The sequence below is a fragment of the Melanaphis sacchari genome, unplaced genomic scaffold, assembly GCF_002803265.2.
Source record: "Melanaphis sacchari strain LSU unplaced genomic scaffold, SCAv2.0 Contig85_pilon_pilon, whole genome shotgun sequence".
Lineage (NCBI taxonomy): Eukaryota > Metazoa > Arthropoda > Insecta > Hemiptera > Aphididae > Melanaphis > Melanaphis sacchari.
Window position 1 is genome coordinate 294,180 of NW_020271605.1, and position 60,948 is coordinate 355,127.

A 60,948-nucleotide genomic window follows, 5' to 3' on the forward strand; every position below is an offset into this window, starting at 1 on the left:
TTAATATAGTTATAATAACTTAATATATCTACTAAATATATGCAAATGTAAATACACTGTAAAAAAATTAATACAAACTTAGTACTTATAAAATTTTCCCATATTGGATTTCCTATTCAACTCTCTTAATTAAAATTTTTAAATTATAATATACATTATTTCATACACATTTCATTTTCATTAATTAAAAAAAAAATCATTACAATTTTTATTCATCAATGAATAACCATGGAATATATTTTATAAAGAGCAGATGTTGTTGAGTAGGTTAAGTACAGAGCAAAGCCCTTCGCTATTATATAATAATATATTTTTTTAAATTTTATTTATAAATAAATTTATCATTTTTCAATCTAAATAGTTTTTTTTTTATAAAACACTAGCTATTTTTAGTGCAAAAGTTTATATATATATGTTCACTTTTTTACTGCGCAAATATCTTGTGTCATAACACCAATTTAATGCAACTTATACTGTATATTACCTAGATATATAATAAGTTCAATTGATCAATCTTATATGACTATACTATCGGTTATGTATTAGGTATGTTTTAAGTCATAGGTTTCGTTTAAATCGATTTTCTTAAGATAATTTTTTAATGTGTTGTACATTTTACATTTATATGAATTGATAATGTAATATATTGTATACGTACGTCATTAATCATATTACATCAACAAAAAAACATTGACTATGAAAAAATAATAAATTCAAAAATATACAATTATTATAATGATAACTAATGGTATATTTTTGTGTTATTAACTAAATATTATCAATTAATTAATTCGTCTAAAACTGCGATCGAATTTTATTTAATAAACCTACATTTTTAAGTTTTATCTAAATTGATTTTATTTTGCTTAATGTTTGCATACTCGTAGGTTTTTATAATATTGTAGTTTATTTAAGATCTTTAAGAGGGACCCACATTTAATTTTCTTTCGCCAAAAATTTCGAAAGATTTACGTGTAATCAAAATAATAGCCATTGGTGCTAATTTTAATATAGCTTAATAATAATAATTTGATTAGTTATTATAAATTTATTACATCCCAATACTGAAATTATATTAACTATCCAAATATTTATATATATTATCATCATCGTGATATGATTTAATAACTAATAATTTATAATTTAAATCGTTTTTCATATTTGTCGTTAATATTTAAAAAAAAACATTGAAACTCTTTTATATTTCGTACATTTTTATTTAATGTAAAATTTGAATTTTATAATCTCGTTTTTATTTGAATTATCAATTATAATTTAGTTATTACATAATTTACTTGTATGCCGTAACACATATTATTAAATTTGTCCACGACATCGTTTCGTCGCGATATGTTTTGCCAAGTTTATAATAAGTACTAAAGTCCATTAAAAAAAATTATTAATTTACAAACATAACGAAAAAAAATAATATTTAAGCTGTCAGTTCTGAGCCGATTATTCACACTTTTTTCTATGAAACTTCAGATCCACCACGTGTTAAAAATGTTTTCATATTAAATATTTTATTTATAATCACGTCTCCCTGGAACTACTAATTAAAATTAAATTTCAGTTTGTGATAGTTTTAAACAAAATATATAATCTCATATGTATTTATCAATAATTATAATGTATTATGCGCAAGAGCACGTCTGCATCGAAATAACATGCTCAAAAATTATACAATTTAATGGTTACAACATTATCACACGCCGTGTGATTTCGTAGAATCGTTCAGCTGCACCGTTTCCGAAGGAATTAGTTGCCAGTTTTTCTATGTATACAGCCTTTACGCGGGGTTATTAGTATACTTAAATTAACCAATTCTAATTATAATCAACAGATATACAAATTGCATCGGTAAAGAAAATAAGAGGCAATCGAATAATGAACTATTTCGTTTTCATTTTACATACTGCTACTATAATCTGGTGCTGCGTAAAAAATAAAAGCCATTTAGCAGGCCTGCAGTGGTTTGGGGACATAATAATATTATATAAACACATGTGCGCACACACACACACACACACACACACGCTGACATAAGCGCCTATACAAACATTTAATGCAGTTAAAACACTAATAAGTTGGAAGGTATTTAGATTTTTGCTTTGTGTACATCGACAATTCCTTTTTTTTTTTTTTCAACCATACGGTCAGTTCCATTTGCGAACAGCACTTAAATAGCGCGTACACCTACGCGTTAGTTACACGTGCGTTATAGCACATACCTACGATTAGTTTATTTATTCGCCACTAAAGCACATAATGTATATGTCTAGTTAAAAAACAGTAACGCCAATATTATGAAACCGCGCGTGGTTTAGGTATATACCAGCTGTAATGAATATTTTACATGGTCCACCATTAAAGTATATATAAATAATATGGCGTTAATTACGTTTGTACGGTAGTCATATTTACGCCGTACAATATTGAAACGTAAAACTATTAATAAGTAAATATGTAATTTTGCGTGTGTCAAAATGTGTTGCAAATGTTATGTCATGTTCGATAAAATTCAAAACAAGAGGAAATAGTTATTAATGCAATCGTTTTTCTTGAATAACAACGGTAATAGATTATCATATAAAATAAGCATGGATACGAAGAGAAGTGATCAGCTATCACGTGTACACGTACACGTGAGTGCAGAATCCCAATAGGTAAATAACATTAAAAACTTAAGTTATTACTTATTAGTTATTACCTATTAGGATTCTGATAGGCAATAACTATGTAATATATTAATATATTATAATATTATGAACCACGCGATAGCGGTAGCCTACACTCGCGGTTCTACCCTTTATCGTCAATTACCCGTGGCCTTAAAATGTTATTGTTTTAGAATATAATTATAATAATATTTATAGTAAGCCTACTAAAGTACAGCATACATTAGTATTTTATTTCATTTATAGTTGAACTGGTTTCTTTATTGTGCATATTCTCAGAACACACGTGGGAATAATAATGTAAAAAAAAAAAAATACTGGTTTAGATAAAATTAAATATCATTGTATATCTACGATAATAATATATTTCTTTGATAAAAAAAACCTGCAGATATTCGTTAAAAAAAAAATGTTTCACAATAAATTCAACACGTATATTAGGTAAATAATTTATATTGTATAATATAATGTATGTATTAGATAATTATGAACTTTTTTAAATGGGTAATAAGATTACAAATCTAGTTAATTTATAAACAGAGTATGTGTTAAGTAATTTATCGACACAATATTACTAATATTCCATTATTCAATTATATTTTTTAACAAGTAACTGATTTTGCAAAGTACTTGCGTTATTTGTTTGTTTTTACCTAAATTATTGTGCTATCGTTAAGTGTTATTTATTTCGCTTAATCATTATTTGTTATTGAATAGTTGCTACATAAAATAATACTAAGGCTTTTAGTAACCATAATTTTATTTTAAAATTATAATATTCATAAAACATAAATTTATTCAAATTATATACTATTAAAATACGTTAATACTAATATTATTATTTAAAATTAACAGTTATTACAAGTAAGTAGGTATATTGCATATAATAAATGTTGATCTTTTTGCGTGGCTATAGTGTTCAAACAAAAAGTATACATATATGGTATGCAGTCAAAACCTACGAAGAACTAGAAATTAAATTATTACAAATCTAGTTTCAGTCAGAATAATAAATTAATTAAAAATAATTTAACAACAAAATATAGTCAAAGAAATTAATAACATTGTATTATGTAACGTTTAAAATATTTAAGCATAATATATTGAGTGTTCCTTTTTAATAAATGATTCATTTAGTCAAAAGACTTGTTACTTATACAAACTTAAATTTTCGGGATGATTTCTTTTATTTCAACCTAACCTTTAAATTATGATATTATCACTATTAAATACGAACTAGTAGTATTTAATAGCAATTACCAAATTAACATAGTTTAATAACCATTGTCCACTTTTCCTATTAAGTTTTATCTATGAAATAGTAATTACATTTTTCAACAGTTATTTTTATTCTTACAATAAATGTAAACATTTAACAGAAACTCAATCAAAATATTACGAATATTTTTATGAGAAAACATTCATAATTTAAGTATGTAGTACGTGGAAATAAGTTGTCAGGTAGCCGGTAGGTACTTAATTATTACGTATAAAAAATACAATTTACATTAGATAATTTACTTCTTAAAATTTCTTTTGAATTTAACTCGAACAATAATAATAATTCGATATTATTCTTTAAACGAAAAAAAACTTATGATAACACGGTATGACCTCTAAATTTTTCAATTACATTTTATTCACTCATTGTAACTATGCGTATTTATCATGCAAATTTATATAATAAATAATAATATATAAATACATAACCATAAATTATTATTTACAGTAGCTGATTTCTAATTACGACAAGGGATGGATGAAATATATTTATCTTAATCTATATTGTAGTAGTACAGTCACTTTTCGCTATGTTCAATGTCTATATTACATTATGTACAATATTAATTATAAAGAATGTAGGTAATAAAATTCTTCACATCTAGTCATACAACTCCTTATGGTAATTTTAGGTTGTTTAACCGTTCTTTGACATTTTTATGGATATTTATTTTAATTAAAATGATCAAAACATTTTGAAATTGAAATTTAAATTTATTGTAGGCATTATAGTTATTGTTTAAATCTTAGTAATTGATTTGAAGCTATAATTATATTATGTAATAATTTATGCGTTCAGCTAATATAATAATTATTGTGATAAGCTGTCACAGCTTGTATTATTTAAAGTGAACCAATTTTCTGAGAATATTACATCTATAAAGAAAATGTTGTATTATTGTTATTGACTATTCAATGACTATTGTATCAATATTAAAGAATATAATTATTATCCTTGCAATACAAATCATAATGCTTGTCTTTTGTGGAATAATTCCCAGTAATTAGTTGACATGGAGTATTTTAAATATTTTAAGATCCTGGGATTATCTCTCTATCTTTACTATGCTTTTCAATTTTATTATTATTTTCAAAATATCTAAAAACTCTACTTGAGTATGTAGGTATTAATTTGGTATTATATTCAAAGTTGATTCAAGCCGTTCACAATGAAGGCATCATTAATAATACAATATCATTTCGTATACACTATACGAGCATATGTTTAAATATTATTTTTTTAGTATATAAACACCATTAAAATACATAAAAAATTAGGCAATAGTAATTTATATATACTTAAAAAAAAAATTTAAAAAATAAATTTATAATTCATAAAACTCTATAAAGATAGTAGGTATATATCGTTTTTGTTACTATTATTTGTTGACTTATAAAATCAATAGCAAAGTATTTACTCAATCAATTTACGACTCAATTGAGTCGTTTTATTCGTTGTGTTAAATTTGAATTTAATGATATATCATTGTATATAAAAAATGAAACCACTCAAAAAGTTTAAAATCGAAATATTAAGCATTTTTACGACTACATATCGTATATTCATACACAAAATAAACATGTCATTTTAAAGCCAATATATTCATCATTCCGCTTTGAATCTAAAAAATATAATATTAATCCTACATAGTTAATGATTAAGCTTATTCGAAGATAGACAAACATATATATTATTAACGTTTTCATTCATTATTTGAACATTTTTATTAAACATGTGTTGAATATAAATAATACAACAATTAATTATTAGCTACTATAAACATTATAATATTACTTATTAAATATTTTTATAAGTATAATATATAATGTATTTTATATTTTTATTTAGTTTCTTATTTTTTTTAATTTGTATTCTATATTTACTTTAAGTCTTTCTCATGATACTTAATTTATTATTAAGTATAATAATTTATTGCATTATGTTTGTTATTTTCCACATGCAATAAGACTTGCGTTCGTGTATTTTTATTTATTCTAATTATTTAGATATAAACCAATTATTGGTTTTTAATATTCATAAATATTCAATTAGTGAATAATTAAACATTTCATTTTAATACTGAATATAATGACTAATAATGAACAACATATTGAAAATAAGTAGGTATCAACTTAATTTTATCACATTACTCCATCATTTCTGTTATTTATTTATTGAATAAATCATTTTTCGCAGAATTTATACTATACAGATTAAAATATTTTCTTTCTCTCATGGATCGTGCCTCGTGTAAGATATTTCCTAAAATTGAGATTAAACCTAAAAAGAATTTACAGTTATAACGCTATAAAAATATAGTAGTATTATTTTCGATGAACGAATCTTGTCATAACTAAACATAAAATATTTTTGAACGATATTAATGAATACAATATATATAATTAAATACGTATTGTATATAAAATACGCGTGTATTCAAAGTTCACGTGGATCAAATACATGTTTTTTTTACTTTTGTATAGGTACAATAATTTTAGTCGGCACGTGACGATTCCAGAAATGATAATTTTAGGGTAAAGTTAATAAATATACATGATTAACCTTCAAATTATTACTCTCTGATGAGAAAGTGTAAATTCATAATAAAATTTATTTATTTCAGATTCCTTATTTTTACTTAAAACACATACTTAATGTTCTCAAATTTATTTAATGAAAATCAATTATTCCGTCATTTCAGAATAATTGCGCTATGAAATAATTATTTATTTATTATGTATACCTACATTTTTTTAAATTTTTTATAAAAAATTAAAAATATCTTAAAATAATAAGTAAATTATGTTTAAAGGTAACGCATACCGAATCTCTCAATCAAGTGACAGTAGATTGCATACTGAATCATACCTGTACATTTTAACATATTATTAAATAGGTACCCGAGAAATAAAATTATTTATTAAAATGATCTTTTTATTTTAAGTTCCTTCTTCCTCAATCATATTCAGAACTCAGAAGTCTCAGAACTGAGATGAAATAGTAGCAAAAATAAATAAAAAATAATAAATGGTAGATAATATGATCCGTCAAAATTCTATTTTGGCAAAATTTAACACTTATATAATTAAATACAATTTTTATGGACATTAGATAGCTGAGTCATTGAACTTATGACTAATATTTAAAATAACCTTCATCAATCATTACACATTTCGAGTTCCATTTTCGTAATGCTTCTTTATGTTTTGGCATGTGTGGGTATTCAACTTGAACACCACATCGTCTGCAGCCAGTACTCAGATCTATCACCCACTGCATGTTAGAAAATCCAACATATAACGGATCGGTGTGTAGAATAAAAGAAAGATCAAAGTAGCTCTATAATTGTCTAAATGACTAAATGGTTAAATACATGAATGTTCTACAATATATTATATATAATAACTATTTTATATTTATGATTATAGTCTTGTCGTATATGGTCTTATAAGCAAGTCTGTGGGTTTTTACAACGGTGTAGAAAAAAATAATAACACTGAAACTAAACAGTGTAAACTGGCATCAAACACAAGCTCGAGTGTAGAATGGATTAAATCGTTTATTTATTTTTCCAATCTTTCTTCCTACGGGCCAAGACAACATCGGGAACAAAGGTATTTCACAATATTTTCAGCTGTTTATTTGTTTTCTGTCGTAACAAAGATGTGAATTCTGTGGTATGCTATATAATTATGTAAAATATAGTTTTATCAACTTTTTATGCTATAATACATTATGTATATAATATATACGTGACCGGGTAATAATATATAATATTGGCTAAATTAATTTCAGTCATCGAGTAAATAACAGATTGTGAAATGTTTAAAAGACAATTAATAATAAAAGAAGTACTTTATATGAACACTATAAAACGTGATACAATTATTATTCCTTATGTTATGCAACTAAACCTACGATATTAAAGAAAAAACTTTATCACAGTCCAAGATTATAATACTAATGTAATATGTTATATTAGTATAGTTGATACATTAATGATAAATATTAACTATAGGTAATTCCTATGAATCTCGTAAGAAATAATTAACACATTAAAATATAATTATACTTTTTATTGTGTTCTTCTAACAATGATTTAATCAAATAGCTTTAATTCATAACATTTGCAATGCATCTGTAGGCTGTCTTAAATTCAAAAATAATTATGATAATTCATACTAAAAATTGTATTCAAGTTTTAACTTTTAAATTGGCTTTATAATTATTTAAATTATGAAATGAGAACAAAGTACATATTTTAATATTTTAGGTAAATAAATTATTTTGAAATAAGTATTTGAAAGTATTATATAGAACATAGATCATAGATATTCTAAAGAACTCTAAAGAATCCAATATATCCATAACAATTATTATTATAACGCTATTAATAAATAATTAATTAATAATTATTCTTATGTATGTAATGATGCTATTTAAATTTTTAATCAGATCGGTACTTTAAAATGAATAACTATAGGAACAAAAAACTTTCACTGAATTTTTCATATCAGCATTAACTAAAAATAAAAACATTTTGAAATATTTGGTTCTTTTTACACTGCTTAATGATTGTAGCTTTTTACATTTTTAGCTATTAAATGTTTTTCAATTTATGTGTAACATTATTGTTTTGGAGAAGAATTTCGAAAATATAATGTAACGTTCCTCATAAATTGTTCATATATCAATTAAAAAATATCGTAAATACATAGTCACAATATTTTTTTCTAAACATTTATATTTTAAACCTAAAAATTTCATCGAAATCACAAAGGTTTGCATATTATTTTTAGTAAAAAAATCATAAAATTTCTAATATTCATACTGCAGATTTAAAAATATTTTATAAAATTGAAGGTTTCCTATAAGTATTTAAAAATACTTAAGATTTTTGATAAAATATGCCTAAAATACGAAAATTTATTAATTATTTAATAGTTAAAAATTAACAAAATGTTTATATTTTTAATTAATTAAAATTTAAAATGTATATAAAAAATAAGTATTTACAAGACTTAAAATATATATACATACTCATAATTAATTGATATATCATTGCATTAAATAGGCAAACATAGAGAGTATTCAAATTATTAAATATATTATCTTCATTAATATTTGCATGACTGTAAATAGATTATAAATAGATAGTATCACTCGATTTAAATAAAAAAGAGGAACAAAGTAATATAATTTTGATTTTAATTAGTTTACGAAAAAAAGTAGAAAAATATTTTATCAGTGTAGTATATAAATAAGAATAATATATACTTTTGTAAATATGTTTAATATTACCTAAGCAACTTTAATAGACCTCGTTGTATAAAATAATTGCTTTAAAAATGTATAAATATATTATACATACTTTATACATGTGCAATGTACCTACTACCTATGTATAAACCATGATTGCATAAACTATTAATTAATACACAATACTAGTACATTTATATATTTTATACATAAAGGTAAATTTAATGATAATTTTTTTTTTTTTTGTTTACAAATTACAGATAATTATTACAATGTACTACTATTGTACATTAAATGTTAAGTCCAAACATCGATGACACGCTATAGATAACAATGATAAAAAGAATACATCAACAATTTTTTTTTTTTTTTTAATAAAAATTATCATCATGACACATTGATAAAATACTGTAGACATGAAAATATCAATCGTGAATATAATCAAATATACAGCTGAGTTAAGGACAACAACACACATTGTATAAACATGTATTCTTTAAATATATTAAAATAGTAAAGACCTATATAAATAAGGACACCTACTGAGTTCTAATTGGATAATTTTTTTTATTATTTAACTTTAGATCAAGATAAATATATATTTATTTATAATACAATTTAATAACAAGTTAGACCGTTAAATTTTCAATAGTTCGAAAAAATGTATTTAAAAAAAAATTAAATAAAAATAAAATTTATCAAATACTAGCATAGTTAAAGTTTTCTTTTTAAAATGTATTATGTAAAAAGTAAAATAGGCAGAGAATCAAATTTATTATCATGCCAAATTATATATTTAAGAATTAATGAACAATTATTTTTATTATTAGACAATTTTTCTTCTGTAGGTGAGTCAAAGATCATTAGTTTAATATAATAATATAATATACCTACTAAACACGCAATACTAACTATCTCCGTACACTTTGTTGCCTGTAAAAAATGACATCTTATATGATTCAAACTTTGATTAACTTTTTATTTAATACCCACGTTGTAATAATGTTCAGAAAAAAAACTTTTTAAATTTAAAAAAAATATATAAATAAGTTATACTCAAATAATGAAACGCGTCTTCTTTAGAAATTACTTTATAACTAAAATAATAGAAGAAAAACAGACATTTACTAGTCTATGATAGCGATTAATTTATTGTTGAACACTATCAACCAAAACGTTCATAAAATAACATATTAAATATTGAAACAATCAAACTGTAATTTAATGAAACAAAAAAATGTAATTATAGTTGTACAAGTATGTGTTGAGACTTGAGTTTGACGTTAAATAAGTGGTTTTTATCAATAATAAAATATAAAATGTTAAAATAAAAATTTTTTTTTCTAAAATATATCCAATTATAACCAATTACTATTTTCTTTTCTATAACAAATAGCAACCCTGTACGTACCTAACCCTGTATGAATAAAACAATAATTGTTTTTCGTGAGTCCCTATCTAATCTGAAATGAAGGTACTATCAAAATTCCAAATCTATTATAGTTTATACTCTGTGTTGATTCTTCGTTAGTCAAAACAAATTCTTAAATATAAAACTTATATAAGTATAAGATTATATTATTAATATTATGCTACTTTATAATATTATAATCCATTTATATAAATTAAATATACGTTTATATGGAGCTTATAGACTTAGAAATTACTGACCTAATTGGTACCAAATTTTCTTCCCTTATTCCTTAAGACTCAACCAGTATTTTTAGCTACGATCTTTAACCCCTATGAATTACTATAGAAAGTCTCACACATAAATTACGTTTTGACTTACGAAAATTCAATGACCTTTCACTTGCTACTGTCGGGTCAAAAAGACCCGTGATATTTTGTTTTCCACTTTTTTTTCTTAAAATACATTGTGTTTTATTGCATTCTTTCGAATATCTTTTATCGTTGATAATCAATCATAGTAACACGTTTTTCTTATCATAAAAGCTATTTATAGCTGTTTTGGATCATGATTGACCCAAGAATACCAGTTACCTGAGTTCTCTTTTATCTTTTATCATCTCGAAAATATTTGTAATATGGAGACAGATATTTTTAGACCTTATCATGAGTAAGGTTTTTAAGCTTGGAAGGGGAGTACCGATAATTTTGTCGAATAATAAGATATCTTTTATTCGTGTTATTCTGGTTAGTCATATTAACTGAGAGTTGAGAACGACAAGAACAAATCACGTTTACGATATAGATACACGTTGTTTTTTTTTCTAAAACGAATGATCAACATCGGTTATTGCTAATTGGTTAGATGCAGCAGTTGATCAAATCAGTAATGCGGAGAATATTTTATTAGACGATGGAAGTAAATCAGAACAAGAAATATCTGACGTTTCCGGAGATAAAATCAATAACTTAGAATAAATGGCTCTAATGAAAGCATTGAACAAAATATACGTTCTTCAAATTTTATTTATGGAAACAACAGGTACAAACAGACTACAGCCTTTTCCACGAAGATGTACTAGATCTGATGATATAGTATCGCATCTCCGTTTTGCTAATAAATATGATAGAGATACTAGAAAAGAATCTGGTGACCGTTTAGCTCCCATATCAGAGTTATTTCAAATGTGTTTGATAAATAGTCAATCAAATTATTCAATATCTGAATATGATACAGTTGATGAAATTGTGGTTCCTATTAGGAGGCAGTGATCTTTTCGCATGTACATTGTACACAAGAAGCAAATCAAACAAATACGAACTCAAAGTAATTATGTGTTTATATGACGTAAAAAATCACTATTTTTATAATGACATAATGCATTAATTTACTGAGAAAAAATTGATGTTCCAAATCCTAAAAAGTTACCAATGCCTGCTGTAAATGTGTTAGAAATGTTATACCTATTTTTAATTCAAGTAGGAATATCACTGGAGATAAATTGTTTTCTTCTATAGAATAATTAAATTAAATTGGAATAAATTTAACGTACATTATTAAATTACGTGAAAATAAAATAGATACTATCAGAAATTGTACTTTACAAACTGAAATAAATATTTAAAAAAAAGAGATACTTAGATACGTATTACTTTTATCTTCTATGCTATGTACAAATTCAATAAATCCCGAAAATTTGATATCAGAAATTATTGAATTTTATTATAGAACGAAAGTTGGAGTTGATACTTTAAACTAAAAGTGTGCAGAGTACCTATACTCTTTGTAAAATTTGTGATAGATACACAAAGATGGTAACTAGCTATATTTTACACCATGTTAGGTATTGCATCAGCTGTCAATTAACATGTTTTATATAGTTGTAAAAATTTAAACTTATTAATGCCCTGTAGAAATTTCAGAATGATAATAGGAAAAAAGCTTATTACTTCTCATATAAAACGCCGAGTTTTCAAGAAAGACTACCAAAATAAATAGGTACTACAAATAATTAAAAAAATATTAGGAGATAACTTTTACGAAGCAACTCAAGCTTCTCAAGCAATATCTCATACTTCAAACTCAAACAAACGACGAAGTTGTTATTCATGTTTAAGTAACAATGATACAAAGTATTCAAACATCTGTTCTGTATGCAAAAAAACTATTTTTGAAATACATGGGGCTCAAGTACTTAAGCTTGTAAATTGTTTGGATTTAAAATAATTACATTTTTTTTTCATTTTACTTTTTTTTTTTAATATGCAAAAACACACCAAAAATATTGGATTTTTAATTTAAATTTAATGTATCAATTGTTTCATAAGTGCGAATAACATTTAAAATAATTAAATTAAATGTTAAATAATAACCTAGAACCTAAGCTTTAATATTTTTTAATATTTTGGTGTATAAAAAAACGTTTTGAGAGGTACAATATGTGCTTGTAGCTTTTTAAAAATAAATGTTTTGTGTTTTTAATTTAATTTAATTTTGTTGATATAATAGCTAAAATAAAATAAAATCCTTCGAATGGTTTAAATCTGAATGATTAAATTTATAAAAAAAAGAATTAATTACAAAACTTAGAAATATTCATATAATATTGCATTGATAAAAAAATACTGTGTAAAATACTACAATTTAATGAAAGAAAATTATGTAATTAAGTAGAATACTATGTCCATTTAAATGTATAAAGTAGGTATTATAATCTATAAAAACTATTTTTTTTAAATTATAAGCTATTAAAATGTCGGGTTATATAACTTGACATACCAGTTAGATAAATACAATTAAGGATACCAGTGAAGAAATATATATGTATAAAAATATGCCATATTATGTTACAGAAATACAGAATAGAAAAAATAAATAAATAGACTAGTCTACTCGTCATAAGTTGCTTTAGGAATTTTTTTTAATAAAAAAAATATTATATAACTAATTGTTTGTAATTCAATTGTATACAAAAGAAAATGTCCGTATTTTTAGAACTTGTATACTAAAAAATTACTCAACCAATTTTAACGGACGTTTCCGAAATTGTTTTTAGAAGTATCAGAGAAGTTTGAACCATGTAAAATTTCATATCCAATCGACCCCATAGATGGATTATCTATCTCTATCGAATTAGTTCACAGAATAAAATATACCAATTCCAATTTGCCAATGAACTGAGATACAGTTATTGCACCATATTTTATATTTGTTCAATTTTTTCTAGATAAAGTCAAGTTATCCAACTATACAGCTAGTATAATGTCTATAATATAGGATGATTATTTAATCGAAGTATTCTTATTATTTCAAAATATTATAACATTTTTTGAAAATACCTTATTTACATAAGTCGTTCTAACAAAACCGCGAGATAAAAAATTTCTTTTATTACCGTTATTATTTTTAATTACCAAAATCACTTTGTCAATTTAATATTTTTTGGCTAAATATGTTTCTGTTTTATTTTTATTTATAAAAATATATCCAATAAATGGATACTAATTCTTCTGTACCTATATTGAGCGTGGAATAGGTTACTTTTATCAGTATATTAAATTTAAATTTTATGATATATCATCATATACGAATCAGTTTTTTAACCTATAAAGCTAAGTTTATTTCGTGATATATTTTTTGATATAATTATTTAAATACCTAATTTATTTTACTTGTAATATTACGGTAAGTTGATATAATTTTTCGCAAAAACATTGTATTTATTGTATTGTTAATTTCAATTATTATAATAACAATATTTATTTACACTACATTATATCAACTTTATAACTCAAATTGTAATAACATCTTTCTGTAAATAATATAAAACAGTAAAAATAGATTCATAGCATATATAGATAATAATATATTAAATTAAATCAAAAATGGCATTGTGTATAAAAAAATTAATAATAATATTATATACATAAAAGTTTCAAGTTTCACGAATAATGTTTTTAAATTATAACAAGACAAACATTATTATTCATCGTAATTTCGAAAAAAAAATTAATTCTCAAACTTAGATTTCAGGTAATTTATTAATGTTATTACCCTATTACTTAAATATATATTTATAGAGTAATGTCAGTGAATATTTTTTCTATGCATGTCTTCCACTTGTTATTTTTTTTATCGTTCAAACAAATTTACTTAAAATTTTATTTAATATAGATTTTAAATAATAAAAGAAAAAATATAAATAAGTAATTTCATCAGAATTTGAACTTAAAATGTCTATAAAAACTAATTTCTTTTACACACTTATTAGATTTTATGGTTTCAGTATCAACTATTTACAGAGAGTCTGTATTAAATTAATAAAACTTAAATATAAAATTAAAAACTTTAGCGATTCTTTTTACTTCAGATGCATATAAAAAAAATTATATATATATATAAATATTTATTCAAAAAATATTTTTTTACAGATATAAAAACAACTTACATGTAAATATACTTATTTTAAACATTTTGACTCAGTAAGTAATTTTTAATTAAAAATCATAGAAAAACAGCTAAAAATAAAAATAAAAAAACTCAAAAAGAATTAAAATATTTTGAATATAATAAACATTTGATTAAAATGTCAAGTATCTGTGATTATTTATTTTTAAATTATATTAAAAAAGTAAAATTATTTTGTGAAAAATTGGATTTACATAAAAATCCTCATTATCACTTAATATTTATATTTGTTTTTCCTGATTATAAGATTTTTTTTTAAGAATATTTTACTTTTGCTCTTTGACTTTCAACAAGATACACTTTTTTATCAGAAACCCCTTTCCCATTTTTTAAAATTAAAGTGTTTTTACTAATTCAAAAAGTGTTCATAGACACAAAAAAAATAACAGCGACAACATTAAATAATCAAAACATTCATCGCTCTGCTCAGAATCTAAAATTTAGAATAATTTTATGTTATGAAATATCAAGTCGTGCCACCTAAAACTATTTATCTAAACTTAAAATACTAGTAATTAACAAGTATTAATTAATTAACAACTCATTTGAAATTTAATTATTATTTTTAAGTATCGAAATATTAAGAACAATATTTTGCTTCGGGCTAAATTAAAAATACAGTATTAAGTTATCATTCAAAAAAGGAAAAATGTTTAAGGTTTAAATAATTACCAGTATGTATCATATTATATTTTCAATACAACATAAGTTATACGATATATATACATTATACTCGTATGCTAATATCACCTTTACGGCTTTACTGCCCTTATACATTTTAGTCATTCATAATGTTTGATATTATATTGTGTGGTTATCACTAGACAAAATAAAATATGAATATTGCACAACAATTAAATATAATTTTTTATATAATTTGATGAATCATCTACAAGCCATAAAATTTACAATCCGTTTTTACAAACGTTATCTTACACCTTATCAAAAATTATTCATTTAAAATTTAAATAACAGTAAAGTTCAATGCACAGTTACATAAAAAAAATAAATACATTGTTACACACAATCACAAATAAAACATGAAGATAAGAGCGTATTGCAAAATATTTGATTTAACTTATACAACCTTTTAAATGATAAATGCTTATTCATAGCAAATAAATTCATAATTATATATTATATAACATATAACCATCCATGTTTCCAGTTTTATGGTTATTGTTAAAAAATTAAGTTGAGCTTTATCGTACCAAAAAATAGTTATACTTCAACACTTACAACAATACAGAATATTAATATTAGACATTTATTTAAACACCCGATAAGAGTAATTTATTTTTTATAATATACAAATTTATTTTTCTATAATTAAGTTATTATACTTCAAAACGTATTTATGTACTTACCGACTTAATAAATATTTTATATTAATAAAAAATAATATATTCTAATGCTGTAGGTATCTGATTACAAATAATTTTTTCTATTTATACATGTACTGAGATGGTACTTAGAAATTAAAATATTGAGCTTTTCATAAATATAAATTCTACCTGGTGCCTATGATGGTATCGTGTGAACTCACATTATTCTTATTATTATCAGTCACTTATCAGTTTATAATTTGAACTTGTCCACCTATAGACTTAACCACCGCTAGTTAAAAATGTATGATAAATTCCGTTATAATTTCATGGTGTACAAAAATGTTTTAAAAATATGAATAATTTATTTACACATAAAGATTTATACAGAAATATACAACAAGATTCTCACACGTCAACCAAATCGTTTATAAATATTTATCTTTAATATCCCATCATAAAAAGGTAAAAACGTTTAAACGAATTGTACACCTTTATAAATATATATATAATATAAAAAATAATATAATTATAGATTAATAAAATATAATTTTTCAAAATGATATAATATATAAAATATAAGTAAAATTGTTTTTTTTTATTATTGAACTTAATCCCGATGACTAGAGCCATTAGCTATTATTGGGGTTATGAACTGTGGTAGGGGTAAGGCTGTTACAGTAAGTTGTTTTTACTATTGTTACGGTTGTTCGGTTGATAGCAAACACGTGTATGTGTGGCAAAGTTTTTAACCACTATGAACCCGGGTGGTCACTCATCCAGAAGCTAGTAGATGTGGTCGTTACTTACTCCCAATCACATTCCGCGACTGGTAGCAGCCAACGCGTCATGCCAAGCCACATAAGCAAAAATATTTTACACTTTTTTCGATAAATCTTATCATACTAAGTATACTTTAAATTACGTTTTACCCGATATATATTTAAATATAACCGACATAAATTATTTACAGATAATATTCTATAAATACAGAATATTATAATTTATAATACAACTTAACCATAGTGAATTGAGAAACTAATAATAATTACAGAAGTAATACATTTTAATTAATTACTTTAGATAAATAGATAATTTTCTACGTCTTTTAAGTTGTCTTTGAACAAACTATTAGTTTCTTGTATGTGTTATATTTTTACATCAAAATAGATTTTTTCTAATTTTATTTCTAATAGATTTTTGAAATGTCTTTTAACAGTTTAAATCTTCAAAATAAATATAAAATAATATTCAGTTTGGTTGCTTATTCTAAAAACTATAAAAGAAACTTTTTATTTTTGTAATTAAACTTTTAATTGATGTATTTATATTATTAATTACTATAGACAAATTTGTAAGATTCAATAACTGTAAATTTATTTACAAAGTTTTCAATAATATGCAGTTTTCGTAAGCTTAATTTTTATATTCAACGAAATTATAAGTATAATCCAATAATGTTCATTTTTCATTATAATATTTCAACTATATTATAGTGCGGTAATTGTTTAACACCCATGAATTAAATTATATCGCCTATAGTACTTATTAAACAAATTAATAAAAATATATTTTATGTTTATATATTACATGAATATTATGGAATTTTAAAATTGCACAAAATACATTATATATATATATATATATATATATATATATATATATATAATTTTTACACTCTATAATATGTATTAGGTAGGTACTTAAAATAACTTATAAATTTAACATGTTTAAATATTTTTTAATCATGATTTTAAAGTTTATCGATAAAACACTTTTAAAACTACAGTGTAGCATTAAAATATTCAATAAAAACTAAAAATATTATTATAATGGGATATCGGAATTCTGTAGACTGAGAAAAATATGTGTAAATATCTAATATATATTTGAAATATAGTTAAATCATATAATTGTTCATACCCTACAACTAACAAGTGAGCAAATTATAACCAGTCAACCAATATTAATTTAATATTAATTTTTTTTAATGAGTAAATATTTCAAACTATCAAATGTTCAAAGTGAATACTTTGTATACTTGTAAACTTGTACACATATAATACTACGATTCGCATTTTAATTTTTTTTTACTTTATCAGTTTATATAACTAACTCGAGTAACTATCTCAAATACCTCTATGTTTACAACATTTTTTTTTAATATTTATTATTTATAACAAATTATTTGTTGTTCCTATTACCTATAAATATATATTAAATCAATACTGTTAAATGTATATTATTAATTTACATACCTTTTTAAGAGGTAAAATCATTTTATTTTTTTTTACATTTTGGCAGTTTTAGATTAAAAAAGTTATGTATACCTACTTAATATTACAATGTATTTAATGATAATGGAAATAATTTTAAAGATGGTCTAATTTGTTCCAATAGGCACATATTCTTAATAAGATGACTAATATTTTATTAGTTATAATAATAATAATTAATTAAATGAATAGTGAGGAACGAAAAAATAGTTTATATTTATCATTTATTGCTTGCATATCATATTTATTCGAAATTTGAATGTATTTAATTTATTGATATAAAACTCAAAAATCTAAATCCTTAACGTTTTATCTTAGTTAGTTTGAAGAAATATTGTTTATTATCAATATGTGGAAAGATATTTTAAACAAATTTTCAAAGTTAACTGCTACTGTACTTCTCATTCCGCTTACAATAATAAAAATAATAATATTATGCTATAAGATTTATCAATGAAAAAAAAAATTAATTTTTAACAACTCATAAATTTATATATAATATTTATCTACATGAGTAATATTTATAAAAATAAAATTACATGAAAAAAAATTTTTTCAAGAATTTGATTAAGCTAAATTGAATTAGAATATTTGATAAATTACGAGTATACTCGTATCTAAATAAGTGAGACAGTATAAAAATATAAAAACGTAATGTTTAAAATATTTATTAGTATTTCCGGTTTAACAGACACCTATAGGCATTATTATTCTTCTCAAGGTTTTCATTGACATGATAATGTAATTTAAGAATTATTATAGGTATATTTTCACTGTTGATAATAAAATATAGACTGCAGATAATAAGAGCCACTAAATAACAAAAGCCGAATACATTATACTTGTAATAGGCAATAGCCATGATATATACAAAACATGTGTGTGCATATTGTATTTATTTATGGTATTACAATTCATAATTATGTTATTTTTTATAATTTAATAAAAATGTATTAGATATACACTAATAATTGTGCTTATTATAAAATCAATTTCTTGTTACTCGATACTTTTGCAAAAAAAAAAAAATCCTTTTAAACTATCATAACAGTTAGTTTTTTTCGTTGTTTCAAAACTATTGATAGGTAGTTCAAATTTTTTTCATTTTCCTTGAACCGATAGTCAATAGGTTGCTGCAATATACCATTTAAAACTACGATAAATAATGCAACGATGTGAACATATTTCAATAAAATGAATATACACTGTTAGATATTTGTAATAACTATAATAGTTTTATTGCATGTCATGTACGGTTTGAACTTTTTTTTTATAAGTTAAAACATAACAAAACGAGTGGGTACCTACATGAATAAAAAATTGTGTTCTTTTTACGTTTGATATAATTATCATAAATAAAAGGTAATAACTGCATAGAACCATTAAAGAAAATCTATTAGAACTTTTTAAGAAGGAAATAGATTCACGACACCAACAGTAACAATGCTCTATTGTAAAGTATTATTAGATGCAAATTGCATGTATCGGTGTGGGCAGAAATAATATACAGTTGCAGTATATTATTATTTGGCTACTAATATGTTTGGTATTATATTTTCAGATGGTTTCAGACTATTATATGTACTAACGTACTAGAGTTTTGTTTTATAACTGTGACAAGTTTAAAATCGAAAACATATTTTATTATTATTTATACTGTATATTTATATTTAATATCTTATATTAAAAGTGAACAATAGCGTAAGCACTATCACTCTAAACTTAGAAATATTGTAATTATATATGTATATGTATACTATGTTTATTTTTAGGTTATTTCTTACTTATAGAAGTGAAATATAAAAAATGTAGATGTTAAATAATAACTAAAACTAAGTAATATTGATTAAATTGTAATTTTATAGCCTGTAAGTAAACTCTTTTCCTTGCCTCATTAAAATTGATATTTTATGAAAAGAAATTAATTAACCATTAAATATAGTCACAGATTTTGTTTCCAATAATTTTGAATTTTGACTAAACATATTTTAAAATGCATTAACTATATTTTACTAGAGCCTGATATATTAGACTTTTACAAATATTTAAAGGAAAATAAGAAAAATATTTCATTTATAGATTTTTTTGTTTAAAAAGTGTCAATATTTATTATTATTGTTTAAATTTATTCAAGCAATTACTATATTGCGGTAAAAAAAAAAAGATAAAAGAGTCACATATTTTAAATGTATAAACGTACACATATCTTAGTAGTTTTGATGATATAAACTCCCTGATTCTAATGTAATTACGTGGCATAGATTAATTTTATTATACATAATTTTATTATACATTATGTATATTTAATCAATGCATATGTGTTAATATTATATAGCATTTGTACCACATTAACCATACTAAGGATTAAAATAAACTGAATATTGTTCATTTAATGTTATATTATATTTAATACTAATATACAATTTACAGGCAAAACTACAGTATATATTTATGTATATGTAAGAGATAAAAATGATCACATTCGATTCACATCCAGGTATTTTAATTATTTTTAACGAAATACAATTGGACGATGATAATAGCTAAAGGTAAAATATTTTAAATGTATATACTATTAGTTAATTGTTTATATTATATTATACGAATATGAAGAATGAACACCATCACATTTATTTTCCATGATATTATGTTTGAGAAAATTTATTATAATTCTGACCTAATTTATATTGGTCATGAATACTATACGTATATATAAATTAAGACTATCCGTTGTGCGATGATGACCCAGGCTTGTCCTCCTATAATATGTATAGATATGTACAGAATACTACACACCTATGTATCCATATATATATTATATAATACTATTATAATGCATGTGTTATGTTTTCAACCCATCAACACTCGTTATCATCTCGGTCGTTTTTGAGATTTTTAAAAAAACTTAAATACTTAAGTAGTGGTATAGAGCAGGGGTCTCCAAACTTTTTTATCCGAGGGCCACATAAAATAAAAAAAAGCTTTTAACGGCCCAAAATGTAGAAACACATTTAATTTTCATATATAATTTATAAATTACCAATACAGCTGATAATTGCTTGTGCACGCGAAACAATAACTATAGAAACTATACATATTTTTAGAATATTTGCCGTTATTTGGCGGGCCGGTGAAAACTTTTTCGGGAGCCCCATCTGGCCCGCGGGCCGTAGTTTAAAGACTCCTGGTATAGAGTATATGGCATTGCACTATACATTAAACCAACTATATTAATTAACTATTTAAAAGAATTTAAAATTTAGTTTTGAGGAGTAATAATAGCAAGTAAATCCTGTTAAATTATGGTGCACTATACTAACTAGTAACTATATATTAATATTTAATATAGAAGTGCTACTTAGTGCCTACTCCATCCATGCATGAACTTTAAATTAAATTATTATAAATAATTAATAATGAATGCATGATTGGGATTATTTGATGGACTTCACATTACATTTTAAAATTTAAAATTTCAACAAAAAAAAAACTATTAAAAAAAAAAAATTTTTAATCAAAAAACACTATGAAATAGTATAATATTTAAAAAAAGAATATATGGTTTGCTAGATCACAATCGATATTATACAAAAAACAACTAATTATAAGTGCGTAATGTAAATCAAAATAAATAAAAAAGAAAAAGAACTATGGTGAAACATTAACAAATATTTAGTATATAGGATCACAATTCACGTGATAATATTATATTCAAAATGGTTAAGATAATACAAAGAGTTTCAACCCAAAGGATTTTTCCCATATTCCAAGGTGTTTCAAAGAGCATTATTGTCTAGCTTATGTATGCGTTTTAATACTTTTTGCATTCTACTGATACTTTTGTATAACACAATGCCGTACAGTGTACACCTCTGTCCTCTATACATCGTATACGAAGTTGTTGACTAATGACAAAAGATAAATAAAAAACCTACCGAACAGACGTAAAAATTAAAAAGTTTATACTTTATTCACCAGTTTAAATACAATTTTCACTATTATTATAATAACACGAGAGTTACACAAATAATGACATTTTTTTTTACCAATTAAAATATATTATATTTTTCTGTTGAGAGAACAACATGTTAAATTTTTTTTTTTAATTCAAAATATATATTATTATAAATTATAATAAATTAATATTAGCTATGTATCATCTTTTTAATATATTTATTCTAATATGTGTTGTGTCTAGTATATATACTATGACATATTAATATTCATGTATAATTTGATAAAACAAATCTATCATCATTCATCTTAACAATATACAATATATTAAAAAATTAACTAAAATAATTCCGCAGTTCATATATTTTGTAATCGATTTCAGATACTTGTATAATTATTACTATAATATTACGATCTAAGGAAAAATATCTACAAATAATCGCGTTAAATTATATTTTAATTAATTAAATAAAATACTCTGTGTAATTTATAAATAAAAATAATTACAGGTATATACGGGCATTGACCAGTTGCGCCTAAAACAATATTTGTACTTTAGGTTAGTATACCAATTGCGCCGCTTAAATTTTAGGTCAGTACACCAATTACGCTACTTTTATTTTAGGTTCCTTATTTCTACATGGACATATGTAAATTCCTACACGGCGGAAAAAGTTACATATGTATATAAACAATTAAATATAGCTATTAGCTAACTAATATACATTCAAATATACTTAATTTAAAGCAAAACGTATACGAAATTACGGGAAAATACGACAAGCTACAACCTGATAATAGTACCTATCCCAACTCGACGTAGGGCGAAGTATAAAATATATTATTTATTATTATTATTAACGAACATATTATAAAGTATGAATTTGAGTGATAGACTATAACGATGACGACTATGACGTTATTGACGTATATCTATGTGTATGATTTTTTTATAGATTTATATTGTACAAATATTATTAATATTGACGTTAATTTTATAATTTTTATATTGACTAAAAAAATTTATTTATAACACATATTTTTATAAAAATATTTTTATGTACTAGGTGTAATGTAGAATAATATTATAAACCCTGAAAACAACTAAGCGCAATTATAGTCTATCTATCCAAAACAGACGGAGTGCAATTGGTATATCGACCCAAAAAAGACAGAGCATAATTGGTATATTAAAAGGGTAATTTTAAGCGCAATTGGTATACTCCCATAGGTATATACTACGTTACTACAGTTCTATACGATTTTGGTAATAAGCCCATTATTTATTCATACAAAAGACAATACTTTTATAAATTATTAGTTATTACAAAACCTAAGGTTAAACAAATTAAACACGAAAACAAATCATCGATTAATTTAAATTTTATAAAATAACCAATTTGATAAATATAAATAAATACTAGATGGTGTCGATGGCGATAATATTAAAATAAGTAATCATCAATTATATACATCTAATCACATGTAATTAAAATTATTAACTTTGCAATTTTTAATAATACACTATTATTACTGTTTTAAATAAAGTCGCGTTAACCACGGGTGTAAAACACTGTAAAAATCGTAAACTATATTAAGTCAGAAGCAAAGTTTAAACTTATAAAGAATTTTGTTTGGTTTAGCATACAATCATACAATTGATTATACAATACACATTACACAAAATAATAATAATATACGAATTTAAAATTTTCATAGTAAATGCACAATATTATTAAAAATATCACAAAGCCGTGTCATTTTTTGTTAATAGTCGAGTTGTATTTATTTTTGTGACATCGCATTACACATTCCAGTAGAATATTTTTTCAAATAAAAACAAAAAATTTAATGTGTCAAAATAGAAAATGTCGATTATATTAAAACAAAACATCACCGTGCTTATTTAATTAAAATCACATCAGTCGTTAAAAATGTTAACAGCGTGTTTGGCGCAGAAATCTTACAGTCTAAAACAACTTTAGTTTAAGCGGCAGTTGACAAAATATCAATTTTAATTTTTAGTTCTATGTCTGTTATACACTTTACACTTTTATCTAAAAAAATAATTTGAAAAATATAGAAGTGAATCATACTTTAATTACATAGATATAATATATATCTATATAATAACTATCTCCACAGTTCAATTTTAAAAGCTGTACATAAAAATAATATTCAAAAACAAATATTTGTTTCTTCCTCTTGAAAAAAAATAGGGGCAATAAATTACACAAAAAAATTTAAACTTCTTCTAATTTATTTAACCAACATTTTCAAACTTTCAGAAAAGATAAGCAACTTAATAACATCATTTGATGTTAACAAATATCTATCATATTGAAAAAAGCATCATTCAAACTACAACCGTATACCAACATTGACAAAGGTCTGAAATAATATAGTAAAATATTGGACATAATGTACCTGAGCAATTCTTTGCTGTAGATACAGTGACACTATATATATGAGTAACGGAGTATGAGTAGAAAAATAAAATTTATTATGATTTATTGTATTATGGTGAAGTTACATTTATATTTATATTTTATAAATCTATTATGATTTCCTTATAATAAGATAGATCATTTTATAGTATATAATCGACAAAAAATATTTTTTTTTAAATATAGAGCTATCTGCTGTTAATTTTTACTTTACGATCAAGATTTTACTACTATTTACTAACGTAAATAATAAATACGTATTCAACATTTCTATAGTTGGTTAATCTAAACAATAACTCCCTAAATCCTTTTTATTTTATTTTTTATATCGGGATATTCTACCTCTCCCAACAATATACAATAATTACTGAATATTTCGACAATATAGCTGTTTTCTCCGTCCTTGAAAATCTATCTACAGTTTTCAACTACCATCCTTTAATCAAACTTCCAGAATCGTGATGCCAAAATTAGAAAATAAAATGTGCCAAATCACTTTCACACTCAAACATGACTTCTGCACACGAATATCGCCAGATAGCAATAAACAATATTCATTTCAGACACAAAATAAATATTTTGGAATTTCATTTATATTTTTGCCAGTATACCAAATCTGTATGAAGTGTGCTAGTGAAAGAAAGGAAATATATTTTTATTTTTATTTTTTAGATTAATATTAATTTCATGTCTTATGTACTTTATATCAACACATTTTCTTATTGTTTATTTAGCATTTATACATAGTGCAAACAGCATAATATGATAATAAAAAATTATCCGTTAAACGATGTAAATAATTGACATTGAACACGCATAATTTTTACCTACTAACGATGAATTTTCACGTATATTAATAGCTAATAGGGCCAGGATGCAATAGTAAAGTTACTAATTATAAGTATGAGCTCTATTGTACATACGACATATAAACATTCAGTAAAACTACTTGTTGTATTTCTCTCATCGTAACTACGTGATTGAAATATTATGACACCTATTCCAATTTCTAAATATAAGATATCATGACTAATAGTAAAAAGTATCAAAAACAAGAGTATCAGTGTTTTTAGTCAAAAATATATTTTTAACTTATCAAGTTTTAGGGGAGTTTTAAAAGCTAAAAAAAAAAAAATAACAATTGAAAAAGTACATAAATATTTATATACATATATATATATCCCACATAGCATTTAAGATTAACGCACATACTTACCATGTAATGTCTTATGTTATTATATGTATCTATACTATATGCACATACAAGATTATGATTAATACGGAGTACCTACATAAAAAAGTTTAACTTTGAGATTTCAATTGATTATACCTTATCATATCCACATTCCTACATACGTAGTATTATATTGGTGGTTCCACCACAACGAATAATAACTACTATTACGTTATTACGTGTATATAATTATTAAATCAATTTTTTATAAAAGTACATAATGTAGTACAATATACTATACATTAGAACAGATTACGTGTACGCGTGTTTATCAATATACGTACCAACTCGAGAGCTCTACAATCTACGTACAGTATGAAAATATAATTAGTAATTACATTAAACGTTGCGTTGCACGGGTAGGTTTTAATTTTTAAGGCAATCATTTAGTGTTATATCCAATAATTATTAATAACATTAATAAACAATAAATATAGTGTATAAAGTTTAGCGGATACAAACATCATGATAAACGTTGCTAAAATGTAGTCTACATTATACGCGACTCAGACAAGGCAGTCTCCCTTTTGGCACAAGGTCGCCCGTCAACCATATTATACTATCGCGTATATTATTACTTATCAACTCACTGCGGCATGGACATACGATACTATTATTATTTTATTATTTATTAATATCATTCAACAACGAAGCCTCCGCGATACGCACAATACCGCAGCCAGACCCAGACCAATATCAGTTACCTACTTAACCACGTATCGTTGTATTGCCGCCGTCAGTATTATGCTATACAGTCAACTACCTATCTTTAAATCAAAATGTTAACGAAAATTACTAAAATATACAGTTCGGTCGGACACTCGGACGGTTGTGAATAGGTATTTACATTATACTTTGATAAGACCCAGAAGACCGTTCGTCGACCGCCGAACATCGATTTTCATCGTCATATTTACCTACTTTGTACAGTCGTGTTACACAGTACAATACAGTATAATAATCCTAACAATATTATAATCCAACACCTTCATTAAGCCCTGTGAATTTATAATGTAGCTTGGTATACGACGATCGTGTGTTACTCAACGGCTACCACATTAAAACTTTAATTCACGTGAAACATATTTTATATTATTTTTTGCTTTTATAATCTTGAGTGCGTTTAGCACCGCGTTACAGGTAAAAATACAGTATGCAGTGGAGCTGAAATATTACGACGATAAAAATCTGATTAGTGGACTTTGACGATGCTCACGTAAAAATTACTCAGACAAGACGTGTAGGTATTCCCTTATGTACCTGTGAGAGAAAAAACATAAAATATAATATAATAATAACGTTATGTTTGGTTCAATCAGTGTATCACGGCCGACACTCGTATAAGTGCGCGGGATTGTTATACACATAATATTTAATATATATATATATATTTAAATAAATGTGAGCGCGAGCGATACTATGTAGGATATTGCAACACATCGCATCAGCTACCTGAGGACGCCTGGTCGGTCGCTCCCACAATAATATGTAATAATATATCATCGTACCACCGACAGCCATGGACCAAGTCATTACCATATAATAATATTATTATTTTATTGTACGCTTTTGCAGTTTGAAGTCTAACTGTCATCTTTCAACACATAATTATTAACGCCATTAAAAACTTGTACGATGTATAACATAATATATATTGTATATAATGTGTGGGAATGTAAGATACTAGTGTACAGACTTTATAACAGGCATTCGTTAGCCATTGAAATTTTCACGTCAAAAATAAAGAAAAGTCGAAAGTTTTCCAATTTGGCGGATGTATTATATAACCGTAGGTATATGCGATAACGTTACCCCCGCCGCCGTATATTTGCCTTCGTAATTACGTTATATTTCGTTTAATGGATCCCTTAGCGAATCTTCGATATCCCGTGTACGTGTTTAAAAAAATCAGGTAATCATTTTTAATTGGCGCGTAGTCACACGGACATCGATACTCCTATAGCGTATGTCTATAAGTATAATTATTAACGCAACACATATTATTATTGTATAACAGAAATAATAAGACGTCGTACAGCGGCGACGGAGTTTGTTTTTATTAATATTATGCACACAACATCATTTTAATATGTTCACACATTCGTGTACGCTTTTAGCTCGCAGTGTGATAGTGTGTATACAGATATATACTGTTAAAATACACGGCCGTATATGGCCGCCACCGCAAGGTCGTCAACTCGTGTTTTGAAAGTGAAATACGGATAACAAAATTGAAAAAAAAAATAGTATAATAATCAGTGTACGAATTGCAGTATTATTAAAACGCAGTTGTGTACATACGAGTAAGTACATAAGTGACGATGGGTAGACGAAAGACAAAAACGCGTTGTGATTAATATATGCCGATTACGGATTAATTATTTATAAAATGATATCATGATATTTGTATACAAAATATTTAAATTCTATTAGGTGTAAATCTATGACATTATTAATAATAAATTGATGAATAATTATTTAAAGTATACCTACAGGCTACAACTGCTTTGTAGTTATGTACCTATATGAGTAACGAGCGTTAGGTGAAAGATATTATTATTACTTATTTATTGTTGTCATTGGTTGACGGGTCGACGACATCGTATCTGCTACTGGTTTTATAATAAATATTATTTGTTTTTCTTTGCTAAAAATAAGGTATTTCGGGTGTTTGATAAATATGTAGGATCTATATAAAGTTAGTGTAATTATCAATTTGTTCACTATAGGAGATGCGGTTCGTACGCGTGTCATTCAACGACGAAAAGTCACGCAATGACCGCATTGTATTTACATAATATTATTATATCATTCGTAAGAAGAAAAAACCAAAACAAACCGGGTCATTTTTATGCGCAGAATTTAACGGAATGCGCAAAAATCGTGTACACAGTACATTACACATTTTATATTTTTTGTTGATGTCCAAACATCTTATAAAGAAGACACCTATATTTATTGTTATGTTTATCTAACAAATGTATACTACAATTTTATAGCAAAGTTAAGTTTAGCATAATCCAGAATGCAACAACATTCATCCGGGTTGTCGAGGAAATAAGCAAATATTCCGGATATTGCCTCACGGGCTATTTTAAGGCCTCTGGTATGTTATTTATTAATCTGAAAACGATTGATTTATAATGATTTATGCGGTCTAAGTAAACATAATAATTTGTGCGTGAGCCAATAATTTCGTTTTTACTAAATGACTGTAATAAAACAAGTTAATCCAAAATATAACTAGTTTGACACTTGTAATATTATATTTTTTATTTTACCGGTTTGATACTAGTTATTTGATAAGTATAAAGTATGTATTATAAGTTTTTTTTAACTATAAAGTACCTATGTTCTAGAAATTACTTGATAAACTCTTGTAGTAAGGATCAACTTTTAAACATAATTTTATTTGCGACATGAAAATGTTGACAAAATTTAGAAAAAAAATACCTACGTATTTAAAATGTTTTTAAACTAAAAGGAAGAAAACTTAAATTGGTTAAAAAGATATTATGTTTTATACTGTTTTTAATAGGTTAAATTTATTAAACACTTTTTAAATTGTAATTGTTATAAATATTCTAAGGCTATCAAATATGTAATTCACCTCACTCTACATAAGTTAAGAATTATATTAATTTTAAAAAGTTTAAAACACATATTTTTTTAACTAATATATAAAATGAGCTGTGAAAGAGTAAGAAGCCTTTTGGTAATAATTGGTAATTAAATTAATTTATTTTATACTTGCAGTAATTTAGCAAAATTAGATACAATGATGTTAGACGGATAGTTCTAAAGCAAAATAATTATATTTGTTATACGCTGTACGTCTATCCAGACAGACTAGTATCGGAGATATATGTGTCTAGTACCTACCTTTTATCACGATACTCTTCTGAAAAGTATTGTGTATCAAATATCACAACCATTTTTAACTTATATATCGAACAAGTATTTTAATAAAAGATGATAACTTGGTACAGTAAAAAGATAAGTTGGAAGTCTAGACTGGACTTAAATTTAAATTTGTTTTACTATTTTCCATTAAATATCTCCTAATATATTGTAATAATATTGTTATAATATTTAAATCTACCATTTTACCTATTTCATACGCAGTTATATGTACTAATTATATTCATTAAAACATAAGAATCCTAATACTTTTTTATATATGTACATGTAAAAATAATTTGAAAAAAAAATGCCTATATACTTGTTATAAATTATTGCCAACACTTTTTTGTATTTATTTTCATCAAATCATTATTGTTTAAATGATTTTAATATTTTTTTTATTCAAGAGTTACTGGCTTCTGCTATAAACCATCAACATTAACATTGAAAAGAAGTAAGAACTGTATTGTAATAATTAAATAATGATAAAACTATGAACTGATTTTCATTGTATTCTGAATGTTTAAATAAAACGCCTTTATGCCACTTGTATACTAAAAAAATACATTTTAATAATAATTATCATCGAAATTATTGAGTATTTAAATGTGTCTAGTATTTAGCAAATACGATTTTAAGTAAAAGCAAACGGATATATAATATTGCGATACGCAATAAATAAGTATCTATAGGATCTTGTACTTGTATCACAATACACCATATAATAAATTTATTGTATTTTCAATAAACATAAACAATTATTCTATGATTATAATATTATTATTATTATTATAGCGTAGAGGTGAATATGAGCATTACGGCTCTAAGGGGCATGCATCGCAAGTGATGTCAAGGGATCTACGACATAGAAAAAAAAATATAATTATATGATATACATGTATACATAATTATAATGATGGCGATTAAAATAATATAATTTTATTCTAAATGGAAAACATTTGATTTCGGTTTTCCGCGTATAATTAATTATTAATAGGTACGTACATCTGTTTTTCAGTATAATTTGTGTATTTATTATAATATATATTATAATTAAACATTAAAATATTATATATCTACTTATATGCTCTTAATCATTTAGGAGCCACAAGCATTTTTTATAGATTGAAGAAGCCGTAGTAAAAAAATATTATATTATCTACGTATGTTATAGCTTAAAAATTACAGCTGTAGTAATGGAATACCGCATTAGAGTAAGGTTAACGATTATGTTACCAATACGCTGGACAAGACAACACGGTACCTCGGTCATCTAAAGCGTCCATACTACATCAGAATGTTTAGTATTATGTATAATGTAAAATACATTTACGAATTACCTCTACAATACCCAAGTATCTCACTATTGCTAGTTTTTCATTTTCCATATCCACCGTTGGCTGTTTCTTTTGTCGCGATTGCAACACTACTACGTCCATATTTGTGGGCTGCGATGTACTATATAATATTATTGGTTATAAAATTAAATCATTGATAATGGATATGTTTTTTTTTTTTAAATAAATGTTTCTTTTTATGTATTCGTTTTCCTCTACAAATTTAAAAACGAATGTACCGTTTTCAATAAAATTTATATCAATACATTTCTTGAAATCTCGGCAAGGGTTTGTAGTTTCGTTTTTCATTCCATATAAGTCGATGTAGGGTGCAGGTTAACACGTAAATTTCGTTTCCGCTCACGAAAATCTAATATATTTTTAGTTCATATATAGGGTTGCCATAGATTACACATAATAAAATAATATTATTTTTTTGTACCTATTGTATTACATTTTACCATTTAATCTTAGAAAGCTATTCTATATTTGAATTTAAAACTGAATAACAGTTATTATATTACATAAAGGGTAAAGTTCAAAGTTGAGATTTCTGTGTTAAAAAATACTTAACTAATTTTGACGATTCAAGGGAAGTTTAGATGATAGATTGAACCAGTTTTTTGGGGGGTAGATAACTTGCTATTACTAATATTAAAATTATAACCGCATATTCATTTTTTTGTTTACAATTAGTTAGACCTATGAAAAAAAATTACTTATTACTACCCACCGCAGGTGGAATGACTATCTCGGTTGTATTTATCCCCAGGTAATACAACTAGTACCTATATAATACAATAAATATATATTATCATACATACCATCGCCGAGACATTATTACTGACGACCTACATAACATCATTACTCATTGTATATAGGTACGCATTACTGTGGGAGCTGCGATAGTACGATTAGGTACTATATACCTACCTAAATAGAAGTGATCATGAATTGTAAGGCAAATAGTAACATACTATACTGTGAGTAATGGCATACAAACTATACTCCGTACATAATATTATTATTATTATTACGTATGTACTCAGTACTGCGATAATAATATACATAATATGTTATATATGTGTGAATGTGTATGTTAGGAATTAATTGACGTGTAAGATTACGAATGCGAGGAGAAAAAATCAAAACACTTTGCGTAATCAAAAAATAGGAAATTAAATATATTAGCGATGCATTATGGACTAAACATAAGTTTCAAAAGCAATTCATTTTTGCATACTTTACAATTAATATATAGTTTAAATTTTTTTAAAACAATTCAATGGGTCGTATAAATTTTTGGTAGAAGGAAACATTTAACATTAGAAAAAATGAATACAAATACAAGTTAAAATATTATTCGAGAATGCCGTATTTTAAGTTATCTATAAAAATATATGCGTTCCGCGTGAAAAGCGATCGGATATTTAATACCTGGTGGGAAAATTGATACATCGGTAAAATAATAAATATAAAAGCAATCCACAAATGATTAGCCAAATACTACATACGTTCAATAATACATACATATATATATGTATATATACATATTATATTTAATAAAATTACAAATTAATAACATAAAAAAAATAACATATAATATTACAATACACGAGTGTGGGTATATTTTTCATTTTTTTTTTTTTTTTAGAAACAAAGTACACATAAATTTATATATACATGTATAATATAATAAAATACGTAAATAAAAACCGATTTTGTTTTAAGTACACAATAATAGGAAAACAAGTTTTGAGAACCGTTTATGATAAAATCACGCGCGTATATTCTTGTAATATACAAAACGCGCGTGACAACTATAAGCTGCACGTACAAACAATTATACACTCGTCCGACAAATCGCGGCTGTTGGCAAACCACCGGTTGAATGATGAATGGAGGGTGGTAGGTTTGGGATAGGACGTATAGACATGTTCATACTCGTGGGGATGAGGCGACGACGAAGATGACGGTGGTGGGTGAGTGGCTCGTGTACAAATATACATCTATATATATATATACATATACATAAAATACAGCGTAGACGAGCACCCGTGAGGGGGATGAGGGTAGATATTTTTTTGGGAACGGGGTGACTAGAAAAGAAGTTTCGGAGCAGACGGGTCAACGCCGCCTCGACGTGTAGGCGGCGAACCGTCGTGGTCAATCCACCGTGATCACGGACGACGTCTGCGTGGTGGCGCTACCGTTGCTGGAGAACGAGCTGCGAGTCATCTCCGTGTCGGTAGGCAGGTGCGCGGCGGCGGGCACGACCACAGACGACGGCGCGACGTAGGGTTTAGCGGCCGACTTGTCGAACCCGATGCCGCCGCCCTGTCCGCCGCCGAACCACCGGCCGAAGACGTGTTGCGGGCCCGCGGCTTTTAGGCCGCCGCCGCCGCCGATGGTGGCCGCCGACTTGATGGGCCCCGAGGCCACGGACGACGCGACGGTCGCGTTCCGGACGTTGTCGTAGAAACTGCTGCACCGCTTCCGCCGGCAGAATATGCGGCAGAGTTCGCGGTGCACGCGCCGGTTGCGGTGCGCGAACAGTATGGGCGTGATGACGGCGTGCGCGGACAGCGACAGGAGCGCGGCCAGCGGGCCCGGCGACGGGATCCCGCTGCCGAACAGTGGCGGCCACTCGGACAGCTTGAGCACCGCGTACGGCGTCCAGCACGCGGCCGCCGTGACAATGACTAGCGCGGAGATTTTGGCCGCCCGCGTTTCCTCCCGGTAACGGAACATGCTTGCGTTCGATATCCTGTATCTGTAAATAGACAAGCGAAACGGACAAGTTCCAGATTAATGAGGTTAAAATAATATATCAATGCGTGTGCGTATTGTGTACGGAAATCAATACCTAATGATGTTAGACTTGGGTAAGAGAATTTTTAATAATAAGTTTATTATTATGTGCGTGTGCATTGGCGAAAATCCAAGTTTGCTAATAGGATGCTTAGATTTCTGAATTTTTTTTATGGTAACACATCGAGAGAGAAACGTGTATTATAATCCTATTAATTATGAAAATGTTTTAATGAATATGCAGAAAACAAGACGTGTACGACTAATTTGATTTTTTTAAATACACTATACCTATATTTTCTCTATATCGTTTTTTTTTCGTTTAACATTTGTTTATTGGATACCGAGATGCGAGTCTTAACACTATTCGGTGATATACTGACGCGTATCTACGAATAAGGTTAAAATAAATAGAGCATAGTATGCTACCGATTTTATATAAAAATTTTGGATTCGGCTTATTTTCAGTATTGACAACGATCTGAATGTAGAGATACTGTTTGACACTTAATTAACCCTTTTTTATCCTTTTATTTTAACAACTAGGTCTTGTTACTGCGTCTTTTGTTCACATAATGAGTATATAATAAATACACACGTCCTTTAAAATATATATACGATTTATGATGAAATTTATACGATATTCACTACTCGTCCAACGCATTAGCCTTGATGTATTTAGGACATGAGTCTTTTATTTTTTTTCAGTTTAAGCATAGAGTTTAAAATAGATGGATGCAAAATAAAAATGAAACTATACACAGTATTACCACGGCTTACAAACGCGACGTATAATATTCGTAACGCGGGTATAAAGTCACTTTGTAATTTCCTTTGAATATTTTACTAACGGCGGATAATAATTATAAAACTTAATAGTTCGTAATTATGAAATACAAAACAATATTATAATATTGACTAGTGATACACTGCAGTTATTTAAAATATGTTTTTATATAGAAGTATTGATTTATTTTCGTCAAATGTGTTTTAGTCTTCGTTTTTCTCGCGGTTTTACCGATTACGTATACATTTTAATATGATGCGGTTAGAATGTCAACAAGACAATAAAGTATTTAGGTTTTTTTTCTAATGTGCCTACTTAAAATGCAGTTTGTCAATTTTAAAACGCGCTAACAAACTAAACATTGACTCAGACGTTGTTGAACAGAGATTATAGTCTAAAATGCGATTTTCTCATATCTCTGGCGAGAAAGTTCAACTCACCATTTTGATGAACATTATAATATATCATGTTACATACAATGATAAGATGATTTATCAACGTAAACTTAAACAGTAAAGTTGTGTGTAAAATCAAATATAGTTATATAATATATTTAGTGTACCTATGCCTAATCGATAAGTCATCGAATTCGAAATGAAAGAGAAATATCAACTAAACGTATATTGTATATTTTAGGTACAATGAAACATATTGTATATTTTATATTGAATAAACACGATTTGCAATCGAAATAAAAACGATAACGATACAACAAATAAACTTTCACAAATTAATTATGAATAAAAAAAAAAGGTTTATAAGTTATTACTATAGGAGATTGTATGAGAGAAACAAAATTTCTGATTTCAAAATTGTATATTATATACTTATACTAAACGAAATTAAATCTTTACGACGCTCAGCCGTGAAAACGTATACTATGATGAGATTTCGCGATTTAAAACTATAAACACCAACGCCCTTCGTTCTCCGTGTACAGTATACGTAATACGTATTAATGTGTAATATATCAAAAACGCATAGTATCATAAAATAATAATCGTTATTTTACAAACAATTTAAAACTAATTACATGCGGATTTTGCTTATTATTATGCATTGTCGTATGAAACTATTCTAGATTACGTTGGTAGCTCGCGCGGACCGCAACCGACTGGCGAGCTGCGAATGCGATTAGGTACGGCGATTACCTAAAAGTTAATAATATGTAGGTATAAAACATATTGAATATTAATTTTTCCTTTTCGTGGGTTGCAAAGATAATCGATTTTCATATTTTTTTTAAATATTCAGATTAAGTATTTTTATCTTGTTCGATTGGTATAAAAAAAGCGGTCACGCAGGTTTATAATAATAAAAAAAAAAAAAAAAACTAGACAATAAATGAGATTGCGGAGCGTTATCATAGACATGACATCATGATGTACCTAAATAATATTATTTAGTCGAAATGTCTTCGAGATGACTCTTTCATCAAACCTACATATTAGTATTATGATTTTATGAATCATAAAATGATTCACTCTTCAGCATATTGTACCATATTTATTATGATTATAATACTTAATCATATTATACATTAAACACATTGGTGGGTGGAATAAATAAAGCGTACAAACATGTGTTAACATTGTAAAACAATTGTATGATACTTTTTACTGTAGATTTGTGTCATCAATGTAAAATGAGATGACAGCGAGTCTTTCTTCAAACCATTCGCAGTCATTTCTACTTTGGTCAAATTAACTTAATAGTACCTATTCATATTTCATCGTATAGATTTTAAATACTCAATAAACGCTCTTTTATAAATATAAATATATATATATATAATTACTAGAGTTGACAGTACTCACGCTTTATAATAAGTAATTATTAATACTCAGATTATAATAATATAAAATGAAAACTGCTGTAGAAACTAATTTATATCTTATATACTCGTATTAAACGTATTATAATATATTCGAATATCGAAACGTCGACTAACACTTTCGTTGAGATTTCTGACAATAATAATCGTCTCTGACGGATTTTCTACTTACAGTACATAATATTAATTATTGTATTATTTTATTATGTTTTATTTATTAATTATTTTTCGAATACCTGCAGATAATATAATACATGCTATCACATACATATGAATCGTACAACCACAGATGCGTAGATGGAATAAAATAAAGCCAGTCACTGATATGGCAATACTTAATGACGACTTTCCCTACAACTACATGATCATCACTGACGTATATATAGTGATTAATCAATTTTTTAGCCGTTTTTCTGCTGTTACTTATTATAAGTATAAATATATATTATATATAATTGATAATAATAATAAAATAATAATATATACCGTGTAAATAATATTATATTTATATACTATAGCCGACCATTGCTCTCTATACGGAGTAGTAAAAATTATCCGCACCCATTCATTTCCCTCTTCCCCATCGGTTTCACAGTCTTTTAAATATCTGCTCTCTCTCTTTGCACGAACTCAAAGGAATGATTTTTAAAAAAAAAAATTTGTTTTAATAAGAATTTCGAATCGACGGAATACGATATAATTTAACGGTTTTTAAATATTTTTTTTTTATACCAATAGTAGTACCTAACAAATTACAATGTATCATATTATTATAAATCGTTCGATGATCCCCGCCGCAGTGGTACCGTATAATATTATGATGTTGATAATATTTTAATTCATTATCATTGTCATAATTGCTACAATAAATCTATAACGTTGCAACATGAGTAATAATTATTTGTATTGCACTCGAACTTCTGTGTTATATAGGCGACGTGCATCAGTTGAATATTTTGCAGAGAATACGTTTAAATAATACTATGTATTAGATACGGTAGTACGCGTAAGGCGTAAGACGTGTAAAATAATAATATTTCACTCAACAAATGACCCTGATCATCGTGTGTTTAATATTATATTAATATAAATTATTGTTGCACGTCTTTGACAGCAGCCCGTGAAATTCACGCAAAAAAATAATAAATCGTACACCCGGAAGAATTATTATACACATGAATACACGATTATTTCTGCAACTGGATATAATGTATTATAAAATACCCACACGTTCATATGTGTATATGTATATACTGAGTGATCTATTTAACGTAAGACTCTCATTATTTCGGGAAACACTAAAGTTTTAAAAATATTTCTTTAACATAATTTTAAGTCATTATACAAAACAATATTTCTGGAAAAAATTATATTTTTTAAGTTTTTCTCCAATAAGATACATGTACATAATTTCATATTTATTTCGATCGATAAAAATCAAATTTTGAACAAGTAGTCTATTAATTTATAACTATTTAAGGTATTGATGAGCGGAATAGCAAGTGGACCAACATTTCACAGAATTTACCCCTATGCACCACTCTACACCGTTCATTAAAACTTTAAACACTTATAAACAAAAAAATATTAATAACTTTTGAAAGAATTAATGTCTTATGTTAAATGAATCACTCCGTACATATACATACTAAATTATACACACAGTAGACGCGGACCACCGCCGGCAACACCGATGAAATGTAATATAATGAAGCAGTTTGCAATCGATCGCATAATTATAATTATTATTATAAAATATAATTGCGTATATATTATTATCCCTTGCAAGTTGTAATAATATATTATTAATTTAATAACAGTACAAAACGTGAGACAACAATATACTTTAAAGTATTGTGCGATTTGTGTAGGTATAACAGCACATCATATCATTTGAATTGTATTACCTGCGCCTGTATTTAATACTTTATAGTATATATAGCCATATAAGTACTACAGTACAATAATAACTTATGTTAGCGTATACGGTACGGTGTGATGTAAATACGTGCGAGGAGTTTGGTTTAACATTTCGTCTTATTATTTGCTTTATTTGACGCGATTAAAATATGTTCTACAGTCCCAATCCTTGTTTTATATGATGTCTTTTAAAGTTATAGCAATAAATTTACATGATTTACTACAATACGATTAGTGAGCATGAAGAAATTTATTGCGACTGTACGAAATCAGTACGATAACATTGTATGAATAGGTAAATAATATACCTCGTATACTTATATGCGTATTTAATTCTTGAGCAATAATTATACTATCTAAATAGTTGTCCATTTGATTTGTCGAAAAGTATATTTCAAAAACAACGTTAGCTTGGAAAAATATATTGTCAGATAGTGTTTTGTGTGAAAATATAACATCTTAAGAATAGTATTTTGTTTGAACCATATTTATTTGAAACCGTTTTTTAAATTAAAAAAAGCGTTTTTGAAAAAATAAGTTTCCAACGACCTAAGGTTTTTAAAATTAATGAAATTCGTATAAAATATAATTACAATTAAATATTATACATTCGATAAATACGATGCACGACTTATATTTTTCAACACCATTTTTACCTCGTTTTTATAAGTTATATACGAGCGTATATTATAAATATTAATTTCAAATTTACATAAATACACGTGGTTAAAGACAATTTAATCATTTATCGTTAACTAAGTCAATTTAAAATGCGAGCACGATCGTTTTAAAACTCACACTTAAAGCTTTTAGAATAGATTTTTACCAGCGCACGTGATGAACGCATTTCGTCGTGGTCTATTTACAGCGGTTCATCACTCTCGGGCGACGACGCGGGGAGGAGAGAACGCGATAAAAGCTTAAGTAGCCTGATTAAAATTTAAAAAAAAATAAAAGCTTAACGTAATAACGACTACGCGGACTGCGAACAAAATATTATTTTACTTTAAGACAGTATCTAGACTGCGCATCCGGTCACAAATGCAACATCGACATGCAGTTCGCATGGCGATTTGTCATCAGAAATAGTTGCTTAATGCATTATATTTAAGAGACGTATATGAAAATATTATAACGTAAGTACGAGTGCTCACCTCAAATGGTTTACAATGGAACTGGACGTGCTCTTCAGACTAGCTCGGGTGGACTGAGGTGGTTTGGACGATGCTTCCGGTTCGTAGGACACAGCCGCCTGCAGGGAAGCGGACTCCAACGCCTCGTCGTCCTCTTCTTGAATGGTAGGAACTATGTTATACTCGTTGTTATTGATGTTGTTGTTGATGTTAGCGTTATTGTTGTTATTGTTGTTGTACTGCAGCTGTTGTTGTAACGGTTGTTGTTGCTGCTGCTGCGGCTGCTGCTGCTGCTGCTGCTGAAGTGGTTGTTGTTGCTGCAAGTGGTCGGGCACGGACCCGTTACGTCGAGCCCGTTCGCTGTTCCTGTGCGCGGCGGTGCATATCTTCACGTACACCACGCACACGGTAACGAACGGGACGACGTAGAGGAGCACGGCGTACGTCACAGGAAACACGAGCCGGTACACTTCCGGCGCGACGGACAGCTCGCATAGAGCCGACAGGGCGCCGGCCACGGCGGACAGGCACCACGTAACCGCCACGGCTACCGCGCAACTGGCCGCGTTCACCGTCACGTGATACCGCAGCGGGTCGGTGACCGCGTAGTACTGGTCCACGGCCACCGTCATCACGGACAGCACGGACTGCGCGTACACAGCACCGGTCAGCCCGTGCCACACGGCCGGCGGTAGCGGCGACGTCCAACTGCTGAACGGGCCGCTTTCCCATAACGTTAACGGCACCAGTATCCAACTGCTCGCCAAATTCGTCACCAACAAATTCATGACGAATCTGTAACAAAAACGCGTCCACGTCAATACGACAATGTCACTGTACACGCACCACGTGCACGTGTATTGCATTCGATGCCGTAGACTATCGGATGTGATATAAAATTTTAAAAAAACTACTGAAATTCGTTTTCTATATTTCCACACGTCTGAGAAAAAAAAATGTAACTATTGTCTTTTCCCCGCGGTTATACATCTATAACAACACTAGCTTCGAGAATTAAGCCGATGCACGACTTAGGCCTTAACTTTTGAATGGATTTTTTTGATTTTTAACCATAACGATAACCGACTGGACCATAATGATTATACTCGTACTCTACAATACTTTTGAATCAGTTTTTAACTAATACATACTGGTAATACTATGTATAAAAGCTTTCTTGATATTCGGCTAAAGTTAAACCGTCCGACCGTACTATAATCTATTTGGTTTGAAACACAAAAAAATATACTCATATGTGTGTGTGTGTGTGTGCTTGTTTGTACTTGTATTGTAGACGGCTAATGCCACCTCCTCAATAATTCGGTCTACGCACCGCACTAGCGTTGTACACGCAAGTCGCAACGGATGTAATCAACTCCCATTTACTTGGACTATTAATGCAAAAATTTTAATTTTATACGTTTGGACAAGAGTTAGCTACCAGTTATTTGATCAATCCATGAATTACATCCACCATTACTATATAGACGAGTGTTATCGCAATTGGCATTTTCAATCGTATCAACATTCAATATAAACATAGGTGTCATACTCAAAAATAAACAGTAACCCAACAATAATAATATCGAATATGATAGACGAAGGGCTTATACATCGCCTATTACAATATATAACTATTAACTATATACTTATAAATAGATATGTATCAATGTAAAACTTTTTATTATGCGTATCCATATGTCTCGTTGTAAAAATGAAATATCTCATTGTAAAAATGAATAAATTTATTGAAATACCTGCATATCACATTGTAAGGTATATAGTAAGTACTGAATTTACACACGCGATTCAAAACTGCGCAATTCCAAGTACTTCGACCAGATTAAATAAACAACGTTTCCATTGAGTGTGTGACTTCAAACAATTGGATGTTTTACGAGCAACGAATTTTAATTAATTAAACACCACGACAGAATTACAGAAAAGAAGAGAAAACGTGAAATCGGAGCACATAATTTTTGAGCTGCATAATAAACTATTACGGAAGGCGTAAAATAACGTAGGTATTCTGGTAAAAATTATATCACACTGTTCGTAGATATTTAAAAACGAAAGTACACATACAGTCTTATACAGTTATACCATAATAAACGCTATCCAGCGTCATTTTCGAGAGAAAATCTAACAAATTATAGAACTGTTAATGAATGATTGTGTTAATGCCAGTCTTTAAGTCATAACAAATAAAACATTGCGGAAAAACAAACAGCTACTTTTTACATAAACATAATACGTTAAAATTTACGTTGACTATGAACGTCACTTGAAACTTAATTATATTCTCGTTTTTTAAATTTACTATTCGTTTACGTCAAATTTGTTTTTAGATAATCGATTAGAGGAATTACACACTGCAGCACGTACCTATAATTTATCATAATATCAATACGCCTAAACACCATCACATAGATTTTTTGATTTATCACTATTGTGTAAATTATAGTGCGAAATAAGAATCAGAACGGGTTTAACCGGACACGATAAAAACTGATGAGTATTTAATCTAAAAATATCGTGAACTGTAATAAAAAAAAAAAATCGCATTGGAATCATTTTATAGATGCCAAATGGATTAGATCCAACTTATGTAATAATGTATAATCGTCTGAAATTATTCCATAAAGTAAGTATTACACGTGACGTTGTCACAATTTTGACAAAACTTCTTTATACTTAAAGAAATTTGATACCTAATGAAAAAATAAATAGATCTCTAGAGAAAAATAACACTACTAAAACAAACGAATATTGTATTTTATATAAAGATAAAGAATATGATATGAATCTGCTTACAGAAGACTAATTATTTTTTTCTTTTAAGACATTTAAACTCTTGATATTTTACCAGAATCAATGTAAATCCTGGTTGCTGTAGTAAAAACCATTTATTAGCTATCAAACTGCACGAAAATAATAAAAAGTGGAATCTTATTAATTGGTAACAATGTAAACTATAATGCACCATGCAAAAACTATATGCATAGTACTAATCGTATTATAATAAAAGTAAATATGTACAAAGGTATGTCAGCGAAATATAATATATAATATGGAAATTAAAACATATGATAAATAAAAGGATTAATGCTTTTCCAGACTTGTAAAATATGTCACAATACAAATAGGTATACGCAAATTATTGTTTTCATATAGCAGAACTAAAATTAAAGATCAGTGTACACATTATCAGGTATATCATAATAGTATAGATAATAGATAGGCCCCTAATACGGTAGTTCCCATAATAAAACGTGTTCATTATATAAAAAATACTAGTTGATAAATAAAAAACGCTTTAAATATATATATATATATATATATACATATATATATGATATATAGTATCACAATGCCTAATATAATAAACTTTAATTATCAAACAGAAATAAGTAGGTACTCATCTAATGTTCGTTGCCACTTGCAACAACGTCCTCGTGGTTGATCGGTTTTGACCCTGTCCGCGACATATTTGTTCTGCGCAATATTTTTTATTTTATACTACAAAATGAATGTATACCTAATATATATATATATATATATAAAGTTATTTATCGCCCTTGTGCAGCAGTAAACCACTTTAGAAATTTGATAACCAAATATCTTACATTACCTTGGAACGTTAACATTGAAAATATATTAATTGTATCATAACAAAAAGCTTAGGGATTCGAGTAGGTAAACATTCACGGGAATAAACATATTTTGTATCATGTGATTTCGGTTTAAACTATATATTTACCCTATTTTATAAACAAGTAATAATAACGAAGCTACTTTAAGTGTGTAGGTTCAACATAAAAATATGACATACATTTAAGAGTACATTTTTCAATAACCTAAATATTTATTCATCGATTGATATAGACACTATATTATGTCTAGTGCAGTAAATATCTGGTACGTATATTACGCATATATTATACACTCGAACAAAAATTATTTTGGCACAATACTCGGTTTTTTTTCAACATTTTTAATATACCAACTAGATATTAACTGAGTTTTTGGCATAATAACAATTTTGATGATTTTATTTATTATATAGTATTTATATACAATTATATGCATGCGTTTCATCATATATAAATTATAAAGATTAATTTAGTGGAACCCCAGAAAAAAAGCAAAGTTTTATATTAAAATATATCAATCACAAATTTAATGAATACCTGCTCGTTAATCTTAATTAGATTTTAAATTTAATTCAAAATTAATTTAGTTATAAAATCGATGAGTACCTACAAGATTGATTCGTACAAAAAAACAAAAATAAACAATATAAGTATAAATATTCATCGTGAAATGATTCCAATTCTCATATCATATTTAAATACCAAATAAATATATATACTTATAAGAAGGTACTCTAACCTCATTAAAATCGAAGAGGTATAACGTATTCATTAGATGCAGATATTAGTTTTTTATTTTTTTATCACAGAATATTTGAATTAATTTCCTAGAAAATATATTTAAGACAATGGGAATTTTTCTGATAACATAACAATAAATTTGAATTTGAATATTACATACATACCTAATGGAACATAATGTATTTTTGTTTTTTTTAAAAAAAGCATTGTTCTTAAACGATAGGTAGATATAGAAAATATATTACATAGATAGTCTAATCGAAAATAAAATTTTTTATTTTAATTTATTCGCTTGATACTATTTAAAAAAATTTTATAAACAGAATGAATGACTTATAGTTTATCGATAAAGACATACGCACTAAACTTATATCACCAGTTTTTATCATAATAAATATTAAATAACTCACCTGTTTGATAGGGTGCGCAGACCAGGTCGGCGGTAGAACACTAGCAACAGCAACGAATTGCTCGATGTGGACACGATCAAAACGAGTGCCGAGAAGACTTTCAACAAGCCGACTAGCATTAGAGCCATTCGGCTGCTGAGATCCTTCTGTAAAATAATAACAAGAATGGTCTAATGAACATTTTGGCACATGTTGCGGGGATACACTTGCATGGAAGGGGGTTCTAAAATGGCGTCTCAACAGTCACCAATTACAGTTATTACAATAATTTAATATATATATTATATTATTATGATATTATCGTAATACACAATATTAGTTTACATCACATTACACCAATAAACAACAATAATAATCGTACATATTTGATATTATAATAGTATAAGTATATATAATGGTATATTAACATAATATGATGCACATTATTAAATGGTTTACAGGATCGGTGACGATAGGTCGAACTCAATCAATAGACATTGAAACTATACACATACGACACATGTGTGAATATAATATTATGAAAATGTTTAAGAAAATATAAAAATTATTAAGTATAATGTGATACATAATTATGTATGTATCTTCTTGTTATCAGACATTGAGCTTATGAAAGTATATATTATGTTGGCTAATAGATTTGCGATAAATTTCTGATTAAAATTAAATGAATTTACAACCAATTGCTATTTGTTGCAAAGAATGCTTCATACAACATGTTCAAAAATTAGTTTACGACTAAGTTCAGTAATTGCGAATCGTTTCTCCAATGTGAAGATAGAATACCCGTAAAGTGTTAAAATTTATAATATAATTATAAGTTATATAAAAAACAACACACTAAATATACATTCGTGAATGGTATGTTATAATTTATAATAGGAAGTTTAATAGAACCTTCCGTTTTTAATAACACCTATATGTTATTTGTATGTGATGATTTTTTATGAATACAATTATACTAGTTTATATCATGTACAAATATGTGATTAAGTAAAAAGTTTGAATTTGAATTCTTTGAATTTTTATGCGTAGTCTCTATACTGTAAAAAATCAGTGTTAATTTTTCTATTAAATTTTATTTTGTTCATTTTCAAAATCTGATACAAAGAACGAACCTATTCACAATCATAATTAAAGTTAAAGTAATTTCAAAAAATAATAAGAACAATTGCTTATCAGATACATGATTATATTATAATTTTTTAATTCTTGAACCTTGACCCATCGACTATATTAATAATATTGTATTATAGTTTCTATATCTACACTTACACTTCATAATATTAGTTAAAAATATATGTTCTATATACATAGTATTAGAAGTTTAAATTATAGAGTAAAACAGTTATAGGCACTAAAATTTAATATTAAACTATATAAATGGAAAATAATATTATGTTATTTATTTAAAACTAATAGGTGCAATATATTAAACCAATAAAACAGAATTTATTTTGATAATTGGTTTATTTGTTTTTAATTTATATAGGTATGCCTATAGATTATGTAAATATAAGATGCACCAACTTGTTTTTTGAATATATATTTTTTAAATTATTTGATAAGCGCATTATGCAACATGGTCAATGAAATCTAATCTATTAAGAACTTCCTACAATAAATAACAATATTCTACTACGTCAAATAAGAATGGAATATAATAATTGTTAACCGGAAATATAATGTTCGGTATGTTTACTTATTATGTCAAACTTATTAAAACTGATGAATGTGTTAACATAAATTTACGTTGATATGTATCCAACACTTCTATTCTACATGAATATTTAATGGTTATTTTAATTTTAACTGTCACTCATCATCGCGTTGATTTTCAAAAAAAAAAATCGTTTACATTAATAACATTTTAAATTGCACTTTCATACATTTTAATATTTTACGAATATAAAAAAAACAATATTTATTAAATAAAATGTAACTATCATACAATAAAAAGTTTAAAAATACAAAAACAAAATGAATACTTATAACAACTGCCATGATATTATGACAATCAATCTTATTCAATCGATCTAAATTTGTCCAATTTTTATCACATTTAATTAATAAAGCAATGCGTTTTCAATTTGTATACTCAATGCATTTATACAAACAATATTGTAATTTATTCAACTTGATTAAAAAATGAACGTCATACTAACATAAGATAATGTTGAGTATTTCTATTTACAAACATTTCTTAGCCACGCCTAATAATACTAATAATAATATATGCAAGAGAAAAGTATCGAAAAAGTGGTAAAACATATTTTTAACAGTGAGTCTGGTTAGACGTTGTGCAGAAATTATTACTATTTTTAGAATCATTCGTTTGTACTGAAAAATCAATGGTTGTGCAGCGACCAGTATAGTTTTTTCAGTATTCAAAAATATATATTTTTTAAAAGCAATAGATGCATAAGAACTACGAAGCCATATAACAGGATTTTCAAGAAGTAGTACAAATGTCGAAAATTAATAATAAAAGTCAACTACTGAATTTAATAACACTTAATTAAATCTATAAATCAAGTCGAAGACGCGTAGGTACTTGGTTTATTTTGATGTTAAATAAAATGTAACTTTTTTTTGCATATATTAAAACAAAAAATGTTTTGTAGGACTATAATATCATTCTATTATGTGTAGTGTATATAACTATGAGTTATAACTTTTGTCTTTTATTACTTAATGCGACTTGCGATCGCTAAAATATTATCTAAAACGTTGATATACTTAAACTAAAAACAAATTAAATAAATAAACAGAGTAATAAATTATCTAGTATTTGGTTAATTCGCTATTTAAACAGTAATAATAATATTATTAGTTATAATTTTGCTACCCAGTCGTATATATAACATCACGTGCATATCGTATGGTTATAATATTAATAATATTATACAGTTCATTGCAAGGCGTCGCGTGTATGCAAACCGAACGCCTTATGCGGTCGGCGGGTTCGGTGTGGTTACTATACAGAAAGTCGGTAACCTAATGTTATAACTCGTAATATTATAATACTCATATTATATTATTAAATTAAACGTCTTGAGAACGTCGTTTAACATGTCATCATTGCCATCCAATATTACACGGATACTGAGTATCAACGAAAGCCGGTAGGTTATTTAGGTTATCGTCTTGTAATCCGAGTACCCTCATACATAAATACGTAAATACAACATTATATTGCTCGTCGCGTAGACGTACGTTAGTCGTCAAATAATTATTATTTATTACTTATTAGTTATTACTCATTACTGTTATTACTTATTAGTAATGCAAAAACAAAACAAACATAAAAAAAAAATAAAAATAAAAAAATTGAAAGAAATTTATTGTACCTTAATTTAACCGGCTTTTTTGTTATCACAACTTTTTATTTTAACGAACCGAGAAAACGTTCGTGTAGTGAACCGGTTTAGAGTTACACGGGAAAGACGTTATATAATATAATAATATAAACGTGATTTAATGGTTTAGTACACATTGGGTATAATAACGTAAATGAATGATATATACGGATACACGTGTAAAAACCTACACGCGTCTAATATTCTGCAGACGTGTGGGCCATATCATCGATTTACGAGTAATATGTATAATATCATGTTCTGTTCTGTACCTCTAAATGCGAGCGCGTGTATGCAAACTAACTATAGTCACTCTAATTGAGATCGGGAAATGGTCGTAATACGATGGGCGAACGACATTGACGTGTTTAAGGCAATAAGACACGTGCGACGACTTTGAATGTCAAAACATCAATTCTCTGTAGATTAAATAAGTAATAATGTAATAAAAGCCGTCTTAGAAACGAAATAATAAACCTATAACGAACGTTATATTCGTATGGTCACGAGCAGCTCGTATAGAAATAATTAATACATTTGCATGTGAATTAAAAGCAATTCAATATCATTTCACACGTGTTATACGCGTACGGTTCATATTTTTTATTCGATGAACATTATTCTGCAATTCCATAGTATTCTACTTTCCGTTGAACCTATTTGGAAATTTATGTAAATATGTTATTATGTTAATATTATGTATAATGTGCATCCCGTTGTATAACAAATCGGTGATAGCCTAATTGTTTAGAAAACAAATGGTTACAAGTTATAACATTAAATTAAAACTTGGAATCTTGACTCGAATTGATAGCATTTATCGTCTAAATAAAAGCAATGTTAAATTCTTGATTTGAAATTCATTTGAAAGTTATCTTTACATTATTTGTACCTTTACCCAAAATAAATGTATAAACATCCGTTTATAATAATATAGAACTGTGATCCCGATTTTTACTATCTATCATAATTTAAAAACGTGATAAAATGTATTGAAACCCACCGAGATAAAAGTACAATCCAAACTCTGACCTGTAATATAAAACAAGATCATCGTTTATAGTTTAGCTTATATTTATTATTCATAATTGATTAGTAGATGAGAAGAGATTACTTGATCAAAAAAATAGTATATTAAAATATTAATACCTAACGATTTTTTAAAGTTTCGAATTAAATATTATAAGCAAAAAATTAAAATATTTTGGAATTAAGAAACAATTTTAAATCATTTGTAGACTTATAGTATTTTATTTCAAAGACTAATTGGTAGGTAATTTTATTATACCTACTCATAAATTAATACAATGAATTTTGTTCAAAACTTTCATTCAACATGTATATTATACTTAGTACTTTTTATGCTTATATTACTTAGTATACATTTATAATATTTTTTATGAACATTCATTTTCAAAAATAAAAATACATCCAATCAAAAACAAATTATAAATATATTATAAGGCATTATAATGTGACGAATAATGATAAAATGTCGTAGTGTTAACAGCAATCGCGTTACATAAGTATATTATAATAACTATTACGGTTATACAAGACAACTTTATAAACAAAATAAGTGTAAAAAAACTATAATAATAATAATAATAATAATAACGTTTAAGATAATAAATTGAAATTTTGAACTTACGGGAAAGTTGTACAACGAAAAAACAACTAATCGTAACTAGATTAATCCAATGATATACAGACAAGTATGCCTACAGTAGGCTATGTATATATTATATTGTGCCCGTTGTTTAAGGAGGTGTAACGAAATATCGAAAAAATAAAAAAGCGCGCACAAACCACACTAATATTGTGATAACGAATCAAAAAGCGGAATTGTACACAGAAATTATTCTTCACGAAACCTTACGCACTTTATTATTTCTCTTAGTCCAAAACAATCGAACGGTCGGGTAACGTAAAAAGCCGGTACGAATGCTCGCCATGACCGCAGAATTGTACTTCTTAAATCGTTTACGATCGCATTCGCGACGGCGTTATTCTCCGATACGATTCACTCCAATCAAAAATAATAAAATATTTCTCGAGTACGCGCGCGACAGCTACTAGTTGCACCCACTACCGAGACCGACACTAAAATATCATTATTATTATTGTTATCGTGTTTAAACTATCTACGATCATAGGTAACAGGCGTGAACAAGGTTCGGCGGCTATGGCGATGACGATCCCAAAAACACATACGACGACGCGATAATATGATATTGTGACATGAGAAAAGACAAACGAAGTATTTTCTTTCTACATTTTTTTTCCCTCTACCCAGCCGCTCGTCTTTCTCCTTCCAAAACCTTATCGGACAACAAACAAAACGCATGAATGGTATAAAGATAACAGCTTATACCATAAACGTGGCTTGTACAAACACGGCTACTTTATCCGTGCATACAGATACCTAATTATGTCATTAAATTATATTGTAATCGAGTTTAATTGTTTTACGTGCGTGCGTATGTCGCATACGCCCGTGTGAGTGAAAACGAGTGGTTTTATTTCTTTCTCCGACTCTTTTTATTTTATGCGTATCACATCATATTATTTTTTTGACTTTTCGGCCAATGTAAGACCACACACGAACGTTTTTAACTAAGTTAAAACTTTTAATAACGAGTATTATCGTATACAAACATGCACAGCACTGCGTAACAATAATTAATATGTTTATAAGTCGTACCTAACCTGCCAGCGGTCGTCGTCGTATGAAGTCTGAGAAAAGGTGCAATTATATTAACCTTTGGGCTAATAATATCGACAAATGCTATGCACATAAGAATATTACATTACTGTATGATGAAAAAAGGAAAAAAATTGATTGCGGTATGTTCGACGTCATTATGTGTATATTTTATATAAAAATTATGAGTTAAATGAAAAAAAAAATGTCTGTTAAGTTTTCAAAAATGATATTACTCGCATAATATACTTTTTATTATGTGCTTTATCCATAACCCGCTTATATCGATTGAATGCATAATTTCCGTATTCGACTTAGACGTTTATTAAGTAAATATATAAACGTACAAATTACCGCACCACCACATTAATAACAATTTACAATCATAATAAATAATTATTGTATATTATTGTATTTATATTATGTATATTGATACATCATTATGTTACATGACAGATAATATAATACAATTATAATTGCAATTAATAACAATAATGTTAAAAACTCTATGTCGGTTAAAATAAACATTTTTTTTTTCCAACATTTATTTTATCCGAAGACACGGCATGCATAATGAATTATTATACGTTTTTGTAATGTTTGTTTGCAAATTAAGACGTTTAATATATCAAATGTTATGACGAATGACTGCGACGGTGCATTGTTAATATTATTATGCGTAGGTGCTATCATTCGTAGGTATTATCATCATTAACCCGCAGACAACGGGATTACAGGTTCGGATATCAAAAGGTGTATACATTACGATAAAATATACAATATAGATATTACATAATATTAACGTTTAATTGTAATTTGAACTGTTTCATTGATTCGCAAATCGGTAGATCGGTATAATTATGTTGTATAAAAAACCCATTTAATACGATAGAATTTTATTATGTATTTATGTAAGTATGCTTTCGGAGCAATATCTACACATAATATGGCATATCCGCTATTGACAAAAAATGCAAGACATCAGTCGATATATTTTTTTTTTTTTTTACTAAGAAATGCGGGGAAATTTTAGCAATAATAAATATACATACCTAACAAATATAAATATAATATTTAGTACACGCGCCGCTTGTGTTGTTTTTATCGAACATCAATTATTTAAAAACTGAAAAAAACATTTTATTTCGATGTTAATAATAATAAAGAATAGTTTAATAGTGATTTTTCTTTACGGGGGCATTGCACTCTGGAGGTTTGTGGAACACCTGACGACCGTTGAAAATCATTTATACAATTATACCCACTTGCCACTACTATATATAGCACCGATGGATGATAATTATACGTTTGATGAATGTTAGAAAATATTTTCAATCCACCCTGCATCCCTAACTACAGCAATGTATTAATTAACTGTTAAAAAGCAACGTAATTATTATCAGACGCAAAATTTCCATGCCAACAAATCAACATATTTCAGGTCGTGAAATAATAGAAATCGTCAATAAATACCATGACATTTTCAAACGAGATTTATATATAAATCAAAGTACGGTTATATATTGTATTTAATTATTATTATCATTATTTTCATCACAAGCCCTTGATAAAAAAAAACATAAATTAAAATCAAGGATGGTTAAAAAATGTAATTTTTTTCACCATGAATCTCGTAAAATTCTTTATGCACTCTATAGTCATGGTCAAATAAACTGACTCTGACATAATAAAATAATGAACATTTGGCATATGATATAAAAAGCTGATTAGAGTTAAAGATTAATAATAATAACAAAAATATATGTGAGAAATGTCAAGATTTTTTATCCAAGTTAAAATTATTACTTTACGACTGTTTTATACGAAATATTAAATTAATTACATTATTTATAATATTATATATAATACAAATATTGCTAACTTGATAATAATAGTAATACTTAAATTTAAAAGCCATGTATTGCTTAATTCTAAAAATATATTTTATTTAAAATATTATAATGATAAAATGTTATGAAATTATTAAGAAATATGTTTGTAATAACACCGATCACGATTTACGTTAAACATATATTCAAAGGCAACGAACAAATTCATAATGCATATCTGACAATACCTACTATAATTTTACTATATCAAGAACTTTGCAATTGTCAACACAACTGTGGATTTAACATTTTGTTCTCATATACCTACACTATTATTTATTTTTAGAATTTTTTAATTCTTATTCAAATAATTAGACAATTTTTGAGTTTTCGGTGATCGAGTTAAGTGCTTTATGTAGTTTTATTTTCTTTACCAAACTGCAGTATACCTTGTACGTATTTTTATTCTATACCTAATGACTATTTACTTTCTACTGTTTCTATAGACTCACATATAGCTTTGACCAATTTCGTCGTATATCATTCTTATAAAGAATTTTGTTAGTAAGTATATTTATAAAATCTGAAACAACAGTATTTAAAAATATAAATAAATACATAGTATATATACAGGGATATATACTCTATTTTTAAATAAAATCATAAAAACTTTAAAAAAATCCATTGTTTTAATATATTGTCATAGACTAAAAAATATCCTGTTAAGTATTTTTGACTGTTATTACAAAGCTGTTTACTCTGAAAACAATTAAAGAACAATAGCTGATACATGTTTATTATATGAGCTCATACATTAAGAATGTTTTCTCTGGTAACATAATATGTCATTAGATAAACATTAGATTGCAACTTAAAAATTGTGTGATTATACTCGTATCTACAATCTTAACTTTTATATGAGAGTAAAGATTAAACAATTTTTTTTTTTTTTAAATATGCAAATTATCTAAATTTTAGTTTATAAGTGCAATACACCAAAGTTAATAATAAAGTTCGTTACGTTCAAGGTATAATTTAATAGTGTACAATATGTATGTATTTAAAATTACAATTAAAACTATTATAGATTATTAATTTTTTTTAAGTTTTAAATTTGTATGAAGAATTTCCGTGTCTAGACAAATTTATAAATTAATTAATTATACTAATAGGTATTTATAGCATAGTTGAGTCTTAATCGTTCGTTAACTTAAATCAATTAGCTACAAAACGCATGTGAATACCGAATATCCTACACTATCGTTTCCGGTACTCTCGACAATTTAAATGGTCGGCAGCTAAAAGTAGCGACTCTAGCTCGTCCAAAGATCATTATTAAAACACGGCACGAACATTTGGCGTGATTTACACACGTTTATAATTAACAGCATTAAAAATATGCATGTATACTTAATTAATGTATGTTTATTAATAATTAAATATAAAATAATACAATTTAGAAAAATGTTTACAATATAAATCAAAACAAAATACACAAATTGATGATACCAACAATGATTGCTGATCATCAATGCCGTGCATAGATCACCTTGATTGCGTGCTGTGTGCACGCGTAAAAAATGCGATTACCGATTGTAAGTATGTATATAAATAGTTAATTGATATATTAAAATACATTAAAACAGTAATGCTGTCTGTGCGTGTGTGTTTTGATACAAGTGAAGTTCAAGGATGACTGGCGGCAAAGGTGCCCATTTGCATCCCACTATTGAATCCCACACATGGGTTTAGCGATACGATTTACACAAATGATATTTAAAAATAAAAAAATTGAATGTTCATATTTACGATGTGGTAAACGATATCTTCCCTTGCATAATAAGTGGTATTAGTGCCAGTTTTAGCCTACATCATGTGTTAAAGTATAACCATACAGATTAATGATTATACACCTGGTTATACCTAATACTGTATACCTACTGAATGACTATCCCAGCAGTTGGCATACAAATCGTTCACTCCATTAGTCACTTATTTTTATTTACATATAACAATATTCAGTGGACCTTTTTGAGGATTAACATAAATTTCCAATGAAACTGAACAACCCCAATTACGTTTGCGTAATAAGATATAATATATTTAGATAATGGTATGCACCGAGAAATGCAATCGGAAAATTTCTTCTAATATTCCTTCACCCGATCTTAATTCTTTTTGTGCATCTGTATCTCAAATGCTTGTTACGAAGGGTTTGATGGGTTGAATAGATTTCACGCGGACGTATTACTTATCCTTGAGATGAATATTAGACATTCAGTCAAGCATTAAGAGTAGACCAAGGACAGTTTGTAATCCAGGAACTTTTGAGATAAACGACGGAGAAATAAATAACAATCTTTATCGTTTTTGTAGATCGTTTATGATTCTTTTTTTGACGTTATTTTAATATTATTTAAATATCTCATTGTTTACACTAAATAATTTATTTTTATTTTTTTTATATTAACCACAACCTTGACTTATTTAAAAATTTCACGTTGACAATATTGCTAAATCTCGTGTTTAGCTAAGACATGAATTACATAAATATGCGTTGTTAAGAAACAGAAAAACATAAAACTCTTGTAGTTGATCATAGAGCTCAGAACTTTCACGACGTCAACGGATAATAGTAGCCATCTCGCTATTTCTCTCAACTAATGATGCGATAACCGATAGCAAATCTTAAACTAAAACCGGTTAAGTGTCCGTGTACATTGGAAACTCAAATCAAGTGATAGGTAAATAACAAAACAACTTGTGGTCATAAATTCTAGACTTATCGATGAATATTTCGTATACGATTTCAACCGTCATCTTTAACACCAAATAAATCGGTACAATTAACCTATCATAATATATAATATGTAACATAGCTTAAAACAAATTATGCATGCATAGTATCTACATATAATAGATTTTATAAAATTTTATGAACATTGCCAATTTGTCGCATATACACCATCCATGTATATTACAATGCACCAGTTTTTTTTGTTTTAGTAATTGTGTAGGAGATTAATATGAAATGGTTATATAATACAGTGTTTTTTAACAATATCGCATGTTTCTTTAAGGAAAAACCGTGCAAAAACCGCGAATTATAATTACTTTGGGACAACAAAACCACATAGTGCGTACATTTACCAGCTACCTTTATTATATTTATATTTTATACATCAGAGTATCAGACCTAATATAATATATACGCACATATAGTTTACGCAACATTTCAGTCCCACACTCCCATAACATAGAAATACCCATTCCGCAAAATCGATTATTGAAATGGTGTACTTATGTGCAAATTTATCTAATTTGTCATTCATGGCGTACCTAATTGGCCGGATTTCACTTTACATGGCACTCGCTGTGATGCGAACCAGAGGATACAGCCATCAAGAAACTATAAAAATCAGATTAAAATATGCAGCATTTTCAGTCGTGCATCAAATATCTATATAATAAACACATAGCACACGATAAAACATTTAAAAAAATGTTTGTTGCCTCCGAATTTTCAAGGATTTAGTCAAACAAAACTTCTATCTCGGAGAGTAAAAATTGGTGTATGGAAGAAAATCTCTGACGGTTATTTATAATGATAATAGATGACAATAATGATTTCCGTCGATGAGGTGATTTTTCGTCGTCGATCATTGCTGCAAAAACGATTTTAATCCGATACAACGTACGAAGGCAGTACTTGTATTCTATTATTGTGTCGGCGGCGGTTCTTGGCTATTGGTCATTGTTCCCGTTTTGCGCGAAAAGAGAGGAATGAAAAAAAAACGTGCTCGGTTAACATAAACAATACAAAACTGCGACGGCAACGACGGAGACAGGTTTTTAAAAAAAAAATAATAATAATAATAATAATAAACACAATGTTCACCTTCCAGTAAAATGTAATAATAATAATAATAATAATAATAATAATAATAATCAGAAAAATACATACGTTTGAATGTGAGCCACTGCCGTCATACATTAACACACGATTACGCGATTATTAATATTAAACACATAGGTACACGCCTATACACTACATACCTATAGAGGATTTTGTACACTGGCGGTTAAATTGTCAAGAACGTTGATTCGGTTTCGGTGCCAAGGAGACTGGTGGCCACTATCTATATAATACTATACTATCGTCAGCGACTACGAGATACCAAATCACTGTGAATGCCCATGATGAATGAAAAAATTAATAAAAATCCTACAACGTTCACACATAAATATGGTTAAATTTTTAAAACTGTTGGAAGGTAGCTGCAAATACGCCAATTTTGTTACCATTACGCGAATGACTAAATTTTTCCTTTCACACCACCGAGTTGAGTGAAGCAATAAAATTGCATGACGTCAAAATGAAAAAAACGAACAAATCAACACCAATTATATTACACCAATAAATGAAAACGCCATTGCGATCATTGCCACAATTCTAATCGTATTCGGCACTTTTCGCACTCTTTTACGTCATTGACAAGCAGTAAGTTGGCCGATAAAATTTTATTACGATCGATATCGAAGTAATATTATTAATAATATCAATTGTTAATGTAATAAGGTACGCGTCTTGACGGATAAAATTGTATTTTAAATTATTAACGATAGGTGTAATAAAACCACGGTACTTTTTGAGTTGATGTGAATGATCCAGTTTTAACCAAAATAATGAAAATCCAAAGAGACCCTTTCGTGGACACCTATATTATATTATATTACACTTAAATACATAAACTCATAATATTATAAATCATAATATCATACAATTAATGTATAAGTGCAACAAGAATATCAGAGTTAATACTTAAATCGGTTTTAATTTTAATTATTAACACGTTAATGTGTATATAGTTCGAATTAATTATCATTATAATATTATACAGAATACATCATAAATAAAATACGTTACAAATCGTTAAGAAAAAAAAATTATAACTTGTTAAACTGTCATTTATTTACATTTCAGTTACGCGGGTTTTTCCGGTATAGTCGATTTTCACGATTTCGTTTAGGCACCTATTTAATGTTTTTGTCGACATCCGTTCATTGTTCTTCATATATAAATAAACAGGAACGAAGTATGAAACGTGCATCACACCACCATTCGAAATTATTGTTCAAATAAACGACTATCACGAGAATTCATTCAACAGTGACGGCTAAATCTTAAACGATTAAGTCACCGTCGGAAAACCTGAATCCATCACCGTCCAGTTAGCGATTTCATTTGCAATCTGTTAAAGAAATTTAAAAATCATCGGTCGATACCTATTATAAATAACAAATTAAGTGGACGCGAGTAGGCGTAATGTGCAGTTATTAAGCGCGTTCGCGGTAATAATTGCGTAGGTCAGTATAATAATAAATCTATGTATATGTGTTTTATAATCACTGTAATAATAGTCACGCCGCCACCGCGTCTGGCGGGAAATTGGCTTACCTAAGTGTTTTCGCGTTTAAAAATCGAACACTTTTTCCGGCCAACGACTTTAGTGTCGAACCCACGATTACAACACCGTACAATTAATTGATCGCAGCATTAGATATAATACCCTACTATAACTAAATATACCTGATACACGCAAACCGTATATTAAATTTGTTTTATTTTTCCAGCCATTTCTTAAACAATAATATTACAAATATTATCGATTGAGATAACGCGTTATACAGTAAAGCGACTTCGGCTCATGGCCGATATTAGCACGTATATATTATCTATGTTGTATCACAATACGATCACATAATAATACATGATATATCGTACACAGCTGCTACCTCTTACCGAACGCGCACGTGGTCTTTTCAAAACTGTAGAATTTAATGAGATGGCGTTTCTTAAAAAGTAGAATTGTAGAATTTAAAAAAATATTATTTTTTAAACATTATGAAATCGCGAAATATACACACACATACAAACAAACACACACACGTCTGCGGGAGTATACGTCGTGACCCAATAACACTTTCACTAGATGCGATTTGATATTGTGACGGTTTAAAAATAAAATTATTTACCATTAAAACAAGAGCAATATTACAAACGAACGGAAATGCATAGCGTGTAAAATCAATATGCGATAATAATACTAATATATTATTTTATTGGTCTGCTCACCAGTCACCAGCGTAAAGATCCGTTGGGTCGGCTCCGGTCCGGTCGTCGTGTGTCGCTTCGACTCGACTATAGCTCATCGCGGACGTACAACCGCGATCGGTTGCGTCAACGACGACGACTGTCGCCAGACATGAGCATTTTCTTCGGAAAACGGGAATGTGAGAAAATGTATTGCGGGGAGCGAAAAAAAAAATGTTAAAAAAAACAATACGTTCCGGGAGACAACACAGCAGCTGTGTCTATAATTCGCACGTGGACTGTTCCCTCGAGGAGGAAAACGCGTGGAAAAAATACAACGAGATGAAGTGCTCCGGACGGGAAGGAAGCGAGTTATAAAACCACCGCCGCGACGACGTTTCGCGCGTTGTATTTTTATCAGTCGTCCCTCCGGTGACGGAAGGAAAAACGAAAATCGAAAATTGTTGCTGTGTGCGGCAAGACACCGACAACGAAAAACTCGGTCCGCGTTAACGCCGTGTGTACTGCTTGCGCTAAAATGCGAGCGGCGCCGGCTCGGTCCAACGCACTGGCATTACTGAACCTCAGCAATTCGTAAAATAACGTAGTCGTAGCGACAGTGAACGCCGCCGCCGCCACCGCCGTAACGGCCGGGTCAGCTGCTCTACCGCCACCGCCGCCCGTGGCGGTCAAACGTGTAATATTGTGTACGCGATTGCCTCCTCCTCCCCCCCCCACGACGTCGGTGTGGTGTGGCGCGCGGTGGAGACGGCAGCATCCGGCGGACCGCCGGGCGGGCGGGACGGTGCGGGCCACATGGTGATCGCTGTTCGCCTCTTCTTGCCGTGTACGGTTCTCGTCGTGTGCGGGTTTTTTCACTCGTTTTTCCGAGGGGAATTTCGAACCCGCAAAAACGGGCCGGATGACTCATCGCCCCGGCCGCCAACGCGCTTCCTCTCGGTACTTCGGCACCGCTACACACGACGACGTCGACGACAACAACAATACAATGCAAGCGTAATATTATTAATTATGAATTACCTAAATCGTGGCGTATATTAATAATTATTATCATAATAATATTAAGTCGTCCGACTCCCGGGAAAACCCCAGACTGTTCTCACGGTCGTAAACGGTTTACGACAACGCCGCTAAACTATTGTGCGCAACGTTCACCCATTCGTGTCCAAACAGCGCCCGACAGCGACTGAAAACACCGTCCCGTTCGTTGTGATATAGCCGCACAGTCATTATTGTATGAATATTATTATTATTATTATTATTATTATTATTATTGCCGTGTATAACAATGGGAATTCCTCAGCTGTCGCCTTCCACGGGTGACGAAACCTGCACGGAGTAGTTTGTTATTGCCGCAATCGAAATGTAATAATGCCGCGTGTTTCCCCGGGCAATCATAACAGCGCGAGTGTTATTTGTTGACGTGCGCCTAAGAGAACGTCAACGCGCCGTTGGTTTTTTCCGGCCCACGCGCAACACGACGAATTTGAGTTGGACACTCGACCGATTTCGCGTTGTCAGCTTTATAACGCGTCATTCGAACGAAATGACCAAACGGGCCGATTATAATCGAGCCCAAATGCAAGAATATTGCCTGGAACGGAACCTTACAGACCTTTTATTGATATTTTATTTTTAAAGCTAGTTGTGAGCTGCATTTCGTAACATTTTACCCTCCGATTCTGCCGAACTCAAATTTGCTGCGTTGCGCGTGGTGGGTCGTAGAGCGACGACATGCGATGACATCCCGTCCGCCGTCTTCATTAGAACGCGCATCAGATTGGTAGTGACGTTTCCAAATACCTTGGATATCGCATAAGTTTTGACAACGAATTTTCAAAAATATGACTATGTCTAGTAAGTAGTAGCTATCCAAATCCCTTCCTCCTGTACTTGTCAACCGTGGTATTGTGTTACAAGACGTATAGTTATGTAGGTATGGGTATGTTTTTACATATAGGTACTTATATACTCATTTATAGTCTGAGCCAATAATTGTGAAAAATTTACCATCGAAATCTTATCACCATACAAGATTTGGATATTTGCGTAAGGAAAAATCACCACTCTTTGTGTATTTTT

The 60,948-nt window shown here is 27.8% G+C and overlaps 1 protein-coding gene across 3 annotated transcripts; it reads right to left on the minus strand.

Moving 5' to 3' along the window:
• Positions 1 to 33,359: 33,359 nt before the first annotated feature.
• On the minus strand, positions 33,360 to 59,436 carry LOC112602247 (5-hydroxytryptamine receptor 1A). 3 transcript variants are annotated; one of them, XM_025350216.1, is made up of 4 exons: positions 58,888 to 59,436; positions 44,863 to 45,008; positions 40,080 to 40,853; positions 33,360 to 34,346 (listed from the first exon to the last, which is right to left on the minus strand). In XM_025350216.1, the coding sequence occupies exons 2-4, from the start codon at positions 44,988 to 44,990 to the stop codon at positions 33,740 to 33,742; spliced, it is 1,509 nt and encodes a 502-aa protein (XP_025206001.1). In that variant the 5' UTR covers positions 44,991 to 45,008; positions 58,888 to 59,436; the 3' UTR covers positions 33,360 to 33,739. The 3 variants fall into 3 exon arrangements, with proteins under 3 accessions (XP_025206001.1, XP_025206003.1, XP_025206002.1); XM_025350218.1 differs by lacking the exon at positions 58,888 to 59,436 and adding an exon at positions 50,102 to 50,376; XM_025350217.1 differs by lacking the exon at positions 58,888 to 59,436 and adding an exon at positions 49,870 to 50,373.
• Positions 59,437 to 60,948: the final 1,512 nt, after the last annotated feature.

Excerpts from the sequence above, each read along its gene's own strand:
- LOC112602247 (XM_025350218.1), bottom strand. The coding sequence starts at position 50,173 with ATGGCGAGCATTCGTACCGGCTTTTTACGTTACCCGACCGTTCGATTG. Across the intron at positions 45,009-50,101 it reads GGACTAAGAGAAATAATAAA|AAGGATCTCAGCAGCCGAAT; the intron begins GTGCGTAAGGTT and ends ATTATTTTACAG. Across the intron at positions 40,854-44,862 it reads CTGCGCACCCTATCAAACAG|ATTCGTCATGAATTTGTTGG; the intron begins GTGAGTTATTTA and ends TTTTTGTTACAG.